Source organism: Vicia villosa, linkage group LG5 (assembly GCF_029867415.1).
Source record: "Vicia villosa cultivar HV-30 ecotype Madison, WI linkage group LG5, Vvil1.0, whole genome shotgun sequence".
Taxonomy (NCBI): Eukaryota; Viridiplantae; Streptophyta; class Magnoliopsida; order Fabales; family Fabaceae; genus Vicia; species Vicia villosa.
In genome coordinates this window covers 119,696,047-119,756,997 of record NC_081184.1, presented here as the reverse complement: position 1 = coordinate 119,756,997, position 60,951 = coordinate 119,696,047, and the positions used below count along the sequence as shown (strand labels likewise).

At 36.1% G+C, this 60,951-nt stretch overlaps 2 protein-coding genes across 2 annotated transcripts; both read left to right on the top strand.

Moving 5' to 3' along the window:
- Nucleotides 1–464: 464 nt before the first annotated feature.
- Nucleotides 465–27,533, top strand: LOC131605271 (uncharacterized). Its single transcript, XM_058877648.1, has 9 exons — nt 465–605; nt 690–930; nt 1,047–1,137; nt 1,219–1,346; nt 1,437–1,530; nt 1,614–1,752; nt 1,833–1,990; nt 2,068–2,149; nt 27,381–27,533. The coding sequence occupies exons 1-9, from the start codon at nt 465–467 to the stop codon at nt 27,531–27,533; spliced, it is 1,227 nt and encodes a 408-aa protein (XP_058733631.1).
- A 19,809-nt stretch (nt 27,534–47,342) lies between these two features.
- On the top strand, nt 47,343–47,900 carry LOC131605270 (secreted RxLR effector protein 161-like). The gene has a single exon (XM_058877647.1). The coding sequence runs from the start codon at nt 47,343–47,345 to the stop codon at nt 47,898–47,900; it is 558 nt and encodes a 185-aa protein (XP_058733630.1).
- The last annotated feature ends 13,051 nt before the right edge of the window (nt 47,901–60,951 follow it).

Below are 60,951 nucleotides of genomic sequence, written 5' to 3'. Positions count from 1 at the left end.
ACATGGTTGATTGTAATTCAAAATTTGCTGACATGGCATCACTACAAAAAAACTGTATCATTAATTTTTCTCCTATTTATTAATTTAGTTTAAATCTCTTTATTTTATGATTCCACCTTTTTCCACATTTCATGCATTGGTCAGAACAAAATGTAATTATTAAAGATGTAGCGTGATTTGTTTTGTATTTATGGATGACTGTTGGAATTATAAACCCTAGCAGCCATGTGCATCATCATGCAAGAAGACGGCACAGCTTCCTACCACACTAACCTTTCAACTTTCCATGCTGCCTTATGCCCAAATCCACTATAAATACCCTCACCTACATGCCATTCATTCTAAAATCGTTCTACCAAAACTATTCAAGGTTTTATATATGTTTTCTCTGTTATATTAACGTTCTCTTGCTGTTAGTGTGTATATTAACATCTATCTTATCAGGTAATCGTGAAAAAAAATTAATGGCGCGTCCAATTGAGTATGTGAGGGATATCAATGACTCAAAGGACCTATGGAAGATTTCTATTAGGTGCAAACATATTTGGTCAGTCACAAGTGCTTCAAAGAAGGAACACCTTGAAATGATTCTCGTGGATTCTAAGGTTTGTATCCATATTCATTTTCTGTACACTTATTTTTCATATTTTTGAACCAGATGCTGATTCCATATTTTTAAATTAATGTAGGAATCTATGATTCAAGCTGTTGTACCTCCGTACTTGGTTACCAAGTTCAAGGAATATCTCTGTCATGGTTGTTCATACGTACTGCAGAATTTTAAAGTAGGTTCCAATGACTTCTCTTTTAAGTCCACTGATCATAAACACAAGCTGGTGTTCTGTGGTTCTACTTCCGTTAAGAAAACGGACAACCCAGAAATTCCTGTTAATGTTCTCAATCTACTTAGTTTGGCTGACATTGTAGATGGCAAGTTCCAATCAAATATTTTAGGTTGTAACAGTCTTCTTGGACTAGTTCGAAATTTTTAACCTCTGAATTTAAACGTGTGTGAGTTTTGACCTATATATCTTCTTGTGTTTCAGATGTTCTTGGTGGAGTTGTAGAGATTACTCAATCCCATGTCAGTTCTGATAACAGCAAGAGCAAAGTTGTTTTTTCAATTACTGATAACAGGTAAGATCCATATATTCACAATATTTTACATATGTATGTAACATTTTTATCGTTTTAACGGTTTCATGTGTTGTAATACAGCAAATCCATTGTTGTGTGTACGCTATGGGGTCAATTTGCAATCCAATTCAATGAGTATTGGACAAAAAATAAGGATGATGGTAATATGGTTGTGCTTCTGATTAATGCTCGAATAAAGGAGGCTCAAGGTATATGCTTTTGAATTTTTGTATATTAATATGATATCAAATATGTGTAAAAAATTTCATTATCTGATATTATTTAAAATAAATTTATAGGAAACTTTCCTTTAAACGTATCAAATGCGTGGAATGGCACAAAACTGATCATTAATGATACTGGCTTTGAACAAGTTTCCAAGCTAAAAGAAAGGTATTTGCATAATCCTTTATCTTATTAACCACTTGATAGAAAATATAATTCTAACATGCATTATCAAATTATTATTGATGCAGTTTTAAAGGTGATTTTCCAAAGTTGTCAGATACAAGTGTGCAAGTTACTGCATCACAAAATTCATACTACTCAGATTTCTATAAGTTTGTATGGAAAGCTGATGTATTAAGTCTTGCAGAAATAGGGGGTTTGCAACAGGCAAGAGACCACATACTTTAAATGTATATTATTAACTTTGTACCACTCATCATTAAATCTATATTGGTTTTATTTGTTAGGAAACTACATGTGTAACTGTTGCCACGCTGGATAAATTTGATGTTGGACAATCTGGATGGTATTACAATGGTTATGTTGACTGTACAAAAAGTGTGACTCCGAGGGATGGAAAGCTTGAGTGTTATGCAAAATATATAAGTCCTTCTCCCGTGCCCAGGTATTGTTAAAGATCTTGCTGTATTTTTTTTGTTTTCTATATTTTATTATGGCTTATGATATTATAACATGTTGTAGGTTTAAATTGGAAATATTGGCTGTTGACGGTAAATGCAATGCAATGTTCATTTTTTGGGACGTCGATGTTAAGTGCCAAATTGTAGTTATTTTGTGTATGTAAATAGTGGCACTTATCAATGCTTTTTGTTAATATCGTTTGAATAATCCCCCGTTTTTGTGTAATTACGTTTACTTTACGAATACTTGTATTTTCATATACTTTTATACCGTTTGATATTTTTGTTGTATTTTTGTAGGTATTCTTGCGTTTTCGGAGCCTTGAGGAATAAAGTGTCGAAGACACGGCTGCGAGAGCAAAGAGGAAATAATTCTGCTGTTCTGGTGCAGGGCGCTTCGCGCGCTGCAGGGCGCGTCGCGCCCTCTTTGAGTTTGAAGAACTTAGTCTGGCAGAAGATTGGGCGCGTCGCGCGGGTTTTAGGGCGCTTCGCGCGTTAGGGCGGTTTGGTACATAAGTGAGATGGCGCGTCGCGCGCTGCATCCGGCGCGTCGCGCGCTGTGCGTTTTTCAGTTTGTATAAATAGCTTAGAACAGATTTTTCTAGGTTTTTTATCACCTCTTCTTGACAAGTTGAGCTCTGATCCTTTCTTGGTGGTTTAGAGGTTTAGGAAACACCATTGGGTGCGACGTCATGTGGATTGATCATGGATCTGACTCGATTTCATTGTACCGGTGAGATCTTTCCGGTTCATCTTCTCTCTTCCCTTTGTTTCATTCCAATGGTGGGTGTTGTATGTATGTTTCTACTCTTATTGTATGTATATTTTTGGATCTTGGGATCGTTTATATATTCTCTTTACAAATCATCATTGTTGTTGTTCTTGATCTTTTTGCTTAAATGCTCTGGATTTGTGTTGTTGCAGACATGGACACCATAGATCTTGATTAGGAATGATAACTGTTAGTTTCTGGGTTGCAGACATGGATTCAGGACTAACAATCGTAGTGGGTATCGAGTCTAATGTTAGAACAAGATTTGTTCTGATCAATTATCTTAGTTTTGATGATAACAATAATATGAATTTTGCTTAAGATAATATGGTACTCTAATCCAATGCAATTTCCCTTTCAGGAAATATATAAAGAGTACGCATAATTCAGCGCTCAGAAGCTTTGTCTCAAGGGTTCAGCATGCAACATCAGAACATGGTCTGGCAAGACATCAGAAGATGGTCGAAGCAGAATCAGAACATGGGTCTATGGAAGCATCAGAAGAACATGAGATCAGAAGCACTGAAGCTCAGAAGATGGTATCACGCAACAGAAGCACTTCACGGTCAGAAGATCAGAAGATGCTATGCACCAAGCTGTTTGACTCTGATGATATTCAAACGTTGTATTTACAAACATCAGATCAGAAGAAAGTACAAGTGGCAAGCTACGCTGACTGACAAAAGGAACGTTAAAAGCTATTAAAGGCTACGTCAGTAGACACAGCGTGAACAAGGCTCGAGGTAGTTGACAAAAGCGTATAACATTAAATGCGATGCTGTACGAAACACGCAAAGCATTAAATGCACTCAACGGTCATCTTCTCAATGCCTATAAATATGAAGTTCTGATGAGAAGCAAGGTTAACGATCCTGAACAATATAATTCAAATTAACTTGCTGAAACTCTGCTCAAATCCAAAGCTCAGAATCTTCATCTTCATCAAAGCTCACTACACTGCTTTTGTAATATATTAGTGAGATTAAGCTTAAACGATTAAGAGAAATATCACAGTTGTGATTATCGCTTTTAAGAAGCATTTGTAAACTCTTAGAATTGATTACATTAAGTTGTAAGGAACTAGAGTGATCGTGTTGATCAGGATACTCTAGGAAGTCTTAGGAGTGAACTAAGCAGATTGTAACTAGAGTGATCGTGTTGATCAGTAGACTCTAGAAAAGTCTTAGAGGGTATCTAAGCAGTTGTTCCTGGAGTGATCAGTGTGTGATCAGAAGACTCTGGAAGACTTAGTTGCGGACTAAGTGGAAAACCATTGTAATCCGTGCGATTAGTGGATTAAATCCTCAGTTGAGGTAAATCATCTCTGCGGGGGTGGACTGGAGTAGTTTAGTTAACAACGAACCAGGATAAAAATAACTGTGCAATTTATTTTTATCTGTCAAATTTTTAAAGCTACACTTATTCAAACCCCCCTTTCTAAGTGTTTTTCTATCCTTCAATTGGCATCAGAGCGCCGGTTCTAAGGTGCAAGCACTTAACCGTGTTTAGAAAAGATTCAGGAAGAGAAAAACGCTTCTGTAAAAGATGGTTGATGAAAGTGAAAAGTCTACACCTACACTTGCATCTACATCTGGCTCTGCTGAGCAATACAACGGTAACAATGGTTATACTAGACCGCCGGTATTTGATGGTGAAAACTTTGATTACTGGAAAGATAAACTGGAAAGTTACTTTCTGGGTCTAGATGGTGATCTATGGGATCTTCTGATGGATGGTTACAAACATCCTGTAAATGCCAGAGGCGTAAAGCTGACAAGGCAAGAAATGGATGATGATCAGAAAAAGCTTTTCAGGAATCATCATAAATGCAGAACTGTTTTGCTGAATGCTATCTCTCATGCTGAGTATGAGAAGATATCTAACAGGGAAACGGCCTATGACATATATGAGTCCTTGAAAATGACTCATGAAGGAAACGCTCAAGTCAAGGAGACCAAAGCTCTAGCTTTAATCCAGAAGTATGAAGCCTTCAAGATGGAGGATGATGAAGACATTGAAAAGATGTTTTCAAGATTTCAAACTCTTACTGCTGGATTGAGAGTTCTTGACAAGGGATACACCAAGGCTGATCACGTAAAGAAGATCATCAGAAGCTTACCCAGAAGATGGGGTCCTATGGTGACTGCATTCAAGATTGCAAAGAATCTGAATGAAGTTTCTCTGGAAGAGCTCATCAGTGCCTTGAGAAGTCATGAAATAGAGCTGGACGCAAATGAGCCTCAAAAGAAAGGTAAGTCTATTGCATTAAAATCTAATATCAAGAAATGCACTAACGCTTTTCAGGCCAGAGAAGAAGATCCTGAAGAATCAGAATCTGAAGAAGAAGATGAACTGTCCCTGATCTCCAGAAGGCTAAATCAACTCTGGAAGACCAAGCAGAGGAAGTTCAGAGGCTTCAGAAGTTCAAAGAAATTTGAACGTGGAGAATCTTTTGATGACAGAAGATTTGACAAGAAGAAGGTCATGTGCTATGAATGCAATGAGCCTGGACACTACAAGAATGAATGTCCAAATCTTCAGAAGGAAAATCCCAAGAAGAAGTTTCATAAGAAGAAAAGTCTTATGGCAACCTGGGATGAGTCAGAAGATGATTCAGACTCTGAAGATGAGCAGGCTAACTGTGCGCTGATGGCGACAGAAGATGACAAATCAGAATCTACATCAGAATCAGATTCTGAAGAGGTATTTTCTGAACTTACTAGAGATGAGTTAGTTTCCGGTCTAACTGAACTTCTGGAACTCAAGTCTCAGATTAGTCTCAAATACAAAAAGCTGAAAAAGCAATTTGAATTTGAAACAAAGAAGCTTGAGTTGGAAAATTCTGAATTAAAAGAAAAACTTTTAAAATTATCCAATAATGTTGGATCTCCTTCTGATTCAGAAAAATCCACTCCTAGTCTAAACCATATTCTGAAAGAATATGATTTAAGTTTCAGGAAGTTCTTATCTAGAAGTATTGGCAGAAGTCAGCTAGCTTCTATGATATATGCTGTGTCTGGAAACAAAAGAGTAGGCATTGGTTTTGAGGGTGAAACCCCATACAAACTTGAACCTGTTGATGAAATGAAAATCACATACAAGCCATTGTATGATCAGTTCAAGTATGGCCACTCCAATGATATTAGGCACACTTCACATGCTCAAAGTTTTCACATAACACACACCAAAAAGCATGTGACACAACCTAGGAAATATCATGAAACTCACATTAAAAATTATCATGCTGTTCCTCCTATTGCTTACAATGTTAAACCCAAGTTCAATCAGAACTTGAGAAAATCTAACAAGAAAGGACCCAAGAAAATGTGGGTACCTAAGGATAAGATTATTCCTATTGCAGATATCCTTGACTGCAAAAAGGACAAAGCACAACATGTCATGGTACCTGGACTCTGGATGCTCGCGACACATGACAGGAAGAAGGTCTATGTTCCAAGACCTGGTGCTTAAGTCTGGAGGAGAAGTCAAGTTTGGAGGAGATCAGAAGGGCAAGATAATTGGCTCTGGAACTATAAAGTCTGGTAACTCTCCTTCCATTTCTAATGTACTTCTTGTAGAAGGATTAACACATAACCTCTTATCTATCAGTCAATTAAGTGACAATGGTTATGATATAATCTTTAATCAAGAGTCTTGCAAGGCTGTAAATCAGAAGGATGGCTCAATCCTATTTACAGGCAAGAGGAAGAACAACATTTATAAGACAGATCTGCGAGATCTTATGAGTCAGAAGGTGACTTGTCTTATGTCTGTTTCTGAAGAGCAGTGGGTCTGGCACAGAAGATTAGGTCATGCTAGTTTGAGAAAGATTTCTCAGATTAACAAACTGAATCTGGTCAGAGGACTCCCTAATCTGAAATTCAAATCAGACGCTCTTTGTGAAGCATGTCAGAAGGGCAAGTTCTCCAAACCTGCATTCAAGTCCAAGAATGTTGTTTCTACCTCAAGGCCATTAGAACTCTTGCACATTGATCTGTTTGGCCCAGTCAAAACAGCATCTGTCAGAGGGAAGAAATATGGATTAGTCATCGTAGATGATTATAGCCGCTGGACATGGGTAAAATTCTTGAAACACAAGGATGAGACTCATTCAGTGTTCTTTGATTTCTGCATTCAGATTCAGTCTGAAAAAGAGTGTAAAATCATAAAGGTCAGAAGTGATCATGGTGGTGAATTTGAGAACAGATCCTTTGAAGAGTTCTTCAAAGAAAATGGTATTGCCCATGATTTCTCTTGTCCTAGAACTCCACAGCAAAATGGGGTTGTAGAACGAAAGAATAGGACTCTGCAAGAAATGGCCAGAACCATGATCAATGAAACCAATATGGCTAAGCATTTCTGGGCAGAAGCAATAAACACTGCATGCTATATTCAGAATAGAATCTCTATCAGACCTATTCTAAATAAGACTCCCTATGAATTGTGGAAGAATAGAAAGCCCAACATTTCATATTTCCATCCTTTTGGATGTGTATGCTTTATCCTGAACACTAAAGATCATCTTGGTAAGTTTGATTCCAAAGCACAAAAATGTTTCCTTCTTGGATATTCTGAACGCTCAAAAGGCTACAGAGTATACAATACTGAAACATTGATTGTAGAAGAATCAATCAATATCAGGTTTGATGATAAGCTTGGTTCTGAAAAACCAAAGCAGTTTGATAATTTTGCAGATTGTGATATTGATATATCAGAAGTTGTTGAGCCAAGAAGCAACGCATCAGAAGCAGAGCGTCTCAGAAGCAAAGAATCTGAAGATCAAGTATCAGCTTCTCTGGAGGATCTAAGTATTTCTGAAGAACCATCTGTCAGAAGATCATCCAGACTCATCTCTGGTCATTCAGAAGATGTCATTCTTGGAAAGAAGGATGATCCAATCAGAACAAGAGCATTCCTTAAGAACAATGCAGACTGTCAATTAGGTCTTGTATCTTTGATCGAGCCAACTTCTGTTGATCATGCTCTAGAAGATCCAGACTGGATAATTGCTATGCAAGAAGAACTGAATCAGTTTACAAGGAATGATGTTTGGGATCTTGTTCCTAGACCAGATGGATTCAATATAATTGGTACAAAATGGGTCTTCAGAAACAAGCTCAGTGAGAAAGGTGAAGTGGTAAGGAACAAAGCCAGACTGGTGGCTCAGGGTTATAGTCAGCAAGAAGGGATTGATTATACAGAAACCTTTGCACCAGTGGCCAGGTTAGAATCTATTCGTCTATTAATTTCATTTGCCACTCAACATAACATCACTCTTTATCAGATGGATGTCAAGAGTGCCTTCTTAAATGGTTATATAGATGAAGAAGTTTATGTCCATCAACCTCCTGGTTTTGAAGACTCTATGTCTCCTAATCATGTTTTTAAACTTAAGAAATCATTGTATGGATTGAAACAGGCTCCCAGAGCTTGGTATGAACGCTTAAGTTCTTTCCTTCTGGATAATGGTTTCACTAGAGGAAAAGTGGACACTACTCTCTTTTGTAAAACCTTTAAAAGGGATATTTTAATTTGTCAAATATATGTAGATGATATTATTTTTGGAACATCTAATGCTACACTTGGAAAGGAGTTTGCTAAGTCTATGCAGGCTGAGTTTGAAATGAGCATGATGGGAGAACTCAAGTATTTCCTTGGAATACAAATAAATCAAACATCAGAAGGAACGTATGTTCATCAAACCAAGTATGTGAAGGAACTTCTGAAGAAGTTTAATCTTCTAGACTGCAAAGAAGCCAAAACTCCTATGCATCCAACATGCATCCTAGGTAAGGATGAGGTAAGTAAGAAGGTAGATCAGAAGTTATACAGAGGTATGATTGGATCTCTTCTATATCTGACTGCTTCTAGACCTGACATTCTGTTCAGTGTTTGTTTGTGTGCTAGATTCCAATCAGATCCTAGAGAATCTCATTTAACTGCTGTTAAGAGAATTCTAAGGTATCTGAAAGGTACTACTAATGTTGGCTTAGTTTACAGAAAATCTAAAGAATACAACTTAGTAGGATTCTGCGATGCTAATTATGCTGAAGACAGAATTGAAAGAAAAAGTACTTCAGGAAGTTGCCAGTTTCTTGGAAGTCATTTGATCTCTTGGTATAGCAAGAAGCAAGCAACTATTGCTCTATCAACAACAGAAGCAGAATATGTCGCTGCTGCTGGTTGTAGTACACAGATGCTCTGGATGAAGAGTCAGTTAGAAGATTATCAGATATTTGAGAGTAACATTCCTATATTCTGTGATAATACTTCTGCTATATGTTTATCTAAGAATCCTATTCTTCATTCAAAAGCTAAACATATTGAGATTAAACATCATTTCATAAGGGACTATGTTCAGAAGGGTGTTATATCTTTAAACTTTGTTGATACAGACCATCAATGGGCTGATATCTTTACAAAACCCCTGGCTGAAGATAGGTTTAAGTTCATTCTGAAGAACATCAGTATGGATTTATGCCCAGAATGAGAAGATGAGAAGTTCTCATGTATGAGTATCTTCTGAAATGAAAATGGATTATTTTTTATATCAGAAGTTCTGATTGAAATCTTTTAGAAATTATGATTCGGTTATTACTAACGTTTCATTGTCTAAGTTGATTCAGAACCTCTTTTAAAGCAAAACAGTTGTTACGTTTTATCTCGGGATGGTAAACCTGTCGTTACTATTCGTGGATAAACGTGCGTGCAGTTGAAGGGACACCGACCATAGGGAAATGTTCTAGTCACCTCATTTGTCTTTATTATCTCTCCTCACGTCACGTAACATTAAATGCTATTCATCATTCGTTTCATTTTATTTTCTTTTAAATACTCTTCAAACTCTTCTCTTTCCCTCTCATCTTTCTCTATCTCCTTGCATTCCTCATCAAGTTTTTCTCTCTCTCTCTTCCATATCAAACCCTACCTGTTCATTTTCTGCAAACCCATCATGAACTCTTCATCAAGCCCAGGAAATAATGAAAATGATCAAAACAACAAAAGAAAAGCTGTTGAAACATCACCTTCCAAACCCAAAAAGATCAAAATCACCTATGATCCTCTCAAGGTGAATCCATTCGAAGCAATGTTGTCTGGAAATTATTCTAGACGTGTGTTTCATCCTCCTGGTGAAAGCCCTCCATCATCTCCATCTTCTTCCTCATCTTTCGACCTTCAAGACTCAGCTTCCTCTTCATCTAACCCTTCCTCTCCCTTAATCGATTCCGAAGAAATCTCTTCATCTTCACCTGCTGGGAATGCTGTCTCTGGTAAAGATGGTGGAAGATCTGCATCAGAACCAAGTCTCCCTGACTCCTCGCCTGAAAGCCCGAGAAGCAGTCAATGAAGCGTTTCACTCCTTCATGGCATGCTGGCACAGACTTTGTCTTAGCTAGGGTCTTAGGATTTGGTCTTTGTAGTTTTCTTTTCCTTGTTGCATCTGTTTTCCTGCATTCCTTTCTTGTAATCCTTTTTAGTTATCAATGAAAAAGTTTCTTTGCTTTTACATTGCAGTGACTCTATTTGTCGTTTTATGCATCTAAATCTTTTGAAATTTTCTTTTTGATGTTATGACAAAAAGGGGGAGAAGATAAATGATAAATGATTTGATTAATCTATCAGTTGCTGGGTAAAGCTCCCACACATTCACTAACAAGAACTGCAAGTTCTACATGGTTTAAGTGTTTTGCAGGTATAAAGAAGAAAAAGCAAACTGTAACTCGGTGAACTGACTTTTGTTTTTATTTTGCAAACAATGTTGCGGTGAGCATGAGTCGCCACCGACTTTTATTTTGTCCAATGTTAGGAAAGGTAAAAAGTACAGAAAAAGACCTTTTGAAAAGAAAACGGGCTCGGGGGGTAATTTATGAAAAGGGAAGGTGTAAGCACCCTTTTCATCCGTAGTTATCTACGGGCTCTTAACTTGCTTAGCTCATGTTTGTTTGTTTGTTTTGAAAGGAGCATAAGGACTTTAGCGTAAATGCGTAGCCTTAGTTTTTTGAAATAGTATTGAAAGGATGTTTTTATTGAGCTAGGCAGTTTAAGAGCACTACCCTAATAGTTGATCTTTTTCTGTAATTTTTAAAGTTCCCATGACTATCCATACTATATAGGAGTAGGTAGTCCTTGTTTTATTGGACGTGCGGGTCATCGTAGGGTCATCGAGGTCGTTTGAAGGCAACAAATAGAGGTACCTTTAGCAAGTTCGAAGGGACGATCGTCACTTTTTCGTAGGCAACAATCGAGGGTCATCGAGGGACTTAGTGACGATTTTATATCGAGGGACCTTTGCTAATGAGTACCTCTACATTTCGAGGGACACGACCTTATAATCGAAGGCAACCAAAGAGGGGCGTACCCTAGCGGTGAGTGAGTGCAAGTGTGTTAGATTCGAGTATTTATCTTTGAGTTAAGGTTAGCTAGCGATTGATTAATTATCTTGCCACTCCCTATTTACTAACCACGCAGTTAATATTTACAGAAATTTAAAGTGCAGAAAAGTAAAGGTTCCTACGCTATTACATCGCTTCGGGATGGGGATTACAACAAAAACTTGCAGAAATTAAAGTGCGAAAAGAAAAAAAGAAAAAAAAGTCCTAATTAACTCTTACAAATCCAAATTAATTAAAATTATAAATTATAAATGTCCATGAAGTGCGAGAATCTCGGTCAAGTGGTACCTCACATAAACACAAAATGTTAGTCCGAATGCACGATTAAAATGACAAAAATAAGAATAAATATTAATCAACATTAACAAAAAATAATCTAAACATAATTCATATTAAATACTAACACAAAAAATAAGCACTAACAAAGTTTGATATTTTTGATATTAAAAAAAAATTAAATCTAATCATAATATTTTTATATTTTTGAAATTATCATCCTACAAAACTAAATCTAATGACAACATACCTTTTTTTTTATTTTTTTGAATTAAAGACATATTTGTGTAGATTTTATATATTTTCTTTAATAATAAACAAGATAATAAATAAGAAAGTAAAGAAAACGAAGTTACAGTAGGGATACTACTATCTTTTCACGTCAACATAGCAGCAACTTCTTTAGTTTTTGATTTTTTTAATTTAATTAAAACTAACTTCCTATTATATAGTGACACATGGCAAAGATTATACGAAAATAAAATAAAAATAACAAAATTGACAATGAATATAACATAAAAGTGGAGAAAGTGGATAAATGTATCAGAGCAAAACAAAAACCACATCTCTAACCTCTTTCCTTTCTATTTGCATCAGTAACAACAACTTTTCTCATTTTTTCATAAAAACTTTACGAAGCAAGATCGAACCAGATCAAAGAGAAGGTACCTGACTGGAAACTCGCGACAGACTCGTGGTTGTTTTGTTTTCCTCTATTGCTATTGTGACGTTGAATAACTTTGTTTAGTAAAGGTTGGCATCGGAGATCCGCCGGTGTTGAGTCCGGTGCGGTTGCGGTTAGGAGACCGGTTGAGCGTCGTCGTCGACGGTGTCGGCTTAGGCTTCGGATCTGGGTGGTCGTCGGCTGTGTGAGCGGCTGGTGTTGGGTGTCGGCGCGATGGCTGCTCGGCTGGGATCGGTAGTGCGGTACCGGCGGATCTGACAACGGTGATTCGTGGCCGAGGCCGTTCGGTGGTCGAACGGTGTGAATCCGGTAGCGGAAATGCGGTGGAATCTCTTCCGCTCTTGCTTCACCTGAAAACACAACAATCAAAATAAACTGACATAAGATCTAGAGACAACAACGATGTGATTTACTTGGCTGTTAGTTTTGTTGTTATAGTTAACATGTGATTTTAGTAATGGTTTGAACATGGTGACATCATGGTTGTTTGGAGTTTGTTGTTATTGGAAGGTTGTTTTAATGGCTGAAGGTGTGTATGTGAGTGATGGAACAACGTTTAAAGAGTGTTAACATGAAGCAGAGTGTGAGCTTGTAGGCTATGGAAGAAAAAGTGACAAAGTGTTAGAGCATAGGATTTGTTGCGTATATACATCGGTTAGATTGTTACACCGTGAGTGGGTTTGTACGTGTAAGAGTGGTGGGTGAAAATAAGGGTTATGGATGTTGTTGTTTTTTTTTTTAATGGCTGAAGGTGGAAATTGTTCGTATTATATAGAAAAAGAAATTAGGTTAATCAAAATAGGAAATCAACCTATTAACTAATATAATCAAGTATTTAAATCAAATTTGATTTGATTTTTAATTCTTGATATATTTAGTTAATTCATTGATTTTTTTCTAAAAGTAAAAAAAACTATCCCAAAATTCAATATTTTTAAAATAAGAACAAATCTTTTTTGAATTTTTTTCTTTTTATGATTTTTTTTGTTTATTTTTTTTATATAAAGTGAGAAAAATTGAAAATAACTATTTTAAAAAAAATCCCTAATTAATAAAAACGAAAATTAATTAAAAATAATAGAAAAAAAACAATTTTGTGATTTTTAAAATAATTTAAGACAAAAATAAAGTTAGTAACAAATAAAAGAGAAAATATTGGGTAAGTGAGATTCGAACTCGGGACCTCTCGCCCTTGCACCTCCTACGCTCAAATCCTTACCAACTGGGCTATGTCAATTACTTGAAATAAAATGACATTTCCAAATATATGAGGGCAAATTTTGGGGTATGACAGTTGCCCCTGTTCAATCTTCTTAAACCTGAGGATGTAGATTGGCTTGTGTGCCTATCGGAATCTGAAGGTGGAAGAGGATTGAACACTAGAATACCCAGAAATTTGCCCTTGTTGACGGAGGGACTTTTGTATGAGATGGGCTTAAAGATGCCATCCGGAGGTTGACAGAGAACTGTCTGAGATGGGCTTAGAGATGCCACCTAACTGAGATGCTTGTCAACAACCTGGGGGGCCATGCTTCCCATGGCGCGTATATGATAGATCTTCATAATGTTTGGGGTTCAAGCTTCCAAACGTATATCTGGAATAGAGATTCATAGATGTTCGGGGTTCGAGCTTCCGAAACATCTACCATAGAATTCAGATCAATCGGGATTCAGGCTTTCGAAACATATCTGCCGTAGATTTCAGAACATCCGGGGTTCAGGCTTCCGGAACGTTTCCGTTGTAGAATTCAGATTATCCAGGGTTCAAGCTTCCGGAACATATCTGTTGTAGAATTCAGATCATTCGGGGTTCAAGCTTCCGAAACATATCTGCCGTAGATTTCAAAACATCCGGGGTTCAGGCTTCCGGAATGTTTCTGTCGTAGAATTCAGATTATCCGGGGTTCAAACTTCCGGAACATATCTGTTGTAGAATTCAGATCATTCGGGGTTCAAGCTTCCGAAACATATCTGCCGTAGATTTCAGAACATCCGGGGTTCAGGCTTCCGGAATGTTTCTGTCGTAGAATTCAGATTATCCGGGGTTCAAGCTTCCGGAACATATCTGTTGTAGAATTCAGATCATTCGGGGTTCAAGCTTCTGAAACATATCTGCCGTAGATTTCAGAACATCCGGGGTTCAGGCTTCCGGAATGTTTCTGTCGTAGAATTCAGATTATCCGGGGTTCAAGCTTCCGGAACATATCTGTTGTAGAATTCAGATCATTCGGGGTTCAAGCTTCCGAAACATATCTGCCGTAGATTTCAAAACATCCGGGGTTCAGGCTTCCGGAACATATCTGTTGTAGAATTCAGATCATTCGGGGTTCAAGCTTCCGAAACATATCTGCCGTAGATTTCAGAACATCCGGGGTTCATGCTTCCGGAACGTTTCTGTCGTAGATTTCAGATTATCCGGGGTTCAAGCTTCCGGAACATATCTGTTGTAGAATTCAGATCATTCGGGGTTCAAGCTTCCGAAACATATCTGCCGTAGATTTCAGAACATCCGGGGTTCATGCTTCCGGAACGTTTCTGTCGTAGAATCTGGGGTTCAAGCTTCCAGACTGTATATTTGATATTGATTGATTTTGTTGATGATATTTTCCTGGCTGGTTGGTCGACCTGAAAGACAAAGTTAGTTTTATGCAATGTCATGATGCATGTAATGCATGTTTTTTTAAAATGAATGAGAATGTTATGCATATGACATGAGGTGTATGATGTATGAATGCAAAATGTTGCTAATAACGACAACAAATTGTAGCAGTGTTTGGCGGGGAAAATAAATCCCTGACTGTTCAGCGCCTTTGAGAGATTTTTTTTGAATCTCGACTTGACTGCCCCAAATGAATTGGATAATAACATGTCATGCCCCTTGTACATATTGGCGTTTTAGCCAACTGAGTCAGTCGTGGGAAATCTTTATGCTTTTTGGAGCACTTCCGAAGCATGCCTGTCGCGAGGGCTTCCTGAGATTTGTGCTGTTATAAGCAACTTGCCCCAGTATCATGTGTTTAGGAACAATGCCCCTGATTGATCAACACTTCTGAGGGAGTTTTCGAGTCATGACCTGATTGCCCCAGATGTCTGAACGCTTACTTGACGAAGTACTTCGACTGCTTTTGTGCCCCTGAGGCTGATCAGAATTTGAGATATTCTTGCTCAAACTCAATGGAGTTCTAAAGACAACTTTTCCCTTGAGAGGATTAAACTTTTCATCAGCAGCTCATGATGGAAGCCTTCCTGGTGTCAAATACTTGTTCATATGCAAAGAATGTTTAGTATGAGAAACATAATTTTAATGCAAAGTTCATGTTTGTCTTGAAGTTTAAAAAAGGAAGTTTTTTTTTTTTTTTTTTTGAAAGGATGTCGAAGCATCGATTTTTTTTGAAAGGTGGTGTGATACCAACTCAAGCGTTTAGCAAAACTCCTAGGAGTCGGTTTACCGTATTCTCGTTTACAGTATGCTTTCGAATTAACCCTGCTTCAATTAGGACTTTTGAGGGTTGTAGCGTGGCCAGGTTCATGGTTTTAAAAAAAAGATTTTTAGGCTCAAAATTTATTGGTGCCCACCCCCTTCGTGATGTTCTCCAACCTAAGTTCAGTTAACTTGACGCGAGCATTCATCCTTCAAGAGGAGCTTGAGACGTACGATTGAGGAGTTGATGAGGTGTTTGGACATGGCAGTCACTTACCTTTTATTATTGGTGTCTGATCACACGATCTTGAATTTATAGACACACGAATTTGCCCCTTTTGTTGAGGATCTTTTTTGTTTCCCTAACTTTTGCCTGGACAAATTCTTCCGAATTCCGAGTTTGAAGTCCAGCGGGATGCCCTAACTTTTGCCTAAGTTATTTTCTTTCAAGTTATTGACTTAGCGGGCTTTCTTTTCTCTTTTTTTTTTCGTTCTTTTCTCTTTTTTTTGAACAAGTCGTATGAGACATATTTGATTTGTTGGAAAGATTGTGACTGCCTCATTCCTTTGTTGACGAGGATATACCATTGTGGTATCTTCATATTTTGACCTCCTAATGTGAGGGATAACCATTGTGGTTCTGACTTTCCTCAACCTTTTGTAGGATAACCATTGTTGCAAGCTCCTGATGAATTTTGAACGCTCAAGCAGGTTAACTAAACACTACCCTACCCCTAGGTTAAATGTGAGGGTTTTTTCGTATAGAAAAGAAACTCCTACTTCAAGGCTCAAAGAGTTTGACAAGGGATTAACCTCCTTATATCTCCAGTGTATGGGGATTTGAAACAATGCCTGTACATCATCAACAGGGTTTTACTCGAAAGCACACTATTTGAGATTATGAGTATCATGTGTTCGTCATTCTCCCTTCAGAGTCATCATGCTTTATCATTGAGAGTTTGGTATCACAAGCAAATAAGAACATATTAGAGCGAGAGCGAATGAATTTTTTCAAGACAAACACATCCAATGCATCGTTATTATAGTTCAAAAACAAACAAGTATTGCATATAGACAGTATTGAACAAGAACAAGAAAGATTACGCATGAAAATGCATGAGAAATTACAAATTGCCAACATTAAGGAGATTTTCTCCGTATGGACTTATTGCTTCAGAAGGTCCATTGAGTCGAGGGAGAACTTCAAATCTGGCCTGCAGGTGTGAATATGATAACCTTTGCATCAATCAGGTCTTGTACTTTATCTCGGACTGGTTGGCAATTATCGATCGACTGACCAAGTGCCCCAGAGAGGAAACCAAACCAAGCGTTCGTATCTGAACTAAAGATTACTTCTAAGAAGAAGATTCTGACGAAGCCACAAAGGAGTTGTAAGTATCAAGCTTTAGGGATTTGAGGTAGAAAATGAGAAGCTCGTTGTCTGGAAACCTGTTATGCAATGATATGTATGCAAATGTATATGCAATGATTTCAAGGATCTTTTTGGAACCCAATTTGCAACATTGACATGTAGTTGCAGCTTTGTTGAAGAACTTCGACTTCCGTCTTTGAACGTCCTTCTTTAAGAATCAAGCTCACCATATCCAGTGGGTCATAGCCTCTGATTCGGGATATGGCACTTTCGAGTTTGAAGGCATATGGCTAAAGGAAAATAAAATCCTCTTGCCCCTTGATAGGAACTGTACCCTTGAATTTGAAGGCATCTAGCTAGAGGAAAATAAATCCTCTTGCCCCTTGACAGAAGTTTATTGTACCTTCGAATTTGAAAAGCATCCAGCTAGAGGAAAATAAATCCTCTTGCCCCTTGATAGGAATTATACCTTCGAGTTTGAGAGCATCTGGCTAGAGGAAAATAAATCCTCTTGCCCCATGATATGAATTAAGGCTCTTGATAGTCCTTCCATAACAGTGCTTGGGAATTATGCATCCTAAATACTTAAGATCCCTGAAAAAGGTTAGTCAGCACGTTATGTAAAGGCATAGGGTAGTATGGACAAGTAAGTCCTACAAACAAAAACCTGCAAGGAGATCAAGTGGTTAGATAACAAACATGTCACACAAGAGTCCTTAGGTTTACGGCTTGCACGGAGTATGACCAGGTGATTACCCTTCCCCAAAGGTACTTCTATGGATAAAGAGATTTCAACAACAGGGTTCTACCAGTTACTCAGAATTGTCAGCCCCTCTAAAGCACCCTCGAACATGGTACATGCATACCACGCAATGATACTTTAAGAAGAAACCTATCTGAGTTGTAGTATCGGGTCGCGACCATAACTTGACATGCATCAAGAATAGCCCTCCCACTACGATCCTAAAAGTCAGGATGGGTTAAAGGTGACTAAAGGTCCTTGAGCTCCGACGCACCCAAAGGTACATACGTAAACCTCTCTCATGCAAAAGAGGTACATAATAACCAGTGGAGGCCTAACTCAAGCGTGAACTTCATATTGACCAATCCCAAGCATGCACAAGGGAGGTCGCCATGACTATGCCACTTCCTATCTTATGGTGCACTCGAATCCGGGTATAGGATTCATCTTCCATTCAAATGCCCAAACAACCTTGAAAGGTAAAGCAATCAAAACAAACAAACAAGTATTAAAATGAACTAAGCTCTAAGGTAACCCCTCTTTTTATTTATCCCCAGCAGAGTCGCCAGTTCTGTAACTCGGTGAACTGACTTTTGTTTTTATTTTGCAAACAATGTTGCGGTGAGCATGAGTCGCCACCGACTTTTATTTTGTCCAATGTTAGGAAAGGTAAAAAGTACAGAAAAAGACCTTTTGAAAAGAAAACGGGCTCGGGGGGTAATTTATGAAAAGGGAAGGTGTAAGCACCCTTTTCATCCGTAGTTATCTACGGGCTCTTAACTTGCTTAGCTCATGTTTGTTTGTTTGTTTTGAAAGGAGCATAAGGACTTTAGCGTAAATGCGTAGCCTTAGTTTTTTGAAATAGTATTGAAAGGATGTTTTTATTGAGCTAGGCAGTTTAAGAGCACTACCCTAATAGTTGATCTTTTTCTGTAATTTTTAAAGTTCCCATGACTATCCATACTATATAGGAGTAGGTAGTCCTTGTTTTATTGGACGTGCGGGTCATCGTAGGGTCATCGAGGTCGTTTGAAGGCAACAAATAGAGGTACCTTTAGCAAGTTCGAAGGGACGATCGTCACTTTTTCGTAGGCAACAATCGAGGGTCATCGAGGGACTTAGTGACGATTTTATATCGAGGGACCTTTGCTAATGAGTACCTCTACATTTCGAGGGACACGACCTTATAATCGAAGGCAACCAAAGAGGGGCGTACCCTAGCGGTGAGTGAGTGCAAGTGTGTTAGATTCGAGTATTTATCTTTGAGTTAAGGTTAGCTAGCGATTGATTAATTATCTTGCCACTCCCTATTTACTAACCACGCAGTTAATATTTACAGAAATTTAAAGTGCAGAAAAGTAAAGGTTCCTACGCTATTACATCGCTTCGGGATGGGGATTACAACAAAAACTTGCAGAAATTAAAGTGCGAAAAGAAAAAAAGAAAAAAAAGTCCTAATTAACTCTTACAAATCCAAATTAATTAAAATTATAAATTATAAATGTCCATGAAGTGCGAGAATCTCGGTCAAGTGGTACCTCACATAAACACAAAATGTTAGTCCGAATGCACGATTAAAATGACAAAAATAAGAATAAATATTAATCAACATTAACAAAAAATAATCTAAACATAATTCATATTAAATACTAACACAAAAAATAAGCACTAACAAAGTTTGATATTTTTGATATTAAAAAAAAATTAAATCTAATCATAATATTTTTATATTTTTGAAATTATCATCCTACAAAACTAAATCTAATGACAACATACCTTTTTTTTTATTTTTTTGAATTAAAGACATATTTGTGTAGATTTTATATATTTTCTTTAATAATAAACAAGATAATAAATAAGAAAGTAAAGAAAACGAAGTTACAGTAGGGATACTACTATCTTTTCACGTCAACATAGCAGCAACTTCTTTAGTTTTTGATTTTTTTAATTTAATTAAAACTAACTTCCTATTATATAGTGACACATGGCAAAGATTATACGAAAATAAAATAAAAATAACAAAATTGACAATGAATATAACATAAAAGTGGAGAAAGTGGATAAATGTATCAGAGCAAAACAAAAACCACATCTCTAACCTCTTTCCTTTCTATTTGCATCAGTAACAACAACTTTTCTCATTTTTTCATAAAAACTTTACGAAGCAAGATCGAACCAGATCAAAGAGAAGGTACCTGACTGGAAACTCGCGACAGACTCGTGGTTGTTTTGTTTTCCTCTATTGCTATTGTGACGTTGAATTTCTTTGTTTAGTAAAGGTTGGCATCGGAGATCCGCCGGTGTTGAGTCCGGTGCGGTTGCGGTTAGGAGACCGGTTGAGCGTCGTCGTCGACGGTGTCGGCTTAGGCTTCGGATCTGGGTGGTCGTCGGCTGTGTGAGCGGCTGGTGTTGGGTGTCGGCGCGATGGCTGCTCGGCTGGGATCGGTAGTGCGGTACCGGCGGATCTGACAGCGGTGATTCGTGGCCGAGGCCGTTCGGTGGTCGAACGGTGTGAATCCGGTAGCGGAAATGCGGTGGAATCTCTTCCGCTCTTGCTTCACCTGAAAACACAACAATCAAAATAAACTGACATAAGATCTAGAGACAACAACGATGTGATTTACTTGGCTGTTAGTTTTGTTGTTATAGTTAACATGTGATTTTAGTAATGGTTTGAACATGGTGACATCATGGTTGTTTGGAGTTTGTTGTTATTGGAAGGTTGTTTTAATGGCTGAAGGTGTGTATGTGAGTGATGGAACAACGTTTAAAGAGTGTTAACATGAAGCAGAGTGTGAGCTTGTAGGCTATGGAAGAAAAAGTGACAAAGTGTTAGAGCATAGGATTTGTTGCGTATATACATCGGTTAGATTGTTACACCGTGAGTGGGTTTGTACGTGTAAGAGTGGTGGGTGAAAATAAGGGTTATGGATGTTGTTGTTTTTTTTTTTTAATGGCTGAAGGTGGAAATTGTTCGTATTATATAGAAAAAGAAATTAGGTTAATCAAAATAGGAAATCAACCTATTAACTAATATAATCAAGTATTTAAATCAAATTTGATTTGATTTTTAATTCTTGATATATTTAGTTAATTCATTGATTTTTTTCTAAAAGTAAAAAAAACTATCCCAAAATTCAATATTTTTAAAATAAGAACAAATCTTTTTTGAATTTTTTTCTTTTTATGATTTTTTTTGTTTATTTTTTTTATATAAAGTGAGAAAAATTGAAAATAACTATTTTAAAAAAAATCCCTAATTAATAAAAACGAAAATTAATTAAAAATAATAGAAAAAAAACAATTTTGTGATTTTTAAAATAATTTAAGACAAAAATAAAGTTAGTAACAAATAAAAGAGAAAATATTGGGTAAGTGAGATTCGAACTCGGGACCTCTCGCCCTTGCACCTCCTACGCTCAAATCCTTACCAACTGGGCTATGTCAATTACTTGAAATAAAATGACATTTCCAAATATATGAGGGCAAATTTTGGGGTATGACACAAACACAGAAGCAAAACCATGGAAACTGAAGCAAGCCGAGTGCTGTTAAGCTTCAGAGATCAGAAGCAAGAAAGAAGAATGAATCAGAAGCACTGATAATAGAATTTGATCCATATTTGTCTATTTGATTTGACAAAATTCTATTTGCTCTGATATATTGTTTGCTCTGATACATATAATGTTATGGATCTGATACATATAATGTGCTCAAACATATATTTTATGTTCTAACTCGTTCATGCTGACTTTTGTCGTTTAGTTTTTGTTCTGTAACATTTCAGGATGTAGAGATGCTCAGATGATGCTCTGGTACATTCAACAATGTTCTGATACAAATCTAGCATGAAGTGATGTTGGTAGAAATTCAAAGCTCTGAAGCTATCCGAGGGAAGCAGAAATCAGAAGCTGCGAATGTTCTAAAGATCCAGAAAACTCAAGTTTTGAAGCTGTCCTAAATGGAAGCAGAAATCAGAAGCTGTGAATGTTCTGAAGATCAAAGAAATTCAAGTTCTGAAGCTGTCCTGAATGGAAGCAGAAATCAGAAGCTGTGAGTGTTCTAGGGATCTAAAGAAATTCTAGTTCTGAAGCTGTCCTGAATGGAAGCAGAAATCAGAAGCTGTGAGTGTTCTAGGGATCTAAGGAAATTCTAGTTCTGAAGCTGTCCTATGGAAGCAGAAGTCAGAAGCTATGAATTCTCTGAAGACAAGAAGCTTATATGATCGTCTCTACCGAAATAATCAGGGAAGTCTTTTATTAAAGTTCTTCGAGTATTTATTTCAGGGGGAGATTATTTATCTCAGGGGGAGATTGTTAATCTCAGGGGGAGACATATTCATATGCTTATGCTATAGCTGTGTAGTTTGTCTTTTGCCTTCTATTCTTTCTGATCGCAAATTCATATCATTTATATATGTTTTTGTCATCATCAAAAAGGGGGAGATTGTTAGAACAAGATTTGTTCTGATCAATTATCTTAGTTTTGATGATAACAATAATATGAATTTTGCTTAAGATAATATGGTACTCTAATCCAATGCAATTTCCCTTTCAGGAAATATATAAAGAGTACGCATAATTCAGCGCTCAGAAGCTTTGTCTCAAGGGTTCAGCATGCAACATCAGAACATGGTCTGGCAAGACATCAGAAGATGGTCGAAGCAGAATCAGAACATGGGTCTATGGAAGCATCAGAAGAACATGAGATCAGAAGCACTGAAGCTCAGAAGATGGTATCACGCAACAGAAGCACTTCACGGTCAGAAGATCAGAAGATGCTATGCACCAAGCTGTTTGACTCTGATGATATTCAAACGTTGTATTTACAAACATCAGATCAGAAGAAAGTACAAGTGGCAAGCTACGCTGACTGACAAAAGGAACGTTAAAAGCTATTAAAGGCTACGTCAGTAGACACAGCGTGAACAAGGCTCGAGGTAGTTGACAAAAGCGTATAACATTAAATGCGATGCTGTACGGAACACGCAAAGCATTAAATGCACTCAACGGTCATCTTCTCAACGCCTATAAATATGAAGTTCTGATGAGAAGCAAGGTTAACGATCCTGAACAATATAATTCAAATTAACTTGCTGAAACTCTGCTCAAATCCAAAGCTCAGAATCTTCATCTTCATCAAAGCTCACTACACTGCTTTTGTAATATATTAGTGAGATTAAGCTTAAACGATTAAGAGAAATATCACAGTTGTGATTATCGCTTTTAAGAAGCATTTGTAAACTCTTAGAATTGATTACATTAAGTTGTAAGGAACTAGAGTGATCGTGTTGATCAGAATACTCTAGGAAGTCTTAGGAGTGAACTAAGCAGATTGTAACTAGAGTGATCGTGTTGATCAGTAGACTCTAGAAAAGTCTTAGAGGGTATCTAAGCAGTTGTTCCTGGAGTGATCAGTGTGTGATCAGAAGACTCTGGAAGACTTAGTTGCGGACTAAGTGGAAAACCATTGTAATCCGTGCGATTAGTGGATTAAATCCTCAGTTGAGGTAAATCATCTCTGCGGGGGTGGACTGGAGTAGTTTAGTTAACAACGAACCAGGATAAAAATAACTGTGCAATTTATTTTTATCTGTCAAATTTTTAAAGCTACACTTATTCAAACCCCCCCTTTCTAAGTGTTTTTCTATCCTTCATCTAATGCCTCCGTGTTGTTTGTGTCGGTGGAGAAATCGCTGATGTGAATAGTACGGTTGAGCTTTCGTCGGTGTTGCAGACATGGACACCGATGTGGCATCTCGAGTGATGCCCGGTGATGTTGACGCGTATTGTGAGTGTCGAGCGATAGATCTTCAGATTTAAGTATTCGACGGGTAGAATGAAATGCAACTCCATAACTATTTCTCTTAGACTATTGAGATTGTTTATCTGCTTTTATTTACTTTTCCCGCATTTACCTTTCCGCACCCAAATCATGAAACTTAGAACGCGAGATAGTCGAACGGCAGTTCTTCTCACCAATCTCTGTGGATACGATAAATCCCGGATGAATACTTCCAAAACTTTTGTTGCTTGCCGCTATACCGAACCAACAAAATGGCGCCGTTGCCGGGGATTGGTTGAGATTAATCGCATTGCGATGGTTTTATGTTTTAAGTTTCGTTTGTTAAGTGTTTGGGCAGGACGTTTTCTCTAGGTTGCGTTTGAGGCGAAAGCATTGGCGTACCGCGAGGAAGTTTCTTACCATTCGCGAAACAATAAAGGCGTCGATCTAACGACGTTAAACGAGCGCTTGTTGGGAGGCACCCCAACGGTTTTATTTTTCTGTTTTTCTGTAATTGAGTTGTGTAGGTGTTAAGTGGTGGCTCACTGAAAAATCTGTCTTTTTAGACTGGTCTGGTTTTTCTGGTGTAGCGCGCGTCGCGCGCTCATGGGTGCGTCGCGCGCTGGGTTGCTTTTGGCCAATGAACTATTTTTAATGGTTCACTTGGCTAGCCTTTTTCCCACTTACACCAAGGCTTTATAGTATAGTATTTTATAGTTTTTTAATTCTTTTGTTGTTGTTTAGACTCAAATTTTGGCCCGATTACTTGGAGTCGCATTTGGTAATTCTCCGATTGTGATAGATTCAACATGCCGGTTGTGCGGTAATGATTGTTCAAATTTGTACGTAGCAAGGTACTCGTTTATCGCTTTCTATAGCATAGCATGTTTAGGAGACTTTTCATTTGTACAATTTTCATACTATTCATTCTTTTTGCATAACTTGCTCATGACTTGAATCACAATTAGTTTCCCCTTTTTACCATAAATGTGAGGTGGCTTTCCATTGTGTATATATGCGAGAGACCGGTATTTCTTGTTCTAACTGGATATTATTATGTTTAATCTTTAGTTTGTATTGATTTTGTGAATGCACGAAAGTGATCAAGGCACTTGTTTGATTTTGAGCACAACTACCATAAGCCAAATGTCATTTTACCTTGTGAGTGTGTGACCATTCGTACCCCCTTTGAGCTTTTTTGTCATTGTCCATTTTGTTTTTGAACTTGAGACATAGTTCACCCTTTTTGATGGATTTTGATTATCTTTGTTTTCTTGACCTTAACTATGATGTTTAGTTGGATTTTTACCTTGCCTTAGAAAGTAGGGAGTATTCACTTTATGTTATGGTTGAATTCAAGTTGGGGAGAAGGTGTTTGCCTCTTTATGATGTGATTGATGTGAGGTTAAGAAAAGAAAAAGAAAAAGAAAAAAAAAAGTGAGAAAGAAAGAAAAGAAAAAGAAAGAAAAAAAGAGAAAAGCTTGAAAAAGAAAAGAACAAAAAGAGTTTTGAATAAGAGTGTGCTAATAAGTTTTGTGTTTGGTGTGAAATTTGTGATGAAGAGAAAAGTTGGATTGAAATTGTATTGTTTGAAACTTTGTGGAAGTAATTACTCCCTTAGGTTTAGGCAAGTTTTTGTTTCGATTAGCTTTAGGACTTATCACTTGTTTGTTAACCGAGCCACATTACAACCTTAAAAGCCCTTGTGATTCGTGTCGTTGCATTTTCAATACTATTTTTTAGATGAACGCATAATTTTTTCTATTGTTTGCAAGATTGTTGGATGAGTGTGACAAAGTCCTCACCTTTCGGTGTTTTTCATCTACCGATGAGTTTTTGCTAGGCGTGATTCATTATTGAGCTTGTTTTGTTTTAGGATGTTTTGTATGAATTTTTGTACTTAGGATTCGTTTCGTTTTCATGTTGTCGTTGTAGGATAGTGGTAAGTATTTACTTTGTTCGTACGTTTTTGTTTGAACCGTACAATTGTTCCGTTTTTCAAAACTTTGTTGATTCTTGATTCTTTGGATTTTTACTTTTGCAATTTGAGTGTTTGGCCCTGTTTGAGGACAAACAGATTCTAGTTGGGGAGAGTTGTTAAGTGCCAAATTGTAGTTATTTTGTGTATGTAAATAGTGGCACTTATCAATGCTTTTTGTTAATATCGTTTGAATAATCCCCCGTTTTTGTGTAATTACGTTTACTTTACGAATACTTGTATTTTCATATACTTTTATACCGTTTGATATTTTTGTTGTATTTTTGTAGGTATTCTTGCGTTTTCGGAGCCTTGAGGAATAAAGTGTCGAAGACACGGCTGCGAGAGCAAAGAGGAAATAATTCTGCTGTTCTGGTGCAGGGCGCTTCGCGCGCTGCAGGGCGCGTCGCGCCCTCTTTGAGTTTGAAGAACTTAGTCTGGCAGAAGATTGGGCGCGTCGCGCGGGTTTTAGGGCGCTTCGCGCGTTAGGGCGGTTTGGTACATAAGTGAGATGGCGCGTCGCGCGCTGCATCCGGCGCGTCGCGCGCTGTGCGTTTTTCAGTTTGTATAAATAGCTTAGAACAGATTTTTCTAGGTTTTTTATCACCTCTTCTTGACAAGTTGAGCTCTGATCCTTTCTTGGTGGTTTAGAGGTTTAGGAAACACCATTGGGTGCGACGTCATGTGGATTGATCATGGATCTGACTCGATTTCATTGTACCGGTGAGATCTTTCCGGTTCATCTTCTCTCTTCCCTTTGTTTCATTCCAATGGTGGGTGTTGTATGTATGTTTCTACTCTTATTGTATGTATATTTTTGGATCTTGGGATCGTTTATATATTCTCTTTACAAATCATCATTGTTGTTGTTCTTGATCTTTTTGCTTAAATGCTCTGGATTTGTGTTGTTGCAGACATGGACACCATAGATCTTGATTAGGAATGATAACTGTTAGTTTCTGGATTGCAGACATGGATTCAGGACTAACAATCGTAGTGGGTATCGAGTCTAATGCCTCCGTGTTGTTTGTGTCGGTGGAGAAATCGCTGATGTGAATAGTACGGTTGAGCTTTCGTCGGTGTTGCAGACATGGACACCGATGTGGCATCTCGAGTGATGCCCGGTGATGTTGACGCGTATTGTGAGTGTCGAGCGATAGATCTTCAGATTTAAGTATTCGACGGGTAGAATGAAATGCAACTCCATAACTATTTCTCTTAGACTATTGAGATTGTTTATCTGCTTTTATTTACTTTTCCCGCATTTACCTTTCCGCACCCAAATCATGAAACTTAGAACGCGAGATAGTCGAACGGCAGTTCTTCTCACCAATCTCTGTGGACACGATAAATCCCGGATGAATACTTCCAAAACTTTTGTTGCTTGCCGCTATACCGAACCAACAGTCGACTGTGTTAAGTTGGTAGGCAAATCCGCTGCTGAGATTATAAATGGTCTAAAAAGGGTACATGAGCCGCCTTCATCATTCTATCTGTCCATAATTCAAAAAATTTATTCTAACATTTTTTTTTTGAAACAAGGCTGGGGAATATGATCCGCTTGAATTCCCTTACGAACTTGATTCAATATTGAAGCGGGAGTTGGCTATCAGAGCTGTATTCTAGCCCAAAAATGGACGCCTCTCCGTGATTGGTTTCAGAGATGACCAGAAAACCCGTAATAGAGTTAAGGAAAATTTTAGAGCTGAAGAGGTAAATGTCGTTTTTTGTAATTTATATCTGGACATTTGATTACAGTGTTATATACTGATAGCTTGTTATTTCTCATGCAGCCTACATCTAGGCTTCGCATAATTGAGCCAACATCGTAGGACGATTTTCCAAGTGTTTCTGTAAGTTTTGCATAATTCACACTCTGATTGTAGTTAATTGTTACCGTCTGCAAATGTTGATCTTGACAAGAACGTTTTTTCCATGCGCATGATTTCAGGAACCTCTGTCTGTCTCAGCCGATTATGATCCTTCTGCCTCAAATACTAATCTGACGCCTTCTAAGAAAATTTTAAGTGAAGCTGTTGAGGAAATTGAAGGTGTCCAGCTTTCGTCGACAAAGTTAATCAAAGATATCAAGAAGGAAGAATAGTTGAAGATGAGCACTTAATATGTGTTGTACCCAGTTTGTAGGATATTTTATTTTTGTTGAAGACTTTATTTTGAGTTATTTTCGGTGATTCTTACCTTGTGGGACAATCAGAGTGTTTAATTTTAAGTTATTGTATTTCTTGCTAATTTTGAATTGCAACAACTATGTTTCTGTTGTATTTTAATTATGAATGAAATACGGTTTTTTTGAGTTGTCTGATAATTATTTTCTATATATAATTTGGTTTAATGTGGAGAATAATTCTATAATAAACTTTTCAAGATGGATAAAAAAATAGAGAAGTACTTTTTCTATTTAAAATTTAACAAATTTCTTAAATTCTTAAGATGGCATTGTTTACTGGCGACGTCTAAAAATATTCCCTTGCAACATTGACATATCTTAAACGTGGTGGGTGATCAATTTGTCTCAAACATATGGTTTATTCTCCTCTGCAAAAAGAAACCATCACATTCCTATATACATTTACACTGAGATCCTTTTTTTTCCCAGAGATTTTAGATTCATATGCATTATGCGTCTAAAGATGCGTCATGTTTCAACATATAATATTCGGACGATGTGCCTTCAGTTCCGTTATGCTGGAAAATGCTGCATTTAAAAATTGATAAAACAAGCAATAGTTACTTCATGTGAGTATTGGGTATAAATATGTTAAACATAATAAAATTGGATGTTTTATTACTATAAATTGTTGCCTTTTTTTTGCTGTTTTAGTTATTTCTTTTTCCCATACTATGTTTTTCTGCAGGCAACCAAAGCATTGTATCATTATTATAGTATTTTCCTATTTCGAATTTTTATTGTAACATCTGTTGACATTTGATGGTTCTTTTATTGTAAAATCCATATTCATTTGCTCAACAACCCTATTTGGTTCTACTCTTTCTATTTCTGGACACAGCACTTCAGCAAAGTCCATCTGAGTGGTTGCAAATAATTCTTCCACCGATTTGGCTAGCATATCATACAATGTGCTGATTTTCAATGGAGGTAGTTGGTTTGTACATGGTAATGTTTATTAAAAAAATATTTTGAATACTGTGTTATTTAAATAACAAATTATGAGTTTATTGCTTGCTACGACCCTTATATAATTGTTGTGCTGACATCTCAAAATTATCTTTCATAGAAACAATAAAGTATGACACTATAATCCTTCTAAAAAATAATACAGATAGGAAACCATGTTGTATATAAAAGCTAAACGTGTAAATAATGGTTACTTGAGTGATATGTGTTATCATGATGATGCATCTTTCAAGTTTCTCGGAAACGATGGGCTTTTCTGTTCATCACATTCTCCAACCAACTGTGTAATGATGAAAACCTATGTGATGCCCATTTCATTTAATTTGAGCTTCCATAATATGTGTGTGAATTCGTCATAGTAATTATTATGGCGTGCTCATGTGTAATTATTCAATTAAGATGAATCTTTGAGTCTTATGCATTGTTTTATTCATATAGTCAAATATTGGATTTGTGTCATGGAAATATCTATATATACACAACAATACGAACCTCTATTCTCTTAATCAATATTGATACATCTGGCTTAAAACAAAAAGAAAAATTGCTCTTATCATGTGTTGTTTATATGACTGAAAAACCAAATAGTAGTATGTTGCATATTGTAATTCAATAATTATGGATACAACTATCATTTAGAGGAAGGAGAAATCGGCACTCGCAAGAAGACATCGGAGAGCGTTCTTGAATGAAAGAACAAAAAAAAGAAATAAAGTTGATGAGAATGGAAAGTGATTTCAAGATATGTTATAGCAGTTTCAATCATCCATTACGTGACAATGTAAGCAGACCACTGTCTAATATAACTTCTTCTATCAGTAATATAGGGATTCAGAATCGTCACTCACCGCTCTGTGGTACTGCAAATTCATCAGCCAAACTATTGCACAGTGGTCTGAAAGAATCTGTGTCATACAATCTTATGGAAAAACATGCCTTCGATAATATTGTCATCATAAACCATTTGTTCTTAAATTCAGACACCAATAAACGTTCCAAAGAAAGACACAAAGTGTTCTTAATTTCTTACATGACAAATTCACATCCAAAATGGTTCAGCAAACAGCATTAATAACATTACTTCACAAATGATAATATAAAACATCTTTCCAAAAACAGAAACACACTTGCATCCTAATTGATAACTTCATCTAGACATTTCCACTTCAACACTGCTCCTTTTCCATCATTTATCTTTCAAAGCGACGTACAAGAATGGAGTAAAGCGAGGCATCTCATATATCAAAGTGTCTCCCCTTTTAAATCCTTTGGTCTTCGCAAAATTGTACCATCCCTTTGTCATGTACTTTTCATGTGGACTTGGCACACCCTTACAATTAGCAGTATTGATTGTACACTTGAATTCTTGATGTAAATCGATATCTCTAATTGTAATCTCCTTTTGATTCCTTCGCAAGCAATACTGTGATACCTCTTTAGGAAAATGCTGCAATAATACATAAATAATTCCGTTCAATTTTTCTAATTCATACATTGTATTAAAACTACTTGAGAACATCAAACCGATTACAAGACAAAATTCGATAACATATTTAAATTACCTGAACATTTCCTCTCTTAGTTTTTCCATTTGTGATTGCAATTTCCCAACAATATGTTTTCTTCCCCCTATTCATTGCCACCTTAACTTTAAATGGATTGTATGGCTTCCTCCCAGTTTTCACCGGCCCTTTCTTACTTCCATTCCCTACAACTTCTTCAGGGTCTGAACTGCCCGATCCATTCCTGTTAGTACTCATCTTTCTACCAGTTTCTTTGTTCCCAGCTCTTTTTGCAACGACAGTCGATGACTGCTTCATAATTCCTTCAACTGTGCAAACTTCCTGTCTGCCAGCAAAGTCAGAATCAACTTCTTCGACCTTCACTTCATTCATAACAATACTTGTGTTGTTCATTGGTCGAACTAAATTTGGTGTTTCCTGAGCTTCTACAAACCTAACAGTTTTTTTGGCAGATTTCCTTTTTCCAGAAGATTATCCTACCTCATTAACAAGTTCTTTAACTGCATCCATGGCAGCTTCCTTACTAAACAAAGACAGACGTGTACTAAGATACTATAAAACACATAATATGAGATCAACAAAAGACCCATCGATTACAGGTATCAACATATCCATTAAACAGATACCAAAGATATACATGCAACAATTGTAATCAAATTGGGACTGAAATTATATCAACAGACATACAAACCAAAAGCATTCACATTGTTTTTCATTCAATTACTCTAACAACGATTCCAAACTTTAACCTCCAATTATGAAATCTGGAATATTCGTTGAATTTTAAACACAAAGCCCTAATCAACCCAAATAACAGATAACAAAATAAAAATACCCTAATACATACAAATAGATAAATTACTAATTTTTTTTCTTTGTTAACAGAATAGATACATCGTATTCGGAAAAAAAAAGAGTTTAAGTTCTAATTACCTGTTGCATGAAACGGAGTCGTCTGAGATCCAACCATGACAACCATTTCTTCGTCGATTCATCGTGGGATTCTCATGCGCTTTGATCAATGCTGAAGCAACTCGCTGACTACTCAATGTCGTCTTCATCGTGTCTAACACAGTAACAAAATGACAAGAGATAGGAAGTGAGGAGCTACAGAGAAGGAGTATGAAACGAAAAAAATAGAATGGAGAGATGACAGTACCTCAGGACGTTTCCAACAACAAATGCACCAACTATTTATTTTTTGTAACTTCCAAAGCTACAATTACTTCTCTGCAGACCTGTTATGTTCCTTCTACTACACGGTTTCTTCTATTAAATCCATTCTTTTTTATTTTCTTTGGTATCCTAAATGTTTGCATCATGAAAGTTATTTTATATTGCGCCTTCAACAGATGGGCCTTTTAGAACAATTTATCATAACAAAGTCATACATTGAATTATATACAAATATATATATATATATATATATATATATATATATATATATATATATATATATATAGAAAAATACATATATATTATTATTATTATTATTATATGCATTGTTTTGAATTACCAAATCCCATAACCTTTTTTATAAGTATTAAAACGTCTTTTTTATTTATTTGTCAATTCAATCTTATATGCATTATTTTTAAGGTGAACACTCCGGTACCCTTGAGTTTAGATGGGTACCGGTACCCTCAACCAATCAAATGCTATAATTTCATGCCATGTCACTTATTTATTTTAATTTATTTTAAAATAAATAATTATTTAATAATAGTTAACACTAAAGGTACCGGTACCCAACTTGAATACATGGGTACCAAAGAATTTACCTATTTTTAATGCCGAAATTCAAACACGTTAAACTTATAATGATAAACAATATATACGTATATATATTTTATTGCTGTATTTTATTTAACATACTACATGTTTAAATTTATTACAGATGTTCATCTAATTAATATGCGTATTGTCTAAGTATATACGGAATAACTTCATAAGATGTATCTTATCCACGTAATAAGAAACCCAAACAGCCCCGTGCGATAGCACGGGTATCCCGCTAGTGTATATATATATATATATATATATATATATATATATATATATATATATATATATATAAGAGAAATATTTACTCCAGGAGTAAGTTATTATAACTTACTCCACATCTTAACCATTGAAAATAATAAGTAATTAAATGTAGAGAGAGAAAACTATTATTGATTATTTTTAAGCATTAAATTGACAAGAATCAATGGTCTGGATTTGAAGTAAGTTATAATAAGTTACTCTTCGAGTAAATATATCTCTCTTTATATATATATATATATATATATATATATATATATATATATATATATATATATATATATATATATATATAACGTATCATATGAGAATGACATTTTTATATTAGAATATTAGAATGAATCTGAACCATTAAATTTTAAAATAAATGGTGAAGATTATGTGTCAATTTTTTCTCTCTCCTCCATCATTTATTTTAATAATGGAGGAGAGAGAAAAAATAATGACATATAATCTCTACTATTTATTTTTAAATCTAATGGTTCAGATTCATTCCCACGTTCTCACTTAAAAATGTCATTCTCATATGACACGTCCTTATATATATATATATATATATATATATATATATATATATATATATATATATATATATATATATATATATATATATATATATATATATATAAGTGAAAAATCGCAAATAAATGTTATTTATGCCTATAATTTTTAAATGTCACTTAAAGTTAGAGAGGATTTCAATGTCATTTTAATAGACATCAGAAAAAATTAGTGTATATTTTAAAATTAGAAGGAGTATTTTAATATATCGAGTGTAATAAAATTAAGTCTCACATTAAATGATTGTTTTATGTTTTATGTCGTGTTGGACCTATTCTAGTAGTACTTTATATAATATCCTAGGAAAATGTAGCTTACCATTAGCCAGCCTCATGACCTACTACTCCTTTAGAGAAGAAAGGGGTAATTTTTTTAATGATAAATTGTTAGTAGTTAATTGTAAGAGCTATATTGAAGAAAATGGATAAGAGTCTATGGGGTTCCCTATCAGGAGAGGATTGATTTTCTTTAAATCTTTCCTGTTTCATAACTTTGTGTCTTTAGTATAACAACATGATATATAGATGAATAAAATAATATATTTAAATGAGAGATGATAATTTATTAGAGAATATTTTAATCTATCCCTTAATACTCTTAGGTATCTGACGCAATTACGTTAATGTCACTGCTTTCGGAGATACATATTAGGAAGTACATTTTTTTTCTTCAGAATTTGCTTTTTTATGGAGCTACATCTACGAAAGTAGTTTAAAATGGTAAACGCTAGGAAAAATTCAACTTAATTCAGTTTTAAAAAAATTCGTAGATGTAGCTACGGAACGTCCTAAAACATAATGTTTCGTAGATGTACCTACAGAACCTTCTGCTATATTTTAAACTTTTACTCCAAAACTACAATTTTTTGTGCAATAGAATAATACATCAAAATATAGTACATCAAAATAGTGATATGTCTACTCAATGTTATATACTACATCAAAATAATACATCTTATACATCATCCAAATAGTCATATGTCATATACATAATCAAAAAATAGTACATCAATGTAATCAAAATACATACATCAAAGTAATCAGCACGGTCACCACGGTGTGTGGCGGATAATATTTGCATCCCCAAAGTAGGTATTGTTTATACCGAACTAGGTGAGCAATTATTTATGTTCTTTAAAGTTTCTGAACTTCACTTTTATACCTTGTCATTGTGTGTTTTTGGAAAACATTGTCTCGACATCTCATAGGACATTTGTAATCTGAACGTCAAAATTTCAATTGGTAACAGAGCAGGCATCCTGCTCTGACTCTGGGTGAGATTCAGGGAAGATACTTTTCTGGTACAATGGACAAGGAAGGAGGAGGGCTCTTGAATATACCACATATTCTTGACGGAACCAACTATGATTAGTGGAAAGCTCGCATGGTGGCTTTCATTAAGTCTATAGACGACAAGGCTTGGAGAGCAGTTGTTAAGGGTTGGAGTCTTCCTGAGATTAAAGACAAGGATGGCAATGTTACTGTCAAGGAGGAGGCAGACTGGGACGAAAAAGATGATGTAGACGCCATGAGAAACTCCAAAGCATTGAATGCCCTATTCAATAGTGTGGACAAGAACATCTTCAAACTAATTTATGGCTAGAAGCATGGAGAATTCTGAAGACTACTCATGAAGGAGGTTTTAAGGTAAAGATATCAACACTTCAACTTCTAACCACTAAGTTTAAGAACTTAAGAATGAAAGAATATGAGAGTATTCATGACTTTCACATGAATATTGTGGACATTGCAAATGCCTCTGTGCAATGCCTCTGGTGCTCTTGGAGAAAAGATATCTGATGACAAGTTGGTCAAAAAAATCCTCAGGTCTTTACCTAAAAGATTTGACATGAAGGTCACTACAATTGAGGAATCCCAAGATATAAATGTAACACCCCAAATCTACCCCGCAATTATAAGCGAAAATCAGAGTGCATTTAAAATTATTCATCAAACGATGGGATGTCACAATTCGACTTAACCAAACAAACATACTTATATTGCATTTAATAAAGATACATAGCATTCAGAACAAAACTTCATTCACCACTTACAACTTAAACTTATAAACACCTTTCAATTCAACTTAACGCAAATGTCATCATGGAATACAATAATCATATAATAACGACTAATCCCCCCGAGTGCTACGTATCAGAGCAATGGACACCAACTCGACTTGCCATAAAGCAACATAAAAACTTCACATAAATAACCTCGGACCTCCACGACTAATCTTGAGTACCTGCCCATTTCTCATGGTAGGGGAAATATCAGCAAAGGGGTGAGACATCTTACAATATAAAGGAATGCATGATAAATAATATAGGAGATATAGATCATACATAATTTCACCACTTCGCATCACATAACATCTTACAACAAGTTTCACCGTAAAATAACTTATCAATATAATACAACTTTCAAAACGGCAACGATGTCATTAATCACATATTCAAATATACAAGTATGATATCAAATACGTCACAACCAACATATCATTATCACGTCACAACAAACACATCGTCATCTCAACAATCCAAACACAATTCAAATGCAATTCAAATGCGACTCAAATGTGACTCAAACTTATGCATATGCATGTGATACCATTGGAGTAAAACTCCTGTCTCAAACAGTTTGCCATTGGGCCGTCTCAAACATTTGCCACAAGGGTCGTCTCAAACATTTGCCATAAGGGCCGTCTCAAACATTTTCCACAAGGGCCGTCTCAAACAATGCAATGGATGCGACTCAAATGATGCACATCCACAAACACAACTTAAACCACTTAATCAACTTAAACGACATAATCAACTTGAACGACATAATCAAATTAAACAACATAACCACATCAATTAAACAACATCAACTCAATGCCAAGGTTCTATGGCAATAACCGTATCATAGTAATTTACCACATCTCAATCACATCATCACATCATATCGACATACAACATCTATTCAACTTTATTCTTATCAACATAATACAACTTATCAAAAGAGACCATAGGGTCTACAACAACGACGATAAATTCATCATGTTATAACAACAATAACAATTCAACATATTGCACAACAACAACAAACATCAACATGTTACAACAACAACAACAATTCATCATGTTACAACAACAACAATTCATTATATTGCACAACAACAACAAACATCAACATGTTACAAAAACAACAACAATTCATCATGTTACAACAACAACAATTCATTATATTGCACAACGATAATAAACATCCACATGTTACAACAACAACAGCAATTCATCATGTTACAACAACAACAATTTATCATGTTAACGACAAATATCAACAATTCATCATATCACCAACAACATCAACAAATTCGTTATATTCATTAATTCAAGTAATCATCGTAACACGTTATATTCAACTTCCTAAGAAAGACATATATATTCTTAATTCATCACATGGCATCGTCATCGACTCATACATATCAAATATGCACAATTAATCACATATAGCATACAACATCTTTATCAATTATGCATATCATCACATACATCATTATCTCATCATAATGAAGGAACATGTTATCATTTCAATAACATTGTATCGTCATAAGAAAAATATACATCAAGTTATACCACAACATGGTTATGTCAATTCATAACAAAGAGCACACTTCGCATGTTAACACAACATAGTTCATCACTTAATCCTGATAAACACAATAGGGGACTATATCATATGAATCATTTCATTACATCATGGTATAGTTCGTTGCGTTAGCTTTCCAACGCTTCGAACGGTGCATAAAACAGAGTTACGGATCAAAAGTTACACACATTCGAGCTACAGATTTACGGCCTCAAATCTGCCTACAGTCGCGCCGCCACCCTACAGACGCGCTGCGAACTACAAGGCAGTAGCCTACCAACTACTTAGTTTGTGCTGCGAACTATTGTTCGCGCCGCGATCGCAGTGCAGGAACATTTCCCTGTACGCGTTCAACATATCCCCCTTCTCATCCCAACACCCAAATTCATGTTCTAGCTCAAAATTGCACACGAAATTCACATACATAACATATATACAACTCATAAGGACCTCTATATTCATCAAAACCTCATTAATCATGCAAATCTATGAATTTCGCCCAAAATCCCAAAAGTTAGGTATTCCATTCTTTCCATCAAACATACTACAATTCAAAATCCACACATGGAATCATGGTAAGAAACATTATAACATATCATTTCCATCAATACACACAACATTACCCTAATGATTTCACTCAAAACCTAACATTTAGAACTCACACATCCATGGAGAATAACATACAATCTAACCCACCATAAACATCATCATGCCAACCCTTAGAAAGTAAGAACCCCACCCTTACCTTAGCAAAAGCTTCACTTCCTTCAATGGAGCTCTTCCTCTTCATGCCATAGCTTTCCCTCTTCCTTCCCTTCTTTCTCTTCTTTCTCCAAAAATGAGTTATGAGGCCAAACCTCTAAAACCCTAACTCTTACTATCATTCTTTTCTTAATTGGGCTTAGCCCACAATCCAATCTCTTATGTCATATTTGTTTCACTTAGGCCCAATTCATAATCTCTCTTTAATTACTCAATTAAGCCAAATAACACACATAAATAATTAACCACACAACATAACCGAATATTATTTCCAATAATATTCCACATTTACCATCAATCCATAACTTTAACAATACTAACTCGCAGTTGTACTTCTCTGACTAATCCGACTAATTAATCTGACCATAACTTAACTGCTCAAATCAACATATTAATCCATTACGTTTGTAGAATAATACCGATAAACCTCAACTTCAACTAATTCCAATGAATAAATCCTCAATCAATTTAATTAAATAATTAATTAAATTTGGGGCGTTACAATAAACACCATGAAGGTTGATGATCTAATGTGATCGCTTCAAACCTTTGAAATGAAACTTGATGAGAAGTCTGAGAAGAAGAGAAACTTGGTACTTATGTCCAATACTGACAAAGGTGAATATCTTTCAAAATATCTAGTCTTGTTGAGAAGACCATTTAACAAATTATTTAATAGGATGGACTGGAAATTTAGATTAAATGTCAAGAACAAGTCTCTCGACATCAGCAAGAATCAGGATGGTGAAAAAAGGTCTAAGACTGAAGAGTTCTCTCATCAAGGAAGAAGTGCTCAGTGCCATGAGTATGAAGGATATGGACACATCAAAACTGAGTGTCCTACATATCTACAAAAGCAAGGGAAAAATCTTAATTATTGCTTCATCTTAAGGTAGAATGGTAATGTTAGGGATTTAAGAAGGGTTTTTCAAAGTTTTAAACCTCTTAGCATACCAAACCTAATAAACGGGATTTGATTAGACCATTAATCACAAATCTAACGTCAAATTAAATTTAAAATAATACATATTAAAATGTGTTTTAACTTTGATAACAATCATACAAAATATTAGCGTCTCTACATAGCTTTTATTTTTGAATAAAGATAATATAAATTAAAAAAAGATTGCTACACAAAAAGGTGGAGACTAAAGATTGTAGCGTCTCTATATAGCTCATGCAAGCATAAAAAAGAAATGTGATATTAGTCATTTCATGAGAAAATTATGACTATAAGAATTAGTACGAAAGTAAAATCCTTTATATAGAGAATGAGCAACTAAAAACCCTAATACTCTAATTTTATACTTTAAAAAACTCATTTATATAATTGTAAAAAATAAATTAATAAAAACCCTAAACCCTAATACTCTAACTTTAGACTTTAAATATTTTTTATAATAAAAAATAAAATATTAATTAAAATGAATCATATTTTATTTAATTAATTGTAACAATTGTGTGCGTGTGTGTGATCTAGCGGTGAAACGCTTGGGTCTTGAGAGTGTGCTCCTCTCAAGGTCTCAGGTTCGAAACCCGCTAGATTCAAATTGCTTATTAAAAAAAATTGTAACAATTCATTTATTTAATTAAATAATATTTGATCAAATAAATTATATATATATATATATATATACACATCTTGATGAATCCAATGATTGATATTTGTCCCTCTCATCTCTCATTATAAAAATGCTCTCACTTGATATGCTCCCATATATATATATATATATATATATATATATATATATATATATATATATATATATATATATATATATATATATATATATAGAGAGAGAGAGAGAGAGAGAGAGGGTTATATTTACTCCAAGAGTAAGTTATCAACACTTACTCTTCATCTTGACCATTAATTTTTTTCAATCTAATGGTTAAAATTAATGAATAATTAAATATGGAAGAGAAAATCAATACTCATTAATTTTAACCATTAGATTGAGAAGAATTAATGGTCAAGATGGAGAGTAAGTGTTGGTAACTTACTTTTGGAGTAAATATAACCCTCCTCATATATATATATATATATATATATATATATATATATATATATATATATATATATATATATATATATATATATATATATATATATATATATATATATATATATATATGATTCACAATATAAATGCATTGCACAATATAGATGGTAGTTTTTCTCCATGCCTTAATGGTTTTGGGGGATTTTTGTTAATAGAGAGAAATATGTGATCAATTCTATGAATCAACTCTTTGAATAAGCTTGGATCCTTATTAATCTCAGTTTAGTCAATGTGACTTTAATACCTAAGTAACATGGAACAGATTCTAATGAGCAGTACATGCCTCTTGAACTAGCAAATTTTAAATTCATAATCATCACTAAGATCATTGCAGAAAGGTTTTCATCTTAACTCCTAAAATTGTTTCAAAATACAATTGAGACTTCATTAGGGGCTGACTTATTTATGAGTGCAATGAGATTACTTTAAAAGTCATTCATTTGTTGGACACGAAATCCTTTAGAGGTAGTATGGCTTTGAAGATAAATATCAAAAAAATCTTTTGGTACTTTAAATTATTATTATTTTATTAAAGTTCTTGTTCAATCTGGATTTGATCAAAAAAATTGTGATTTGATTCTTACTATTCTTCATTCAGCCAAACTGTCAATCATGATAAATAGAAAAGTTGTAGGATTTTTTTCTTGCTCTAGAGTGGTGAGGCAAAGAGATCCTTTATCTTCTTTGCTCTCCTGCATTACTAAAGAGACATTTAGTAGGTAGTTGTATATGTTGATGGATCAAGGTAAGCTGACATGCATATCAGTTGGTAAGACAATCATTCATAGACACACTTTTTTTTTGAAGATTACCTTATGATTAGAGCTGTCAAAATGGGCTAGCCCATATGGACCGACCCGCCAGGCCCGAAAATTTATAGGGCTTGTGCCTTAAAATTAGAGCCCATATTTTTCAGGACCTTTTTAGCCCAACCTTAAAAAGTCTGCTACCCATTAGGGCTAGCCCATATGGGCCGTGGGTAGTCCATTTGGCCCGCATAATTATAAATTTAAAAAATATATATTAATATTTATATTGTTTACTCTAAAATATCATATTGATATTTCTATTCTCACTAAATTTTATCTCTATTCTATTCGATCTTTCACTTTTAAATATAATACATTAATATAATCAACATTCTTAGATTGTACTATTATATTAGTTTTTCCGTTATTTTAAATATTCAAGTATTATTTTATACAATTTGGACATATATTGTCTTTAAAAACACATTATAGTATTTATAAGAGATAATATAGTACTTAAAAATGTATTATGTTTTAAATACTATAATTTTTAATTTTAGTTATAGTAAATATTATGGAGTTTTTATTTTATTTTTTTTTAATTAAAAAAGCCCATTTAGAACCGGGTAGTCCGAAGCCTATCTAGGGCCGGACTCGGGTAGTAATTCTCGAGTCCATATTGAACCGGACCATTTTGGCCCAGCCTTAAAAAGTCCAGGACCCGCTAGAGCCGGCCCGTTTAAGGCCGGGTAGCCCATTTTGACAGCTCTACTTATGATATTCTAAAAATCAAATAGGAAAAATATTCAAGTCATTAATCATCTCCTTCAAGAATATGGTCATAATTCAGGTCAACACATCAGTCCAACTAAGTGTAAAATTTATGGTGAAGCTATTTATGGATCCAGGTTGAGGCACATTACAGATATATTTGGATTCACTGTGGGACAAACACCATTTAACTTTGTTTGAGTTCCTATGTTCAAAGACTAACCTAGAATCCATCATCTTTAGTTCATAGTAGATAAAGTATTTGTCAAACTAACTGTTTAGAAAGCTACCTTTTTATATTATGGGTAGGGTTCAATTGGTCGAGTTAATCATACAAGACATGCTTTTATATAGTCTTAGGATATATGAATCATTAATTAATCTTCCTAAAATAGGTGGATTACATCATAAATTTTGTATGGAAAGGTAGCATAGACAGTAAAAAGCTAATTACTACATCTTAGAAGGTTATTTTCTCACATTTGTTTGGAGGAGGTTTTGGTTAGAGAGAGATATTAAGATACTAAATTTTTTTTGTTGTTTATCTATTTGTTAGAAGTTGTTGTCTACCAATAATTAATGGTCTTTTATGCTTGTTAGTAGATACTTCAGACACAAAAGCCCAATCAAGCTCATATTTCTTCTTCAATATGACTTGGAATTAAGCATTATTTTTTCTTTTTAAACTGTTATTACAGTTGATAGAATAATTTTTGTAGGCAACTTGTTAAGCAAGATGTCTTCACTTAGTGTGAGATATCTTGTCTCTAGCGCATGCTGCTCTATCAATTTGAATATTGCTTTAATGTTTATTTCCATATTTGTTTCCTTATTTAGTTTAATTAGTAGTTTGATCAAGAATGCATTTTTGAGAAAAGTCTTTTAATCCAAATCATCGAGAAGATTATTTAGATATCGTTTAAACAAGATATTTGGATTTTCATTTAATGAGAAGATAGATTTTATTAAAGATTCTTGAAACAATTGAGAACCCTATAGCATGAGGAGGACTCTTGAAACAAATTGTCTTGAAATATGGAGGAAAAATTTTGGGGTACAACACCGTTCTTCCCGGCTGGTTTCGTAAACCGCTCAATTTTCTGAAACTCCTGCCTGGCCCCTGCCTTCTTCGACTATTGAAAACTCCTCCTTTGGGAAGTCGGAGAATGCGAGGCTATTCCTTGGGGTTCCTTCGGTGTTACGAGCCATTAAAACATGAATAATATAGGACAATAGTGAATTCGACGATCAAATCAAATCCACCTTTCCACTGTGAATCAAGTGAAAGGGCGAGGAGAGGCGCGAGGATGCTGCCCCCGACCAAAGCTCTTACTCAATGGCAAGAAAGGTAATCACGAGGACCTTGTCCTCGATGAAGGACTCATGACTAAACTCTTGAGTAGCACGGGGAGAGTCTCCTCGGTGCATGAACTTCATCATAAGTTTAATGAAGTCCGCGGGGAAAATCCTCCTCGGCATTTGAGTTTCATCATAAAACTTATAAATTCATCAAGGAAGAGCCTCCTCGGCACTTGAGTTTCATCATAAACTCATAACCCCCACCGGCGCAAATTGTTTTTGTCGTCGAACGGCAGCGCCGAACCGAACACACAAAAACATGCAAAAATAGTAACAAGTGGTAAAAAGACATAATCAAAAGGACTTACTTTATATGAAGGAGAGATGAAGAATGACAGTGACGCAAGAACAACAACAAATAGGAAGCGGGATAAAATGCTCTGTAACTCAAAGGAAACATAGTGGTGGAGAAAGTGAAATGTGCAAATGTCTTCCCCCTCTTCTTATTTATAAGCTAAACTCCCTTCACGGGAAAACGTGATACCGCTTGGGGTAGTGTGTCTCCGTTTCGACTCATGATTACCCCTATAACTAGGCCCTAATTATGACGCATTTAATAGCTGTAGCACGTGGCTCGAAGGAATAAATTATTTGTCTCCTCAACTAGTTTGCCTCTTCAATTCCCATCGGCTCTCCAGCTCTCCAGACGTTAGGCACCCTAGTCGAAAGCAAGCGACAAACCTTCGCTTTCGCTCACGAGCACTACCTCGGGGAAAACATGAGACGAATTCACGAACAAAATGTAGTTCACGAGAAAAGTCAGGCGCTCGGTGCTAGCACAAGCATAACTGTCACCCGCAAAACCCGTCTCCACGATGTGGTTTACAACATCTCCAATAATGAGTTTGTGCGTACTCAAACCCTTATGGCACTGGAAACTTTTCCTGGCCTAATGAAACTGTCAACCACAATCCCAACACAACGCTTTTTCCTCGTAAGAAAAATCCAACAAGTTGCAAGTGAGATACCGTCCTCACGTTCGCTAACTTACGAACAAGAGTCGTCTGAGGCGAGTAACACATACGACAACACAAGCTCGCTATCACGAGCACAAACGATGCTCACTTTGCATAGAGTCCTTTCCTCCTCCTCGACATATGAACTGACTTTAAGTCATTACTCCTCTGCATGTGAGCAATGACTTGGGGGGCTCCTTTTCTGGATTGGGCCTGTGGCTGGCCTACCGTCAAGCACGACCTAATCCAAGTCTGTGTCAAAGAAAGCCTAAAGCGCTGACCTAATCTGGTGAGACTAGTGGAGAGCACATTCTTCACACACTTCTTTCCCGAGGACACGTCATCAACCTAATCCGTACATCACACATGACTGGTATGACCGCCTTGTCCTTCGCAACGGCCCAGTTCGTTCACTACCCAGGAATTGTAGAGAGGTTGATCTGGGATGATGAGCATGTGCTGCTCATCACCATGTTCACGTGGAAATCTTGGCATTCATCCATTATGAGCCTGGATTCTCAGTCCATTACCGAGACCATTGGCATGCGCTAAGGGCTCATTATAAATACCCTCCTCTTCAAGAGGGTTAGGTGTTCAACTATATTCTAAAACCTTTATTCATTCACCTCTTCACCCGAACTAACTTAATCATCGGATATTCTGCAGATATACCCCTTCTCCATTTAATTAGTAAGTAAACCAAATTTAGTTAATAAATGTTGAAGGGTAATTTAGTATTTTTAGTATGTTGCCTATGTGGCCCTAGTTTTTTGTGTATAAATAGACTAGTAGTAGCTGCATTTAAACCTAATCATTTTCTAACAGTTTTTGTAGCAGTCATTGCAGAACATTAAATATAATATTCCTTTTGCTTTCATCACCTTGTGCACTAACAATTGGTGTCTAGAGCTCTAGTTCAGATCCACAGGGATACACGGGAAACACGAGTGAAACGGTGAGGAGTTGTGTGATTGATTTTGTTTCTTGAATTCGTGTTGAATTTTGAAAGGAATCGTAATAGAATCACATTTTCTGATTCTGCGGGATTGGGAAACACTGTGTTTAGTGAGATTTGAGTGACTTGCACAAGGTTGAGGGTGAACGGAAACGGTAGTCTGAGCACCAAACTTCCAGTGTTCGATGGTAAGAATTGGAATCGTTGGATGATTCAGATGCGTGTATTGTTTGGCGCTCAAGATGCTCTTGATCTCGTCAACAATGGTTATGTTTCAGTTTCACTTCCAAAAAATGAAACTAATGCGCAGAGAAATGCTCAGCGTGACCTGAGGAAGAAATATTAGAAGGAATTATTCTACATCCATCAGTGCGTATATGTGAATGTGTTTGAGAAAAATCGATGATTCGACGAAGGCGAAGGCTGTGTGGGACACACTGGTCAGATGTTACAGTGGTGACGCATCAGTGAAGAAGGTGAAGCTTCAGTCTCTGAGAAAGCAGTATGAGAATGTCAACATGAAGAACAATGAGAAGGTTTCTGAGTACATCTCCAAAGTGATTCTGGTCACTAATGAGATAAAAGCTTGTGGAGAAACCCTTTATGAACAAGTAATCATAGAGAAGGTATTGAGGTCTCTTACTCCTCAATTTGATTACATTGTTGTAACAATTGAATATTCTAACGATCTAGACATCATGAGAATAGAAGAGCTGCAAAGCAGTCTAGAGGCGCAAGAGTTACGTATGACTGAAAGAACCTATGAGAGGGAGGTTGAGCAGGCTCTGAAAGCTTATTTTGTCAAGAAGGACTTGAAGTAGAAAAGACATGGTAGATCTCAGAAGTCATAAGTCTTCTATTATGATAAGGAGAAACATCAGAAGGGAAAGGAGAAGTATGACAAGAGAATGGTTCAGTGTTACGGTTGTAACAGGTTTAGCCACTTTGCTAAAGATTGTTGGTCAAATAAAGAAGAAGCAAAAATAGCCACAGGAGATTCTGATGATGAACCTGTGCTATTAATGCCTTATGAATCTGATGATGAACTTGTGTTATTGATGGCTTCTAAGTCTGATGGAAAGTGTTTGGCAGTTTGGTGGTACATGGACATTGGATGTTTAAATAACTTGATTGGAAATAAACAATAGTTGATAGATTTTGACTCTAGAAAGATGACAAAGATCAGATGTGCTGATGATAAGTACCTTAATGCATAAGGTATGGGAAATGTCTAAGTTAAAGTGAAGAATGGGAAGATTTTTCTAATCAAAGATGTTTGGTATGTTCTTTGAATTAAGAGCAATCTGATGAGTATGGGTCAGCTCAATTAGAAAGGTTTCTCAGTTGTCATGAAGGAAAATCTCTTGAAGTTATATGATTCCAATCAGAAGTTGATTATGGAATCTGAAGAGGGAAGCAACAGAACATTCAAGGGGAACATGGAGACAGCTGAAACAAAATGTCTTAGTACAAAAGACGCTGAAGGTGGTAGTAAGTTATGGCACAAGAGGTTGGGGCATCTGAGTTCCAAGAAGCTCATGCATGGCATTTCAAAGATTGTGAAGCCTGAGAAGTCATGTGAGGTATGCATGAAAGGAAAGCAACATAGATTTCCATTTGTTTTAGAAGTAGCCCCAAGAGTAAAGCATGCTTTGGGAGTAGTGCATTCTGATGTCTGTGGACCATTTCCAGAATATTCACTTGGAGAAAGCAAGTATTTTGTGTCTTTTGTGGATGAGTTCACAAGAATACGTGGGTAACACTCATTAAGTTTAAGCATGAGGTGTTTAACGAATTCCAGAAGTTCAAGGTGAAAGATGAGAAACAGAATGGTTAAAAGTTAAAAATTCTCAAAATGGATGGAGGAGGTGAGTATAACTCTACAGAATTCCAAAAGTTCTGTGAGGAGAATGGAATTAAGCATGAGGTTACTGCTCCTTATACTCCTCAACATAATGTTCTTGTTGAAAGAAGAAATCGTACTTTGCTTGATATGACGAAGCATGCTGAAAGAGAAGAAGATTCCTAACATCTTGTGGAGAGAAGTTGTTGCCACGTCAGCATATGTGCTAAACAGGTGTCCAATAAAGAAGATGAAGGAAATTGTTCCTTTAGAGATATGGACTGGAGATAAGCAAAGTGTTAGCCATTTGAAGGTGTTTGGTTCTATATGCTACAAACATGTTCCAGAAGCTAGAAGATAGAAATTGGATGATAGAAGCAAAGTGATGTTACTGGTGGGGTACCATAGTATAGGTGCGTACAAGCTTTATTGTCCAAAAACTAATAAATTTGAAATCAACAGAGACGTTATTGTAAAAGATTCAAAAGCATGGGATTGGAGAAAATATCAATGCATTTATGGAGATAAGTCAGAACTTGAAAGTTCTAAAGAAGAGTCAGAGTCAGAAGATGATTCTAGAGACTCTGAAGATGAGTCAAATGGTGAATCTGATTCTGATCCAGATTTTGACGATGGTCCATAATCTGGTGGTGTTCATGCTTTTGGAAGGGAACACTCTAAAGACGTAGGCTCTGAAAGACAGGCTTCTGAAGATGATCATGCTTCTGGTGCTAATCATGACTTTGAAGTTGGAACTTCTGAAGAAAGATCTTCCGAAGGCGATCCGATTTCTAAAGGTGGTCAAGCATCTGATATTATTCAGAGGTCACAAAGAATTAGATGAATACCAAGAAGGTTTGTAGAGTTTGATATGTTGCAATACACTTAAGTAGACTTTGAAGAAGAAGTTGTTCAATGTGCCATGTTAGTAGACTCTGAACCTGTGGGTATTGAAGAAGCTCTCAAGAAGAAAGTATGGCTAAATTCCATGAAAGAAGAACTTAAAGCTATAGAAAGAAACAAGACTTGGGAGTTGATTAAGCTTCCAAAGGAGAAGAAAGCCATCAGTGTCATATGGGTTTTCAAGATAAAGCTTAAGCCAAATGGATCAATTGGAAAGCACAAAGAGAGGATAATGGCTAGAGGTTTTCTTCAGAAACCCGAGCTACATTACTTTAAGGTGTTTGCGCCTGTATCCAGACATGAAACTATCAGACTAGTGATTGCTATAGCTGCAAATAGAAATTGGCTTCTGATGCATCTGGATGTGAAGTCTACATTTCTGAACAGTCTGCTATAAGAAGAGGTATACGTGTCACAACCTCTTGGATTCGTGAAAAAGAATCAGGAAGGGGTGGTGTACAAATTACATAAAGCCCTGTATGGATTGAAGCAAGCTCCCAGAGCCTGGAACTTGAAGATTGATTCATTTTTCAAGAAGCAGGGGTTTCAGAAATGTGAGATGGAATATGGCATTTATCTACAGCATTCTAGAGGCAATATGATTCTGGTGTGTCTCTATGTTGATTTATATTGATGATGGGTAGCTGTTCTGAAGAGGTAGTCAAGTTCAAGAAGATTCTGATGAAAGAATTTGAATTAACTGGCCTAGGAAAGTTGGTATACATTCTAAGGATGGAGGTATTGTACTCTGAGAAGGGTATAATTTTGCATCAGCTAAAGTATGAACTTGAGCTTTTGAAGAGATTTAAGCTGCAGAATTGTAAGGCTGCTGTCACACCTTCAGACACCAATCATAAATTGGATTCTGATTCTGAGGGTGAGGATGTGAATGCTACAACCTTCAAACAGTTGGTTGGTTCTCTGAGGTATATCAAGGGAACTCTGAAGTTTGGAGTACTATTCCCTTGTGGAGGAATGACAGATTCGGAGTTGATGAGTTACTTTGGTTCTGATTGGTGGGGAGATAGAGTTGATAGAAGAAGTACTTCTGGATACTTGTTTAAGTTTCTGGGAGGTCATATTTCTTGGTATTTCAAGAAGCAGCATGTTGTTGCACTATCAACGTGTGAAGCCGAGTACATTGCAGGTGTTGTAGCTGCATGTCAAGTTGTTTGGCTTCTGAACCTACTGTAGGATCTGAAGATCAAGGTAGATAAGCCGCTGAAGCTGATGATTGATAACAAGTATGCAATTAATCTTGCCAAGAACCCAGTGCTGCATGAGAGAAGCAAACACATAGAGACAGAGTATCATTTTTTGAGAAATCAAGTTCGGAATGGAATATTAAAAGTTGTGCATTGTAGCACCCAGAAGCGAATGGCCGATATTCTGACAAAGACAATCTAGACAGATCAATTTCTCCACTTAAGGGATGGAATTGGTGTTATTAGCTTTGATTAGAAAATTCTAAATTAAGGGATGGTGTTGAAGGGTAATTTAGTATTTTTAGTATGTTGCCTATGTGATCTTAGTTTTGTGTGTATAAGTAGACTAGTAGTAGCTGCATTTAAACCTAATCATTTTCTTACAAATTTATAGCCGTCATTGTAGAGTGTACTAACAAAAAATAGGTTTAGTTATTTTTTTAGTTAAAAAATATGTATATATTTTTCAAATAAAAAATACTAATTAAAATATTAATTAAAACTTTTCTATAAGATATTTTAAAATTTTTTAGGGTTACTCCTCATAAATATTACATTAAAAAGAAACCTTTCCAGAAGTTTAGGCTTAGTCCCTGGCTAAAAGTCTTATCGATTTACTAGATTCTCGAAAAAATTTCACATTACCAATCTCTTGTAGTGCTGACTTCTACCTGCTTTTCTCTGTGACTCTGCATGCTAGTTCATTAATCTGATAGTCTATAGTTTTTTGCGAAGGGTTAATCTCCCGACAACTTTGTGAGGGATTAATTCTCCAACAAAACATTTGCAATGACGTCTATAGCGAGGTGATTTGGTTCCTCGCAAAAATTGACTTTTCAGATAACTTTTAACATTGTGAGAAATTTAACCTCAGACAATAATCGAGTTTTCTTGTAGTGATAATAAAATATTAAGAAATATTAATTGATCTCCCGACCAAATTTTAAATTTAACAGCAATGTTACAATTACGAATAAAATTGATGAAACCATATTTTATATATATATATATATATATATATATATATATATATATATATATATATATATATATATATATATATATATATATATATATATATATATATATATAATATTTTTGTAAATGTAATTTATTTGATATTATTTAAAAAATAAATTTGAAAAAACATAATAAAAATTTTTAAAAAGAGAGAAAAGGAAAAGAAAAGGATTTGGATAGTTTGAGTGAAAGATAGAGATTGATTGTGGTGAGAATTTGATCAAAGGAAAAAGTTAGAGAATTCTCTGGAAGTTTGTCAATTGTAGCACAGTGAATGATAAAGACAAGGAATATATATGCATGGTCTGTTTTGAATGAAATCATAAATGAATGGTTTTGAATTTTGACCAAATGAAAAAGGTGTGGAAATGCAAGCTTAGGTGGTCACAAGTGATTTTCACAAGAATAAGAATACAACACAAAAACTATATATTAAATTTGCCAATTTTCGAAGAAAAGGATGCCATCATATCATGTGGAAAAATGATTTTTGAATATTTCCTTATCACTATTCATGCAGTATCTGTTCAACACGTATGTTAATGCAACGGCAATAACAATGGCTAGAATCTGGTTCTTATTATTGTTCTTTTTCAAACCTATCGTTGTTTATATCAAATTCTTTGTTAGCCACTATTTAAAAAGTAAAGTTGTTTGATTAGTTAATTAATTTAGACGATTATATGGCAAAATTAATGTAGTAAGTTCATTTTAAGATGGTTACTAAATTTGGGTACGTACATTATTTAATATGTCGGTCGAGTAATAAACTACCATGAAGATCGAAGAGCATATTTCAAAACAATTAATTAATTTGTCAGTTGAGTAAAAAATGAATATTGAAAACAGCACGAGCATCATATGTTCAAATCAATCAGTAACACATAAAAGAAGCATTAGTATAAATATTCGGATTTAGCTCTATCGTTTTTTAAGTAGTTTAAGTATTATCTAATTTTTTTTTAGTTAAAATTATTTGTATTACAGGAAAAAGGTAGAAAAACAGACAACAAACTACGTCGTTATTTCTTTGTAAATGGTAAAATTAATTCTTTTAAAAATTATTCCTATTCATTATCTTTAAAGCTATGTTTGAATACGATAAAATGAAGTGAGCGAAATGAAGTGGAACGGAGTGAAAATGAGTGGAGCGGAGCAAAATGGAATAAAGATTGAATTTTATTGTTTGAGTATTTCATAACGGAACATAACAATTTTATCATTCTGCCAAAATCGGAGAGTACAGAAAGTGATGGAATGGGATAGAATGTGTTCCACTAGGTTCCGCTCTATTCCATCCATTTTTAATTAATTCAAACAATGAAACTTAAGTTTATTCAATTCCATTTGATCTTACTTTATTTCATTCCATCAATCCAAACATACTCTAGAAGACACAACATTATTATGCATAAGCTTTTGCCCTTTTTGTAAAAGATTCGTTGTTTCTAGAGGTAGAAAACCAAAACTGTCAAAGAAGAATCGTATGAAAGCATGTTGATTGTTAAAACAAACTTTCTCGTGCTTGACCATTTTACTTGAAACGACTTTGAAAGATCTATGTCCCACACTAAAACCTTTCGTCTTTAGTCCCACCTGTGGCAAAATCCAAGTGAAATCTACACATACATGGTTCCTTCCAACCCACTCGTACACCAGAATAAATGTTGGCATAAGTATCGATCTTCCCTCATGTGGATCAATCAAGAAATTTGCAGGCGTCTCTTTCTTCACAAATATCCTGACATGTCAAAATATATCAAATAAGACATCCCGAACAAAGTCATGTGGTATTTGAATCCTGAAAGCTCCTTACAATAAATGGCGTGTTCTCCAAATATATTCAAGCATGTCTTGTATTGCATCAAAAAGAACAAACCTTATCAACAAGAAATAAAGGAATCATAAATCGGTATTTAAGAAAAACGTTATTCATATTTAAGAAACATGTCATTCATGTAAAGAATGAAGTGAGATCTACTTGGAATGTTCCAACATGTGAACATCTAAATCTTTCAGGAATTGGTTACTCTTAATACTCAAAAACCTATATGGGTCATGACGAGTTTTACTAAACAAAACCAAGTTTTGGCATATTGGCAATAATTTCAACAGGCCGAGATTCCATTGGGGCTCTCCGACTTTGACTTCTCTAAGTCTAGAACCAACCGGGTTTTACGATGTCAACAAGTTGAGATTCCACTAGGGCTCTCCAACTTCTCTATGTCTAGAACCAACTGGGTTCTACGACGTCAACAGGTCGAGATCCTGTTGAAAGAATATTGTGGTGTACTTTCCGTTTATATCATATCCACAGGGATTATTGCGATATCACCGCCGTTCTATAGCCTATTTTGTCTTGAGTTAATGTTACTTTTGTTTTAGGTTTGCAAAAGATCATTCAATCACTTTAGTAGCAAAGAGTAAATTAATGAAAGTTCTAAGTTAAAGAAAATGTATCAAGATTCGATTTCATCGACCTAAATTTGTATGTTTCCTTATAAATAGATGCTTATGAACTTGCTAACGATCAATATAATTACGTATCGACACCTATATCGTCCGTGTCCGCAACGATATAGTTAGATTTACCGTATTGTTTAACCGACGATTTCTCCACCGTTTAAACAATACAAATAACGTTTTAAAACCGATACTTAGTAAACATCAAACTCTAAATCCATGTCTGCAACTTATAGTTTGAAAGATGATGAGTTAGGTCTAGATACAAACATTGATGTCTCAAACATTTATACCAAAGAAAAGCTTTAATAAACAAACTAAACCATCTATATTGATCATCACTTGTTCATACACATATATTCACAAGAAAAACATACAAAAGGCTAGGAAGATTACATCTTATCTTGATACAAAAGGGATTTAGCTATCCATGAGAATGGTAGCTTGCATAAGAAGGAAAGGATGAAGATCAACAAGCATCAAAGGCGATTAATCGACGATCAAGGCTTCCAATCTTCAACTCTATGTTTGCTACAGTGTATTATGCTCTTGGTTCTCTCTAAAATATCTCTACATACATTCAAAAGTGATCCGGCCCATAAACAAATAAACAAAGTTTCGCAGACCGCGCTTAGCGCGGTGCAGCCCGCTAAGCGCGCTATCAATAATTGCTTAAACCGCCCAACCGCGCTAAGCGGGCTCCAGACCTCGCTTAGCGCGGAACTCTCTGCCAGAACTTCCTTCTTTTCTTCAAAAGCGCGCTTAGCGGGCTCAACCTCGCTTAGCGTGCTACCTCTTTTCAGCAATCCTTGGCTTTGGTCTTGGAACATCTTCAAAGTGCTTTTTCCATGGTCCAAGCTTCCAATTATCTATAAAAACTACAAAATCCAACATAGATTGCAAAGATAAGAACTATTCAACAATAATATAAATATAAGAATAAATATATACCAAATGACAATAAAATACTACTATTAACCACAAAAAGACTTGAGAGTTACCAAAAATTACCTAAGATATTTACACAAATTGGTAACTAACAACTCTCCCCAACTTAAACCTTTGTTTGTCCTCAAACAAAACAAATACACCAAGAGATCACAAGCTAAGACAAAAACAATTGGGTGGTTCAAATTCCATAAGCACACAAGTAACATCTTACCTTTACTAAAATAACACCATGATGCAGATACTAATACTAAATACATATTTGATGTCTAAAATTCCTAAAACAAAATAAGTTCAAAATTGAATCACAACCTATACACTTCTCTAGTAAGAGACAAAATTGAGGTCCTAACACTCACACAACAATGTCGCCAACATCCAGAATTAATTATGCATTCATCTACACAACATTTATATAAAAAGCGTAAAAGCAAGAATCACAAAGACTTTAGGGTTGAAACTTGGGTTGGTTAACAAGGAAGTGTCATTTCTCAAGGCCATTGAAACAAAAGGGGTCAATTCCTAAGAGAGCATTCAAATCATGATTATATCCACACATCCTTATAAACCGATCACACAATTTTATTGCTCAAGAGTTCATCTTTTTATTTTAAAGGAACTAGCTATATACAAAGCTCTTTTCTTTTCCTTTTTCTTTTTCTTTTCATTCATTTTCTTTTTTTCTTTTTCTCTCTTGAGCAATTATTTATTTTCTTCTACACACCAATACAACCAAGATCAAAATTTTATTCTCCCCAACTTGAATATTACCACCACATAATCACGAATGCTCCCTATTCTAAGGCGAAAAGGAATCAATCCTAACCACATTTCATGGTACTTTTCAAGGTTCAAAGAAAGTCATCAAGATTCAAATCAAAAATCGACAATTATAAGGCATGACATGATACCGATTGAATCTTGGCAAAATGGCTCAAAGTGGTTAGCAAATACTCACACACTCACCGGGTAGGTTATATTTGGAAGAGAAGTTATACTCGTAATGCGAAACAAAATGCTTTGATCACTTTCATGCTTTACACAATTAAATAAAACCGCAAGATTAAACATAATAAACACGAGTTAAACGCACATTGTTGGTAACCACAAAATAATATATATATGTACAATGGAAAGGCTCCTCACACTAGTTTTAGAGCTAAAATGATTCATTATTGAACTATATTTGTTAAATAAAATATGACATCTAATTTGTACAACTAGAAGTATCTACTTCATGGTATATTAAAGAAACGATAAAAATGTACCTTGTACGTACTAATTTCACATTATATCATCACCGCCCCAATTGGATGTAAAACTTGCTCCCTCAAGGAAACACTTTCACAAGGACAATCAAAAATTAAAAGAAAACAATTGCATATGTTCATAAAAATAAAAGCAATTAAACTAAAAACTTAATAATTTAAAACAAACACCAAAAGGTGTCACAATATCCAAAAAGGCATAGCAATGCCTAAGGTTCAAAATACCTCATCCTATACAAGGATGGAACAAAACATAACAAAGCTAATAAAATAAAAAAACTAGTACTAAATATACTATAGCACTAAACATAAAATATAAAACTACTCATCCTCATCCTGATGATCTTCTTCCACATTCTCATCCTCGCCACCTTCCTCCTCCTCAGGAAATGGACTGACCTCAGGCCAATCAGCATAATCCACCAAATCTTGGCGAGAACTCCACGGATGAGCCACATGGGGCTCCATCATCTGCAACCTCAGCTGAGACATAGAATCATGCAAAAACATGAATGCTCTCTGATGCGCCATATGAAATGCCAAGTTCTCCTCTCTATCAGGATTACTACGGCGGCGAGCAGGGCGAGCAGCAGCAACAGGAACAGCAGTCAACCTGGATAAACAATAACGCTCAATAAAAATGTCATCAATAAAAGTGTCAATAGACACAAGCCCCTCAGAAGGAATCTGCACTCTTGCTTTCTTGCACAGATTCATGATCAAACCAGGAAAAATCAGCTTGCATGGAGCACGATCACCATGCCGAGTTCCACTCAAAGCAACCCTCTTCAGCTCATTCGCAATAATGCGAGTAATATCAATCGGCTCATGCTCAATCATACGAGCAACCAGTGCAGCAGACTCAGCAGGTAAAGAGGAAGTGTGACTCCTAGGCCTTAAATTATGAAGGACCACAGACATGAGAATCTGAGCATTAGTAGACAACGACTTCCTAGAGAATTTCTGGGGCTGTTGTGAAGGATTAAGATCATAAGACTGCCCCCTCGCACACAAGACCTCCCTCAGATGCTCCCAATCAAAATTACCCCTTGCCAATTGCACATGATACCCACACAGCTCACCATCCTCAAAAGGTAATTGAGTTCCAAGAAACTCACGGATAGCTTGACGAGAAAAATCAATTTCCTTACCACGCACCCAAGTTTTGAACTCAAAGGGAACACCTTCAACCGGAAATTCCTCATTTGGAACAGCATTAGCATAGAACTCTCTTACAATCTCCAAATGAAACTTAGGTGCAGGCTCACAAAGCTTAAGCCAACCATACTCCTCAATGGTGTTATGACACCACCCATAGGTTCCCTCAGGATTGATTCTCACAATTCGCTCAGGCCACCATGTCTTAACCTCTAACTTTTTGTACCTCTCCTCTTGGACATGACTCTTAAAACGGTTATGATTAAACGGAATAGCCCTAGGTGCTTGAGAAGAGCTGCCACCTTCGGTTCCGGACTTTCTTTTCTTAGAGCCTAGGAATTTCGGTCCCATCTGAAATGATTAAAGAAATAGCACACAAAAACCAATATGTTAACACATTATATAACAAAAAATAAACAGCCCTAGTATGAATCAAAGAACAAGATCACTCCCCCTGCATCAAACAAAAACAGGCAGAAGAGGGGATTTTTCTGAAATCCCCAGACCGCGCTAAGCGGGCTCTGCGATTTGCAGAAAAAATCCCCTGCGAACCAGGGTTATTTCCAAACATCTCCAGCACCCAAATACGATTTTAAACACAACATGGTACTGGAAAAGAGATTCTACTACTAGGTTTTCAACACACAAATCCTAACCACAAAATTTCTATTCCTAATCTAAAATTAAACCCTAATATATAAAACAAACATAAAGAAATAGCAAAGGAAATGGAGAAATTACCTTGGTGAAGATGAAGGAGAAGAAAAAGCAAGGACTTTGAATGCTAAGCAACACAAAAATGGAGAAGCAAAGAGAGAAATTTCTTTAGGAGAGCAAAATGAGGGAAATGAGGCAACAAGACCTCAAAACCCTATTTTCTCCACTCAGAAACGCGCTGGGCCGGGTCAAAAACATAAAGGCCCAAAATTGCAATTTTTTTTTTTTCTGAAAAACCAACCCGCGCTAAGCGGGCTCTGAAGCGCGCTAAGCGCGCAAGTCTCTGGAACTTGGGGTTCCAAAATTGCAAAAGCGTGCTAAGCGGGCTAGTGGCGCGCTAAGCGCCCTTGACAGAACACAGAAAAATTTTTCTTTCTACCAGCATGTGAAACTTTACCGGTAGACAGATTTTGGCTCGACTAGAACGCAAAAAACATAAACGGTAAAAAACACATAAAACAAGCTGAATATTTACAAATTGGGGTGCCTCCCAATAAGCGCTTTGTTTAACGTCGGTCAGCTCGACGGTCAAAGGCAATCAAGGATCACCAAACGATAAAACACAAGTTTCACGATTAAAATCGCTTCCTCGATAAACCTTCAACCTCTGACCATTAACTACCCATTCTTGCTTTGATTTTTGGTCCTCTATCACAATAGCCCCATGGCTTCTAACCTCTTTGACCAAAAACGGTCCGGACCATTTAGACTTCAACTTTCCCGGAAAAAGTCTTAACCGGGAATTGAAGAGTAAAACTAATTGCCCTACCTTAAAGTCTTTCATTCTAATCTTACTATCATGATAGAATTTGGTCTTTTCTTTGTAAATCGAATTAGACTTATAGGCATGCAATCTCATCTCTTCCAACTCATTTAATTAGGTTTTTCTTCTCTCTCCACACAACTTGTGGTCAAAATTCAAAAGCTTCAAGGCCCAATATGCCTTATGTTCTAGTTCTACGGGAAGGTGACAACTTTTACCATACACCATTTGGAATGGTGTAAGACCGATCGGTGCTTTGAAAGCGGTCCGATATGCCCACAAGGTTTCATCAAGCTTCATTGACCAATCCTTCCTAGAGCTAGACACAGTTTTCTCAAGAATTCTCTTAATTTCTCTATTGGTCCTCTCAACTTGCCCATTAGTTTGTGGATAATATGGAGTAGCCACCTTGTGCTTTACTCCATATTGCTCCAACACTTTTTCAAGCGGAGCATTACAGAAATGAGATCCACCATCACTAATTATCACTCTTGGCGAGCCAAACCGCGAAAATATATTTTTCTTTAAAAACTTTATCACGGTCTTACCATCCGCCTTGGGTGAAGCAATCGCTTCCACCCACTTAGACACGTAATCCACAGCTACCAAGATGTATTCATTTGACATTGAGGAAGGGAATGGTCCAACAAAATCAATGCCCCAACAATCAAATACCTCAACTTCTACAATACTTTGGAGGGGCATTTCCTCTCTTTTCCCTATTCCACCAGTTCTTTGACAACTGTCGCATGAGGCAACATGGTGGTAAGCATCTTTGAACAAAGTAGGCCACCAAAATCCCGATTGAAGGACTTTTGTGGCCGTACGCAAACCATTAAAATGACCACCATAAGGCGAATTGTGGCAATGCCACAAAATGCTTTTTGTCTCTTCATCCGCGACACATCTTCTCAAAAGATTGTCACTACTCAACTTAAACAAGTGAGGATCATCCCAAACATAGAAATTAGCATCGTTCAAAAACTTTTTTCTTTGATTCCAAGTTAGATCCTCAGGTATCCAGCCGGATGCTTTGTGGTTAGCCATATCCGCGAACCAGGGTCTAACTTCTTGTACCATGTACAGTTTTTCATCAGGGAATTCTTCCCTCACTTCTTTTTCATTGTTTGTTACCTCGGTATTCACTAACCGAGACAAATGATCCGCAATCAAATTTTCTGTACCTTTCTTATCTCTCACTTCAAGATCAAATTCTTGAAGCAAAAGAATCCACCGAATAAGCCTCTGTTTTGAATCAGGCTTGGTAAGAAGATATTTGATTGCGGCATGATCAGTATAACACACAACTTTAGAACCAATGAGGTAAGGACGAAACTTTTCCAATGCAAATACAATTGCGAGCAATTCTTTTTCGGTAGTGGCATAGTTAACATGTGCCTCATTTAAAACTTTGCTCGCATAATGTATAGCATGGAATTGTTTGTTCTTCCTTTGGCCTAAGACCGCACCAACCGCATAGTCACTAGCATCGCACATGAGTTCAAACTCAAGCGACCAATTAGGAGCGACAATTATGGGTGTGGTGGTCAAATTTTCTTTAAGTTCTAGGAAAGCTTTTAGACAAGATTCATCAAAATTAAATTCCATACCTTTGTTGAGCAAATTACTCAAAGGCTTTGCAACCTTGGAGAAATCCTTGATGAATCTTCTATAGAACCCAGCATGTCCCAAAAAGCTCCTTATGCCTTTAACATTCACCGGAGGGGGAAGCTTTTCAATAACCTCGATTTTTGCCGGATCAACCTCAAGCCCCTTTGAAGAAACCTTGTGGCCAAGAACAATCCCATCTGTCACCATGAAAGTGCATTTCTCCCAGTTGAGAACCAAATTTGTTTCAATGCATCTTTCCATCACCACATCAAGGTTCTTCAAGCACAAGTCAAATGATGACCCGTACACAGAAAAATCATCCATGAACACCTCAATGCTTTTTTCGATCAAATCTGAGAAGATAGCTTGCATGCACCTTTGAAATGTTGCAGGAGCATTACATAGTCCAAATGGCATTCTTCGGTATGCGAAAACGCCAAAAGGACATGTAAAGGCAGTTTTCTCGTGGTCCGCCGGATTCACTGATATTTGATTGTATCCCGAATAACCATCCAAGAAACAATAGAAATTTCTTCCGGCTAACCTCTCTAACATTTGATCCATAAAAGGTAATGGAAAGTGATCTTTTCTGGTTGCTTGGTTCAACCTCCTATAATCAATACACATACGCCACCCGGTCACCGATCTCGAAGGAATCAACTCGTTCTTCTCATTTCTCACAACCGTCAATCCACCCTTCTTAGGAACCACATGCACCGGGCTCACCCATTCGCTATCGGAGATGGGATAAATCATCCCCGCCTCTAATAACTTCACAACCTCTTTTCTAACAACTTCTTTCATGGTTGGATTCAATCGCCTTTGAGGTTGTGCTACGGGCCGAAAATCATCTTCTAACATAATCTTATGCATACAATAGGCCGGACTAATACCCTTCAAGTCGGATAAAACCCATCCTATTGCTTCTTGATTCTTTATCAATACTTCCTTCAATCGATGCTCTTCCTTGCTAGACAAACCATTATTAATGATAACCGGCTTAGTAGAATTGTCACCGAGAAACACGTATTTCAAGTGAGATGGTAACACATTCAACTCCACCTTTTGCTCTTCAACTTTAGGTTCATCCTTCAACTCTTCAATTTGAGTTTCAAATGGATTCATCTCATCACAAGCCTCTAAATTTCTCAAGCAATCTTCAATTTCTTTCTCTTGATCTTTGGTGAGAACTTCAAGAGCTTCCATTAAAGTCTTCTCAAGAGGATTCGACAAGTGCATTTGATTCTCCACTTTCATAATAGCCCTTTCGGTAGCATCGATTCTAAAACAATCATCATCATCACTCGGATGCTTGATGGCTTCAAAGAGATCAAGACATAATTCTTCATCTTGGTACCTTAATTTCATTAAGCCATCATCAATATCTATCATCATTCGGGTCGTCTTCATAAAAGGCCTTCCTAAGATTAATGGAATCTCAGGATCTTCTTCCATGTCTATGACGATAAAATCAACAGGATACCAAAATTTGTCAACCTTGACAAGCAAGTCTTCCGCAACTCCATGAGGATGAGCTGTGGATTTATCTGCTAATGATAACGTCATTCTTGTCGGTTTCAAATCATTGATTCCTAATCTTCTCACCATTGACAGAGGGATCAAATTAATGCTAGAACCGGTATCTACCAAACCTTTGCCTATGTGGACATTTCCAATAGACACCGGTAAGGTTACCCGCCCAGGATCATTTGATTTTATCGGAGTAGTGCGTTGAATTAACGCATTACAACAAGAGCTCACCGTTACTACCTCCGGATCCAAGAATCTTCTCTTCTTAGTGATGATGTCTTTGATGAATTTTGCATACATCGGCATTTGCTCTAATGCTTCGGAAAAAGGAACATTGATTTGCAACTTGCTAAAAATGTCCAAGAACCGAGCATAGTGCTTTGCATCTTCTTTCTTTGACGGACCGGGAGGGTAAGGTAATTTCTTCACTTGTATAGAATCATCCACCTTCTTCTTTCCCTTTTCACTCACACTCAATTTTTTTCTCTCTTTTTCTACAACTTTCTCAAGAGTTTCTTTTTCCACTAATTCTTTCTCTTTCTCATTTTCAACTAAATCACCCTCAACATTTTTTTCTACTTCAATCACCCTATCTTTTTCACTCTCAACAATTTCCTCCTCAACTATCTCTCCTACACCCATATCAATATTTCTACCGCTACGAGTTAGAATTGACTTACAATGCTCACGAGGATTTTCTTGTGTAGTAGCCGGAAAAGGACCTTTGTTTTGATCGGCAAGTTGCTTTGACAATTGCCCGACTTGAGTTTCAAGGTTCTTTATTGCGGCATCCGTACTCTTTTGGCTTGCAATTTGCAATTGCATGAATTGGCTAAGAGTGTCCTCGATTGAAAGCTTTGTTTGTTGAGGTTGTTGATTGTAACCGCCTTGATAAGGATTTTGACGATTCGATGGGCCCGCTTCCGGCCTCCATCCTTGTTGATAACCTTGATTACCTCTTTGTTGGTAACCTTGGTTATTGTTGTAAGGTTGTTGTTGTTGTCTCCCACCATATCCTTGATTAGGATTAGACACATAATTCACCTCTTCACCCGGTGGAGGACAAAAACCTGTTTGATGGTCACCCCTACACAATTCACAACACATCACATGTTGATTTTTAGAAGGGCTCCCATTTATCTCTTTGATTTGTTGAGGGAGTTTTGACATTTGTTGAGTGAGCAATTCTACTTGTTGTGTCAATAACTTGTTTTGAGCAAGTATTGCATCACTAGTATTCAATTCAAGAACTCCCGGTTTTCTTTGCAATGCACTACGGTTGTGTTGCCCTTGATGATCATTCAAAGCCATTCTATCAATGATAGCAATCGCTTCTGCAGCAGTTTTTGACATCAACGAACCACCCGCGGTAGCATCTAAAAGAGTTTTTGGTTGAGGTTGGAGTCCATTTCTAAAGATATGGATTTGAGACAATTCATCAAACCCATGACCTTTGCACTTTCTAACCATGGACTTGAACCTCTCCCATGCTTCATTGAGAGATTCATTCGAACCTTGAGAGAACACCGCAATAGAAGTTTTCGCTTCCATGAACCTATTGT

Excerpts from the sequence above, each read along its gene's own strand:
- LOC131605271 (XM_058877648.1), top strand. The coding sequence starts at position 465 with ATGGCGCGTCCAATTGAGTATGTGAGGGATATCAATGACTCAAAGGAC. Across the intron at positions 1,347-1,436 it reads TCGAATAAAGGAGGCTCAAG|GAAACTTTCCTTTAAACGTA; the intron begins GTATATGCTTTT and ends ATAAATTTATAG. Across the intron at positions 1,753-1,832 it reads AAATAGGGGGTTTGCAACAG|GAAACTACATGTGTAACTGT; the intron begins GCAAGAGACCAC and ends TTTATTTGTTAG.
- LOC131605270 (XM_058877647.1), top strand. The coding sequence starts at position 47,343 with ATGGGTAGCTGTTCTGAAGAGGTAGTCAAGTTCAAGAAGATTCTGATG.